The sequence below is a fragment of the Natator depressus genome, chromosome 1 (assembly GCF_965152275.1).
Source record: "Natator depressus isolate rNatDep1 chromosome 1, rNatDep2.hap1, whole genome shotgun sequence".
Lineage (NCBI taxonomy): Eukaryota > Metazoa > Chordata > Testudines > Cheloniidae > Natator > Natator depressus.
This window is the reverse complement of record NC_134234.1, coordinates 253244624-253310845: the sequence shown is the minus strand read 5'-3', so window position 1 is coordinate 253310845 and position 66222 is coordinate 253244624. Positions and strand designations below refer to the sequence as shown.

Genomic DNA, 66222 nt, shown 5'->3' with positions numbered 1-66222 from the left:
ATAAATATAATAATAGAAAAATAATACTTTATCCTTCTAGCAACCCTTTCCTGCAAGGATCCTAATATAGAGTTGCAACATTTCCACATTTTTTTTCTTTTCTTTCCAACAAAAATTCACCCAAATTGACCTGAATTCATGAATTGTGGCAATCAACCTGAATCTGCATTTTTCAAAGTTTTGCATGAAAAGCGTTGCCCCGCTCTGCTAAGACCCACAAATAGTGTAGACAGACCCTGCACATGCTTTCCCCACCCAGCTCTGCAAAAGCTCTTCACTGCTGCCCTGCTGCTATTCCAGCCTTGTCCATGCCCCTCAGTCTTCCCCTCTGTCTCTACCAATGAACCTCAGCCTTGATCTGCAGCATCCCCCGCTATGTCAGTCTTAGCCTACCTCCCTGTCTCTATGGGTGTCAGTGCACCTCAGTTTTGACGTGTAGCATCCCAGCTGTTCCAATTCTGAGCACCAGAATCCACCCACCCAAACTTTCATTTTCAGACAATGAAGCCCACAAAACCTGCTATCCGTATCTGTCCTACTGAAAGGGCTGATAGATAAGGAGGTGCTGGTGAAGCTCACGGTGGGATAACATGAAGTACAGTAGGATCTGGCATACGTGAGGCATGACTAAGTACAGAAAATCATTCTCTCAGCTAATGCATCAACCATCCTCTTCCAAAACCAGGCACGAGCAGCTGATGCTTAGCGTGGACATTCCAGACACTCCAAACCTCTGCATCCTGTGTGCGGTAAGATATCCCTGTGAGTCCCTAATCTCACACAGCTGGGGAATGCTGAGCATAACAGAAGCTATTGGAATATAAGGTTGATTAATAGATTGCAGACCAGGGCTGGCTCCTGCTTGTTTGCATGTTGCAATTGATTCATTTGGATAGCCAGACACATTTCTGTTTTACACGCTACATCTTGGTGCCCCAATTCCGGGCTGCTAATGACTCTAGTGGCCAAGTGTGGGTCACTGCGGGGGTCAGGCTTTGATTTTTATTTCATCACAGCAATTCATAGTCAACTGCACAAGCCGTGTCGTGTACAAATCCGCCTCCTGGGTCACTGGCCACCACTGCTTCTGAATCTGGGTCAGTGCAGCATTTGGCTAGAAAAAACAACACACCTGAAGAACACAGTCCTTTTAGGCAAGACCAGGGAGAGGAAGTGTTTGTGAGAGGCACCCTGATGTGAGAAGCAAGGTACAGTGACATCTGAGGTGGCAGTGCCATCTCCCTCCTGTGTGAAATTACCTTTGATTCTTTGCAACCAAAAAGCGGTGTCTTTCAACCCTACCTCTCTTGTTTATTCCTGGGAAATGGAGTGATCAGAAAGAGCTGGGGAGGGACAAATACATCCCTGAAGTCCAACTGATTCCCACACCAGAGTTGGACTCTTTGTAAAAGAAGCAGTGAGAGGCAAAAAAGCATCCTTTAAAAAGTGGAGGTTAAATCCTAGTGAGGAAAATAGAAAGGAGCATAAACTCTGGCAAGTGAAGTGTAAAAATATAATTAAAAAGGCTAAAAAAGAATTTGAAGAACAGCAAGCCAAAGACTCAAAAAGTAACAGCAAAAATATTTTTAAGTACATCAGAAGCAGGAAGCCTCCTAAACAACCAGTAGGGCCACTGGATGATCGAGATGCTAAAGGAGCATTCAAGGACGATAAGGCCATTGCAGAGAAACTAAATGAATTCTTTGCATTGGTCTTCATAGCGGAGGATGTGAGGGAGATTGCCAAACCTCAGCCATTCTTTTTAGGAGACAAAGCTGAGGAACTGTCCCAGATTGAGGTGTCATTAGAGGATGTTTGGGAACAAATTGATAAACTAAACAGTAATAAGTCACCAGGACCAAATGGTATTCACCCAAGATTTCTGAAGGAACATAAATCTGAAATTGCAGATCTACTAACTGTGGTATGTAACCTATCATTTAAATCAGCTTCTATACGAGATGACTGGAGGATAGCTAATGTGACACCAATTTTCAAAAAAGGCTCCAGAGGCAATCCCAGCAATTACAGGCCAGTAAACCTAACTTCAATACCAGGCAGAATGGTTGAAACAATGGTAAAGAACAGGATTATCAGCCATATAGATGAATATGATTTGTTGGGGAAGCGTCAACATGATTTTTGTAAAGGGAAATCATGCCTCACCAATCTATTAGAATTCTCTGAGGTCAACAAGCATGTGGAAAAGGGGATCCAGTGGATATAGTGTACTTAGATTTTCAGAAAGCCTTTGACAAGGTCCCTCACCAAAGGCTCTTAAGCAAAGTAAGCTGTCATGGGATAAGAGGGAAGGTCCTTTCATGGATCAGTAACTGGTTAAAAGATAGGAAACAAAGGTAAGAATAAATGGTCAGTTTTCAGAATGGAGAGAGGTAAATAGTGGTGTCCCCCAGGAGTCTGTACTGGGACCATCACTGTTCAACATATTCATAAATCATTTGGAAAAAGGGGTAAACAGTGATGTGGCAAAATTTGCAGATGATAGAAAACTATTCCAGATAGTTAAGGCCAAAGCAGACTGCGAAGAGTTACAATGGGATCTCACAAAACTAGGTGACTGGGCATCAGAATGGCAGATGAAATTCAGTGTTGATAAATGAAAAGTAATGCACCTTGGAAACCATAATCCTAACTATACATGTAAAATGATGGGGTCTAAATTAGCTGTTACCACTCAAGAAAGATCTTGGAGTCATTCTCTGAAAACATTCACGCAATGTGTAGTGGCAGTCAAAAAAGCTAACGGTTGGCAATCATTAGGAAAGAGATAGATAATAAGACAATAAATATCATATTGCCTCTATATAAATCCATGGTATGCCCACATCTTGAATACTGTGTGCAAATGTGGTTGCCCCCATCTCAAAAAAGATATATTGGAATTGGAAAACGTTCAGAAAAGGGCAACAAAAATGATTAGGGGTATGGAACAGCTTCCATAAGAGGAGAGATTAATAAGACTTGGAAAAGAGATGACTATGGGGGGTGGTGATATGATAGAGGTCTATAAAATCATGACTGGTGTAGAGAAAGTAAATAAGGAAGTGTTATTTATGCCTTCTCATAACACAAGAACTAAGAGTCACCAAATGAAATTAATAGGCAGCAGGTTTAAAACAAACAAAAGGAAGTTTGTTTTTTTTCCCACACAATGCACAGTCAACCTGTGGAACTCCTTGCCAGAGGAGGCTGTGAAGGCCAAGACTATAACAGAAAGAACTAGATAAGTTCATGGAGAATAGGTCCATCAATGGCTATTAGCCAGGATGGGCAGGGATGGAGACCCTAGCCTCTGTTTACTAGAAGCTGGGAATGGGTGACAGGGGATGGATCACTTGATGATTACCGGTTCTGTTCATTCCCTCTGAAGCACTTGGCATTGGCCACTGTCAGAAGACAGGATACTGGGCTAGATGGACCTTTGGTCTGACTCAATATGTCTGTTTTTATGTAAAGGCTGAGAGGTGAGCCTGCGGGGGGGGGGGGGGGGGGGGAGATGGTTTTAAGTCACCTTTGCACCTCCTCTAACCGGAACGCCATTTTGGCCTCTGGTGCAGGTTACAGCAATCTGAAGGCTGTCTCCAATGGCACTCTGCCCAAGGGGCGACTGTGGCCACAGGGAATACCTGGAGTGAAGCAGCACTTGGCCTCAGCCCCATCCTCTCCTATCCAACATGCTAAAGCATCCCTTGTGCGGGTGGCATAGGACCAGCTACGGTGGCTGTACACTAGCCAGGGAAGCCCCCTATATCAGGAATTACCCAAGGGCTGGGTCCACTCTATTTCTGACCCTTTGACTCCAGTAGAGACATCATAAAAGGGATGTGGTGCAGTAATGAACTGGGCCCCTGACTCGATGATACTTCTCTGATGATTTTCCCCCCTCCCATTCCTTGGCTCACCTTTCCCCAGGGACTGACTGCAGGGAGCTTCCCTCAGTGCTCCAGGCTTTCCCTCTTCTTCATGCAATGCACCAGCATTACTGCAAAAGGCCTTTATCATGCCTGTTAGGCATTGGCCCACCTTGGTGCAGTGCAAGCCGGCCGCCCCAAGGGGCCTTCTGGAGCACAGGGAATGCCACTGTGAAAGGCCCTTGCACAGGGTACACAAGGGTAGGGAGGCTCCTTAGATGCAGCTGCGTTCCTACACAAGGGTCTATCCTCATCTGGCCCAAAGAGTCTGCCTCTCCTCTGAAGAGGTCCCTTATGTAACAGGTAATCAGGCTGAGGGGACAGTGAGTGTTCCCTGGACCCAGGCATCCAAGAGCTGGCTGGGAGTTCCAAGTTCCTAAAGGGATAAATTTTAATAGCTGCTGAAAGCCCAAGCGAACAGACAAATAATCCCTGAAAAACAACTCCAAACACCAGCCCAGGCAGTCACAGTACATCAGCTCTCCCCTCTGAACGCACAGCTGTCCCCAGAATAAACAGGAAACAGTTTTATCCTCTGAGGAGCAAGGAGGTGAAAGGGTCAATTCTTTAGGTTGTGTGTCCAGGATTTAGGCAAGCAGCACAAGTCCCAGACTAATAGATTTTCCCTTTTTCTCATAGATGAGGGACCCAATGGCTGAGTTCTTGCTCATGGGTCTGTTTCTTGGTCTGAAATCGCCCTTTCTCCGGCGCAGGGTGACAAATATCCAGAGCCCAGAATGCCTGGTTTTGCCAGCAAGGCTTCAAAACTGAGGTAAAGTCACATAGGTGCTGGAACTAGGGGTTCCCCCTGGCTTGAAGTGGGTTCCAGTTGGTTTTACAGTTTGGTTCAATGGCTCTCAGTATCCCCACTGTACAAATCAGTGGTGGGCAACCTGTGGCCCCCGGGCCGCACATGGCCCGTCAGGGTAATCCACTAGTGGGCCATGAGACAGTGTTTACATTGACCATCCACAGGCACAATCGCCCGCAGCTCCCAGTGCCCGCGGTTCGCCGTTCCCGGCCAATGGGAGCTGGGGGAAGTGGTGCGGGCCACAGCGATGTGCTGGCCGCCGCTTCCCGCAGCTCCCATTGGCTGGGAACAGCAAACCGCCGCCACTGGGAGCTGCAGGCGGCTCTACCTGCCGACGGTCAACGTAAACGCTGTCTTGCGGCCCACCAGTGGATTACCCTGACGGGCCGCATGCAGCCCGTGGGCTGCAGGTTGCCCACCACTGATACAAATTGTTCCAGCACCCCTGAAGTCACTGCAGGAAGAAAGCCAAGTAACATGGCAAGAGGAAGAGCTGTTACCCTGCCCCTGCAGTTGCCTTCCAATGGGCTTATGGTTCACATGCACCCAGCTCACATGGAAGCCTGGGACATGTCTGTCCTGTCTGATTCTGGGTGACCATGCGTGTTAATTTCATGCAAGTGATGCTGGATAAGAGGCCTGGCTAAGGATGTACTTTCATCCAAACCCCCAATTTTATGGTGTTTATCAGGAAAAGTTTACCCCTTTGGGTGCAATTTCTCGTGTTCATTCTCAGCCCAAAGATAAGTTTTTCTTTTTTTTTCGTCTCCTTAGAGGGGGGAAAAACTCAATCAGTTTTTTTGTTTTGTTTTTCTCTCCACCCCTTTGAAAACCAAAACTGGGCAATTAAATGAAAAAGAAAAACTAGTGCAGCATGAAGGTTGAGAATTTGCACATGGTGAGGGCAATGCCTCCCCTTGTGACCTACGGGCTCAATTATTGGAATTCCCTGTGTGCTGCTCTGCCCCTTGCAGCTCCTTCAGAATGCAGCAGCTTGGTTGCTGATGTGTTGCAGCTATCATGATCACATTCAGTCCCCGTTGCTTTCTTTATATTGGCTGCCTGTTCAATGGTGGACTTGGTATAAATGAGCCTTATTGGTCTATAAAGCTCTGTATGGGACTGACCTGACATTTTTTTTCAGAGGTGTTGTTAAATGACTGCCACAGTTGCTGTTGTTGAATTGTTTTGTTCTGGCTGGTTTTGTTTACCTGCCTTGTCTGCAATTTTGTTGGGGGTCTTCTTTTATTAATGAAGGAGAAATTGTTTTTATGATGGCTGATCAGCACCCTGGGCACTTTTGCAAGGGTGGGATTGCAATATAAATAAAATTGTATTATGATGATGATGAATTTACACACACACACACACCATTCAGATTGTTGGGCTCGATGCAAGAATCACGCAATGAGACTCGATGGCCATGGACTCTGTGGATAAGCTGCGGTGCCACCCCAGCCCGGGGGCAGCTGCAGTCTGCATGCATGTAACACTGATGTTGCGGTGTATGCTGTTGTTCTGGTACCCGAATGCAGTGCAGTATGTTGCCGCGGGTGCAGTGTGGCTGCGGTCGCATTGCTGTGGAGCCATGTTTTAATTGTCTGACTCTAGAAATAAAATGCACAGAAGTAAGGCAAATCCAGCATTATTTGTTTCCATAGCAACGTGAACGCTGCCATACAGGGCACTGGCCTGGGAATCAAGAGACCTGAGCTCTATTCCCAGCTGTGCCACTGATCTGTTGGCAGGGCCAGATGAATGCAGACACAAATTAGGCATTTGCCTAGGGCCCAAATTTGAGGATTGACCAACCCAAGCAGTGCTGTGACCCTATGCACCAGGTCACAATGCTACTCACTGATATTTTGCTTGGCTGCCCCTCCATCATGGGGGAGGGTTGGCTGGGCCAAACCCAAGTGGTATTGCAACCCCATGTGCCAGGTTGCAATGTCACTTGCTCAAATGGGGCCTGATCACCTCTTCCCCACAATCCCTGCTCATCATACCTAAGACCCAGTAATGGCTGAATCCAGCCCTGCCTGCTGGGTAACCTTTGGCAATTTGTGTCCTTTGTGCCTCAGTTTCCCCACCCACCCTTTCTCAGTCTTGTCTATTTGGATTGTGAGCTCTCCAGGACTGGCACGGTGCCTTGCTGTGTCCAATGCCTACCCCAATGGGTCCCAATTTCAGTCGGGGCTTTGTGGTGCAAATAATACAAATAAATTATTATTAATAAACAAAATAATTGTACCTACAGTATGTCAGGCACAAATGTAACAGGATATACAGGGAAACGGGTAGGTATTGCAAGTCCACGAGATGAACCAGCCCTGGTTGAGCTAAGAAGTGTAAATGTTTACTATCCTGCCTTGTGGTGTTTAACTTTTCAGCCTTAATGATATTCTGAACATCATTGTTATGATCCTTTGTTTATGGTAAGGACAGCACAGTCCTAAGTGCTTTCCAGGCGCATTGTCAAAGCTGATAGATTCCATCCAGCAGGGGCCAGCGGGGCACACTCACAATACAGGGAGCTGATATATACAAGATCTGTGGGCCCGCAGGTGGTGAGCACGCATGAACTAACATAGCTCTGGATAGCCCCATTTTTTCCACAGAGCAAATGCGATTCACAGGTATTAGGAGATCCTCAAGAAACAGAGTAGGGCTAATGTGTCTCTTAAATTTTGAGAGTTTAGGATTACCATAGGATGAACTGGTATCAAAGTAAATAACCATCAGGTTTATTGATCATGTCCCCTCTAGGGAGACATCCACAAATAGCCAGTTAAAACTCTCACAGCTAGCATGCCCTGAATCTTGTGTGAAAGGGTGGCTTCTGGTCCCTGTGATAGAGAGGGTTATGTCCGTATCAGATGATGAGCTCCATTTTGTATTACGTGTTGAACGCATCTGAATTTGCTCAAGGCAAGCCTATTGACAGCAGCCCTTCCCGGGAATGGTGCTTGACGCCTTGCTGAAGGATTCTCATGGAGAAGCCACGAAGACAGAAATCTGGAGCTCTTGGATTTGCTTATCTCTCAGCTGCTGGCCCATGGAACAATGGGCTTTCTACACAGAGGACCCACAAGGGAGGAAAGCAGCTGGAGTTCTCCATCTGAGCACATGGCAATGAGACAGAGACTCAATTTATTAGTGGGGTGCTGCTCTGAGCACGGGAGCGTGACCATCAACACAGAATTGAAGGGCTTGCAGGAACAAGAGGGCAGGATGGCCTCTTCCCAGCCTGAAACACTAACGGACCTTGGACTCACGGAAGGAGTCAGCTCAGACCAGGGAAGGGGGCATCCCAGGACTTATGCCATTTTCAAAGATCTGTAACTCTCAAGTGCTTTAAGAGTAAAGTCTCTGTGGTTAAGAAATTCCTTTGCTAAACCTGTGTTCCTTGCTTTCCTGCCACTTTTTCCCTGAAGGGGTTAAACTAGAAGCCCAGAGTGACTACAGCCTTGGCGGAGCTCTGGGGGATTATATACATGTGACTGGGGGGCTTAAGAGGTCTCAGATACCAGTTTCAGGGTTAGGGCAGATGGCCAGCGGTGCACCATAGCCTAAGGAAGGATGTCTTACAGTCCCAGAGCTAGAAACAATGACCGGATGTTGCCCAGGCTTAGTTGGCTTGAAAGCATGTGGGACGCAGTGATAGGGTCCACTCACAACAGGCTCTGTCTGTCCCGAGGGGGGCTGGGTGAGGTTAGGACAGTTCCTGCTTTGGTAGTTCCACGGTCCTGGTCAGGAAGACCAGGGGGATTTGTGTAGGTGGGTAGAATTTCCAGGGCATAATAGATGGGAGGCCAATATAAAATGGGGTGGTGGGGAAGGTTCTGCATTTCTACCACTGGGGCATGTAGCGAAGGAAAGAAACCAGGCCAGGCAAAGGGAAAGAATGAAGGAAAAGAGAAAGCAGAATGTGTTAAAAATGAAGAAGCAGAGACGAAAGCCAGGAACAGGGAGCGGCGAGGGGTGGCCATGCTGAACTGGAGCTGGAGGGGGAGTGGGCCAAGGGGGAGCACAAGGCTGGACGGGGCAGTTTCGGACATGTGTCCCTTGGCCCATGAGGGACTTCCTAATAACCAGCTGTGAAAATTGATACAGAGCATTCCATTTCATTGTCCTGCCCCTGAGCAAACCCAGCAGGCCTGAACATAGAAGCTATGGGCTGTGCTGGGAACTCTGTAAGGCAGCCAGAGGCCAACAGCCCAACTCAGAAAGGTGTGTGGGAGGGGACCTGACACAAGGCAAGTTAATAGGAACCTGGCACAAGGCGAACACTGGGGTGGAGTGTGTGTGGGGGAAAACAGGTAAAGAGGGAATAACGGAGTTTGTTGGAAGAGATCTGGAACAAGATCACAAAGGATGGGAACACAATGAGAACTGATAGGAGCACTGGGGAGGAAGAGACCTGGACAAGAGGGGAGGGAGAGGGAGAGGGGTCTGTGTTTGTGGAGTTGAGCGAGATCTGAAATTGTGAGGGAAATAGACCTGGAATTAGGGGATCACAGGGAGGCAGTTACCAACTTTGTTTTCAACACCAGAGCAGGTTTCTGTTCTTGGCTTTCAATTAGTCAGCTCTGGCACCAAGGATATATCTGCAAGTCTACAACTGTTCCATGGTTAACCAAAAGGCTAATATGAACAGCTCCTTCTATTAGAGCCACAGTATAATGCCACTGAGGGCCCGGCTGTATTTTTGGCCACAAACCAGAATGACTTTCTACTCTTAAATCTCCATGGTTTGCAGTCCCCACAGATCTCTCTCTTCCAATTTCTCATTGCTGGCACTTCACAGAGGAATGAATGAAAGTTTCTCGGCTTCCCAGAGTCCCACTGTGATGAGACTGCCCGATCTCCCACTGCTGGTTACACTGAGAACTGGAGCAGACCCCTACATGTGCTGCTGTTATTTATTGTTTCTATTACCGTAGCACCTAGACCCCCAACTGAGATCAGAGCCTCCCTGTGCCAGGCATTGTGCAGACACACAGTGAGCAAGAGGCAGTCCCTGCTGTGAAGATGTTACAATCTATATAGACAACTAAGACAACGGCAAACAGCAGGAGGGGAAACAGAGGCAGATCAATGTGAAGTAACTAGCCCAAGGTCACCAAGCAGCAGAGCTGGGAACAGAACCCATCTCTCCCAAGTCCTTGTCCAATGACTGACCCACTGGATCACGCTGCTTCTGGAAGCATCAGAAACAGCATTTCCCCTTTTCCATTGTTTGTCTCACCGCCTGTAGCAACGGCTCGCACAACTCCACAGTTTATTTATTTGTTTTAATTAAATGACACTTAAGTCGCCTGCAGAGGTCATGTCACCACATCGCCACATCTCGTGCAGGGCCTGGTGATGGGAGGCAGCGAAGTGATGCAGACGTGACTGAGCCACTCTTCTCAGCGATGCTGGTTTTACAGCAGTGTAGCTCCACTGGTGTGTTTCAGTGGAGAGACTCCTGACTGAAGGGTAAGCGTGTGGAGAGCCCAGGCCAGCGAGTTTCCCCGAGCCACAACAGCCTGAAGTGAGGCTACTGGCTACTGCCACCCAGTGTGGCTCACAGAGATGACCGGTCTTTGCATTCAGTGCCCCATGGGGAGCCAAACAGTCTGGTACAAATCTGCATGCTGGCACCTGTAGCATCCAGGGAGCACTCCTCGGTATGAAATATAGAATCATAGGACTGGAAGGGACCTCAAGAGGTCTAGTCCAGTCCCCTGCACTCATGGCAGGACTAAGTATTATCTAGACCATCCCTGACAGGTGTTTGTCTAACCTGCTCTTAAAAATCTCCAGTGATGGAGATTCCACAACCTCCCTACGTAATTTATTCCCGTGCTTAACCACCCTGACGGTTAGAAGTTTTTCCCAGTGTCCAACCTATATATATGGGCACCGGCTTCGTTTTAAACAAATCAGGTCAATCCTCAGCAAGTTGGCACCCTGGCCTTCACTATGACAAAATTTGGGTGCTCCTGTCTGAGCACAAACTTGTAAAGGGGGCAATCCGAGGCCGCACGATAGCTCTCAAGTGGCTGCTTGCTCTCTCTGGCTTTGGCAGTCCTACTCTTGTTGCAGAATTATCCTAAAGGAGCCAACCATTTTCCTCTAGGTACAACATGAATTGGGTGCAGCTATATGGCCCTATAACAGCGTTCCGGGGCCATCTCAGAACTCCAGAACTGTCGCAATGCTGCAAACCACAGCAGCCTGGAACTCCAGGGCTGATGAAAGAGACTTGTCCCAGCCATGAGTCACCCCCACGCTCTAAAAATCAAGCCTCTTTACAATGTCAAGCTTTGTACCTAAAACTGGAGGCACCCAAAACCACGAGCACTTTTGAATTGACCTTAGATTTTAAAGTCTTTAGGGTACGGATCATCTTCCTATATAGCTACTTATCTGGTCCCCATTATCCTAGTAGCTGAGCTGCTCACAAATGTTAACATGCATGTCAGGTAGTGAAGTATTATTAGCCCCATTTTACAGATGGGGAACTGAGGCACAGACAGGCTACGTGACCTGCCCAAGGTCCCCCAGGAAATCTCTGGTGGAGCAGGGAGCAAGATCTCCCAAGTGTTAGGTTAGTGCTCTAACCACTGGACAATCCATCTCTTAATAGCTATACAGCACTACTGTAATAAATCTCATCCCACCCATCTGATATTTCCCACCCAGTCTTAATTTTGCCCCCCAAAATTTACCAAAGAAGTGCAATGTTCAAAAAAACAAATGACTAACTGCAGAATTTCATTTGCAAGACAGAGTAACAGTAATGTACACCCCAGCACTCCTTATTACAACAAAACTCCATCCAATAGTAGCTAGAGAATACTAGTCACTCTTACATAACCCAGCACCCTGTAATCAACACATTTCATAACCCCCAAAGCCATCAATCATTCCACCCCAGTCACAGGAATACTCTTCTGCTCCTCCAACGTATCACGCAAAGAGAGAGCCCGTCGCAGGCTGCCCTAGCTTGCTGTACCCTGGGACTGTGCCCCTTTCACAATCTGAACTGCACATTCAGTAAACAATATATAAAGTCAACAGGAGAAATCCAGTGGCACTTTGCGATTATAGCACAAACCAAGTGGCAAAGGAAGGGTGTGTGGGCAGGGTGAGTCAGGTGGGAAGGAAGGGCGTGAGTGAGGATTATATCGCAGTGAGGAGCTGATGGGATCCATTAATTTCCAGACATTCTAAGGCTTAAGGTGTTATTAAAGTAGAGTTTTTGTCACGAAAGTGCAGCAGGTGGGAGCATACTCTTTCATCCAGAACTCTTTAACAATGTTGTTTGGCGGGGAAATATGGTTCTCTCCCCACCACCACCCTGCTGTAGATGGGAAAGGAGCTGGCATAAGTAGATTTCCTTTCCCTCTCCCTTCAGTGAGCACAGGGATAGCTCTTCCTTGGGCTTGAACCAAAGCCCACTGAAGCCACTGACTTTGGATGAGGCAGATAGGTGGACTCCTGGCTGGGACACCTCCCTTTCTTTCAGCTTCAGGTGCTATTCAGTGCTCACCCTGAAAGGAAGTGAGGAATCCCAGGACCATCCCAGCCAGGCACCATCTCCTCTTGCTCCCACTTCCAATTCCCCTGCCTGGGGAGCACTCACTTTATCAACCAGAGAGGATCGGGGCCCCAGGGAGAACAGCACTCCCCCAAACTGGGGAAAGGGAGGGGAGCTGTAGCTCTGTTTATAGACTCATAGGCCAGAAGGGACCATCATGATCATCAATTCTGACCTCCTGCTCATTGCAGGACTCAGAACCTCACCCACCCACTCCTGTAATGGACCCCTAACCTCTGGCTGAGTTACTGGTGTCCTCAAATCATGGTTAAAGACTTCAAGTTACAGAGAAACCACCATTTACACTAGTTTAAACGTGCAAGTGACCCATGCCACAAGCTGCAGAGGAAGGTGAAAAACCCCAGGGTCTCTGTCAATCTGACCCAGGGGAAAATTCCTTCCTGACCCCAAATGTGGTGATCAGTTAGACCCTGAGCATGTGGGCAAGACCCACCAGACAGACACCTGGGAGAGAATTCTCGGCAGAACTCAGAGCCCTCCTCATCTAGTGCCCCGTCACTAGCCGTTGGAGATATTTGCTGCTAGCAGTTGCAGCTCGGCTACATGCCATTATAGGAGGTCTCATGCTTCTAGGGAAGGGGCTCTGTACTGTCCCTGGCTTTAACCCCTGCTTGTTCCAAGCAGTCCCTAGAACTACGGGAGCCCTTGGGAAGAGCGGTGTGGTTTCTACATGCTGTCAGCTCCACGTCAGGTCAAATGGTTTGCAATGAGCACCCCTGCATCCTCTCTTACGTTCCCTTTTGCGTAACATGTCACCTCCAGCACTCGGCTATCAGAGCCCTTACACAAAAACAAATAAGAAAACTCAAGCTGGTCTTGACTCCAGGGCAGGGAACCCTTGGGAAATGGGAGTAGGGAGAGGAGCATGAATGGCTCAGCATGAGGCCTGCATGTGCTTCTATGGCCAGCAGACTGCCTCCCCTGGACAGCCCCCTGAGGAGCACGTGACCTTTGGTGTCATAGCCAACAGGCGCCTGGCTGCCTCGGAGTGGATGGCATTGCTGTGCTGGCCAGCTAAACCTGGTGGAGCCTTTGCCCCAGCTGCACTGCCCCATGTCCTCTCCACACCAGAGGTCCCTAACCTGTCTCCTTCCTGTATTCCTCTTCCCACCCTCACATCCAGTCATGTCCCTGCTGGGTCCAGCTGTCAAATCCAAGCAGAGCCCCTTAGAAAGCAAAGGCTATCAATAAGCAGAGCAAAAAAGAGCCCACACAGCTGCTAAAGCTGCTGCCGGTCATCATGGCAACAGCACTATTGGCCAGAGGAGTCCTACTCTGCCCCTGAACACCTGGGCCCTGTCACTCCCTGCGAGCAGAAAGTGCTGCTCACAACACTACTGGGCTCCAAGGTGCACCCCATGCCTGCCTCTTGCTGGCTTTGAGTGTTACTGGTTGGCCTCCAGTGGGTTAAATGGATGCGGTTAGCATATAGCACTGCCCTATGGGAAACCCAGGAGCACACCTCCACCCCTTACTTCTAGGCTGAGGGCATACTGAATTGCTACCTGGGAGCTCCAGGTTCAACGTCTCAACCCTGAATGCCAGAGGCGAGGAGAACTTTAGCCTGCAAGCTAATGGAGCCCACTGTGGAGCCCTTACCAATGCCACAGCCCACTTTGAAGATTCGTGGCGCTTGGTCTTAGCTGCAGCAGTAGCTCTGCAGTTCATTCATGCCCATTAACCAGGACGTGACCACATCTGCTGTTGCTGGCTCTCAGGAAGGGTTCGGTCACTCTGACCCTGCCTTTGGCCTCTTGTACACTCAGACAGGGAGGCTGGCAGGCTCTTAATTGTATCAATTACACCTCCCTCCGCTTGTGAATGTCAAGCCAATTAAGCACACCTCTTTCCCCTCCAGAGCACCAGGGTAGGAGGCTGCCATTTGGGACATGTCAGCGAGGCACCGCATGTGTAATTGCACACTGCGTCTCCACTCAAGCTGAGCGCTTCAGCCTATTCCTGCGGGAAAGCAGAGCATGCCATGCCCAGTGTGGAGTCAGCCCCTATTTGGGCCACTTTCTCAGCCCCCCCCCCTCCACCTTTTCCTTTGTTCCAACCCTTGGGCCCCAGGGTGCTGCTCCTCAGCCTCCAGCAGCCACACTGGTGCAGGCGCCACTCTGCCTTTTGACCTTCCTTGCCTCACTGCAAGGGAACAGCTGTACCAGCCAGCTGGTGGCTAGACACTAGGGTGACCCTGGGATGTAGCCAGACACATGCTTGCCCTTTGTGGCAGCAGACCCTCCTACCAGGGAGCCTGGTGAGGCACAAAGGTAGCAGTTCCACCCGCTGAGCGAATGGGGCGCCTTCTCCAACCCCCTCTGGCAGAGCCAGGCACAGGTGGAAGTTTGTGTTTCAGGACCTGCACTCAGGAGCCACGCCTCACACCTTCATTACCAGCTGCTAGTTATCATCCCTCTCCAGGACAGACATTACAGCAGAGCTGGCTGGGCAGGTTCCCGCCACACCCTGCAATTGGACTTGTTCATGCCACAAAATATACAAGAACTCTCCTGTAGTTATGCTTTGCCTTCGGATGATCCGTACCCAGTTGGCACCTACACCAGGTCAGAGGCCACAGCTTGAACCCCATCAGACTGAAATCCCTCCCGGCATGGTCTCAGGGCTTCATAGGCCTTTGGCTGGCAAAGCAGGGAAACCGCTTTCAAGGTGAACCAAAGAAATACCTGAGAGATAGCTCGGGGCAGTGACCATTATTAAAACCATGGTCAGTGGGCCACTTGATGTGCACCTGCTGCCGGCTTTCCTCCTGGTTTGCCTCTCAGAGGCACAGAGCAGATGTGAGGGGAGATGAAACAAAGACCAGAGCAGACAGGGAGATGTATGTTTCAAAATGGACCACCACCCAAGGCAGTTAAAAATCCTTTTCTATGTGGGAGAATGGCTGTCATGGCCACAGAGATATTACGATTGCACACAGGAGAGGAGGTAGGCTGGGTGACTGTATGGGGGAAGGGAAATGGGCCATGTGATGACAACCTGCTAATATGTTATCTGTGGAAAAAGTTTGGGAGCCTTTTAAGTTTCTCTCCCTTATGGCAACATAAAGCTCACTACACTCTTGTTCAATAGGCAGTGCTTTATGTTGCCATAAGGGAGAGATGGGCTCCATTCCCAGTGCTTGTTTCCAGTCCCGCCTCATTGGTGGGATAGGGAGTGCTGTGGAGATAGCACATGGTGATTGGTGGTAGGAAGGAGCTGAGACTGCCTGGATGGGATGGTCCTGTTGACATGGCCGATAAAGAGGAGACTGTGGGGAGGAAACTGAACTAGAGACACACCCAGAAAAGCCCTGCATGCTGGGGAAGTTTGGATCTGGATCAGATCAAGATTAGCTCCTAGTTGAACCAAAATCCTGGATCCAAACTCTCCTGACTGTGGGTAGAATCCAGATCCAAACACGATAACTCAGGCCTTTCCTCTATCTTCACTGCCTCCCAGGAAGCATAATAAATATAACTAAGCCAGAATTTCACGACCAAAAAAAGGAATAACTAGAGAACCTTTCCCTAGCCAAAAGGTGCCATGTGACCAATCACATGCCAAGAGTTTATGACTAGCAACCCTCCAACTGAGAGGATTTACTCTTTTTTCCATACAGTGCTCCACCTCTCCATTTCAGTTATGGCCCAGAGCTGTCCTGGGGTTGCAGTATGACCATAGGGGGTTCTTCGGTCTTTAGTGGCCTCTACTGGCCATGAGTATGTATTGTGTGGGTGTCTGAAAGTTGCTTTCTAGGTTATGGTACAACCTTCTTGCTAAGGTGTCTCTATTCTGAAAATGCTAGAAGTCTAACTCTTCCTCAAGGACTTTAAGTCTTGCACTCAAGATTCTCACCCCTATTTATGCTGGCCCTGGGAGCAAGTGATTGCTCGGAGACCTATCACTCCATTTGTGTCAGATGCAGTATTACCACACTGTCTTAGGACAGAACTTTACTGAAAGATCCTATGTGCAGGATAAACCCATTGTGATGTGCGTGTGTGGAATCAGGACTGCCACCATGTGTACTGATAGGAGATGATCCTCAATACATAGGCAGGGGCTGCAGCAGAAATCTAAGCCAGTTGCCTCTGTACCTCCCAGGACAGCTACATACATTTAGACACTGAAAGAAGGGCTTAACAAGCCACCTCTTGTATGAAGCAACAGATTTCCTTCTTTGCTGTTGGGAAATGGGAGAAACAACAGGATCCGGTGGTTAGTCAGTTACTGATGGGCTGCCAGCACGTCTCGACCCAACATTGCAGGCTGCGTAACGTGCCTTTGCACTAATGAGATTTACGTTTCATGGGAAAGATCAACTTTCTTGGAAAGCCACTCCTTGCAGTTACATTTGTGTGTGTGACCTCAATCAACAGGGCTGAAGGCCCATTTTGAGGGAGGAAACGTGTCCAATGGCTCAGCTACCAAGGGATGCAAATGGAAGTCCCAGCATAGCCATGAGCAAAGCAGAACAGATCACAAGGCAATGGAGAATCCCAAATAGTCACGAAACTTGTCCCTCCGCTCTCTTCAAAGCGCCACAAGAGCCATTGGTACCAACGTTATCTTTTATTTGAAGTTTTATTGCAACTAAAAGCTTTGTAATGTTTTATTAAAATGTCATCATGATGTTCCCCAGAGCAGCTGCGATACAAGACAAGCAGCCTTTCCTGCCATCAATCTGGTTAAAACCGGAGGTGCCCTCCCATTTAGGTGCCTAGCTGGAGGCTTCTTCCATGCACAGGAGAAGCCAGCACTACAGGGCCTTCTTCATTAAGATCTTGCTGGAACTCAGGAGCATCCTCATCCGCAGCAGCTGGCCCTGGCTCCCCTGGGATGGTTTTGGCCACCGGCAAGCAGGTGAGGAAGCGAGATTACTTGATGCGGTAGAGGACTTTGCGCTGCATGCGGTGTTGGATCTCACCACGCCGCATCATGAGCTGCAGCACCTTGTAGATGGCGTGCTCGGGGTATTTCTGGAAGAAAGAGGTGCAGGAGAATGACAATCCCATATGAGCCCTTCACAGTACAGCCATGAGCTGTGGGTGCTGCAGCCCACCCAGGAAAGTTCACCGTAGCCCAGTGAGAAACACTGAAGCCATTCCAGACTGACAGACGTTTACATAGAGAAGGGGCTTGTAATACAGGATGAACTCTTCTCTGCGTCATCGATTGGAATTCTGACTGTTCCAATATCAGTGGAAACAGTGGAAGGAGCTGGAACGGCAGTCGGGCTGCACAGGATGGAGAACCCCCTACTGCATTCCCTAGGCCAGGGGTCGGCAACCTTTCAGAAGTGGGGTGCCAAGTCTTCATTTATTCACTTTAATTTAAGGTTTCCCGTGCCAATAATACATTTTAACGTTTTTAGAAGCTCTCTCTCTAACTAAACTATTGTCGTATGTAAACAAGGTTTTCAAAAAGTTTAAGAAGCTTCATTTAAAAATTAAATTAAAATGCTGATCTTACACCGCCGGCCCGGGGTGCCGTTCACCTAGGCCAGCAGCAGGCTGAGCCAGGCCTGTGGCCAGGACCCCGGCTGGCAAGGGGCTGGCAGCCAGAACCCCAGACCGGCAGCGGGCTGAGTGGGGCCAGCGGCCAGGACTCCAGACCAGCAGCGGGCTGAGCGGCTCATCCCGCTGCCATTCAGCCCACTGCCGGGCTGGGGTTCCATCTGTCAGCTCCTGCCAGCCAGGGTCCTGGCTGCCGGGCCCGCTCAGCCTGCTGCTGGTCTGGGATCCCGGCCCTGCCCATATAAAGTGGGTACCTACCTTCTCCCTGGTTCTAGCCCATTCTCTTCTTCTCTCTGCACTGAGCTGAGGGTAGGAGTGCACTGAGCACAGGGCTGGGGGTGAAGGAGCAGGCTGGGATGTAGGGTCTGGCCAGGAGCTAGAATGAGGGAGGGGGCTCAGGGTTGGGGCAGGAGGTTTGGGTGTGGAGCGCTTACCTGGGCAGCTCCCATTTGGTGCGAGAGTGCAGGTAGGAGTGTGTGTGAGTGTGAGAGAGAGCGCGCGTGCGCGCGCTCCCATTTGGTGCTCAGGGTGGGGGTGGGAATGTGGGGGGTGCAGGAGTCAGGGCAGAGGGCTGGGGGTGTGGGCTAGTGTCGTGGGGGTGCTCCCAGCTCCATGCCCAGAGTGGCTCACGGCAGGGGACTTGAGGGGATATGCCCCGATTCCACCCCCCCTTCCCCAAGGCCCCGTTCCCACCTCTTCTCCACCTCCTCCCCGGAGCGGCAAGCGCGCTGCGGCTCTGCTTCTCCCCCTCCCTTGCAAGGGCCATCCGCTGATCGGCGACAGGGAGGGAGCGGAGGAGGGGCAGGAACCCAGCACGCTGGGGGAAGAGGCAGGGGAGGGGGGAGCTTGCCTGCCCTGCAGCAGCAGCCAGCAGGACCAAGCTTCTTTACCCTGCCCCCATGGGGAGCGGGGGGAAAGAGCGGGCTGGGGCGGGCAGGATTTTTAATGGCACACTGCTGCCGGCTGGGGTCCCGGCCTGGGTTCGACAGTGGGCCGAGCGGGGCCGGCGGCTGGGACCCGGCAGGCAGCAGCGTGCCATTAAAAATCGGCTCGTGTGCCATCTTTGACACACATGCAATAGGTTGCTGACCCCTGCCGTAGACAGTCACCCACCTCCCTGGTTTCACACCACTCCCTGGCACCCAGCTGACTGGGAAGGTACACAAGCAGCAGCAGGAGCCCGGCCACATTTCAGGAAAGAGTCCTCATAGCCATAGCTGTCTTGTAGGGTCTCGGTATCACAGCCCTTCAGACTGTCCCCACCAGGGACGGGCTACACCCATTAGGCTCACCTGTTTGGTGAAGTCCTGGACGATGCTGTGCTCTGACACTTGGGAGCCAATGGCAAAGCGGCGCTTCAGCTGTTTTTCAATGCGGGACAGCATCTCCTGGTCCTCCTGTGTCGTGAAGCCCTCCACTCCTAGAGAGGAGACGACACTGGATTAGAGACCCCTGCTCCTCCGAAGGCCTCGCTCACGCTGCACGAGCTTCAGGCCGCCCCCTCCCCACAAAAGCAAGAGAGACTGGACAACCCTTGGCAAGCCAAAAAGGTGACCGAATAGCAAAACATCCAGACTGAATCCTCCTCATCTCAACTTCTGAATTCTGACACCGCGCTGCAAATCCCCTGGGTAAGCCTCTGTCTCCGAAAGGAACAGTACGGTCGAAGGGCTACTTCCCATCACTCCCCATGGAAATATGGGGGAGCTGGACATCCAGCCCTCACACCCCCATAGCTCCCGGGCTTGCTGTTCTGAACCAGGAAACACCCAGACTCAGCACCTCCTCTGGAGTTTGAGAGAGTCCACGCTCCCCCTCTGCCCCCCTTCAGATGGGAGCATTAGGCACTACACTAACCCTCTGCCTGGACTACAGTGACAGGACGACACCTGCCACAGAATGAATGAGGGGCACCTGCAGCCCTGTGCATTGGCCTGCCCAGGAGAGTCACCACCACAGCCACCCAGAAGCACCAGGTTAGGTTGCCTTGTGGGCCCCCACCCCGAGAGGTGGGGTTTATTTTCCACACTCTGATCAGAAGGGAGTGGGCTCAAAAAAGATGATTTACACTGCAAGAGGTTTCCGGGCGGAAGAGGGGAAACACAGATCGCTCAGGGCCTCACCTGACAAGCTGCCTGACATGGCTGCATCGAGTGTGGACACCTGGAAAAGCCGCAAGGCCTCTTCAACGTCTCCCTCGGTGGCAAAAGGCTGAAGCTTCATCTTGCTGAGGGACTCTGCAATCCGCACAATGGCCTCCAGCTGCCTGGGAACCACAGGGAAGCCCTTTCTAACAAAGTCACCATGGGCCTCCACTCCCCCAGAACCCTTTCCCGCCTCGGTCAGGAAATTCCTCCGTTCCACACACCGCCTGCTGCATACATCCCGAAGCACTGAGTAAAACAGTCGTTTACCAGCTGGGGAAGGGTCATCACATCCCAGACACCCCCACTTGTGCAAAGCAGAACACTGCCATCCTATCTAACGGGAGTGGGGCGCTTGGACACAGACTGGAATTAAGGTGTAAATTTTTATGTGAGAGCAATTTGCCCATGGGACGATTTACCAAGCGCTGTGGTGGATTCTCCATACTGGCAATTTTTAAATCAAGACTGGCTGTTTGTCTAAAAGATTTGCTCTAGGAATTATTCTGGGGGAAGTTCTCTGGCCTGCATTATACAGGAGGGCAGACTAGAGCAACACAATGATCCCTTCTGGCCTCGGGATCTAGGAATCCCACATCTTTCCCCAATGACTCCCACTCCCACCCAAGGGAAACGCCTAACCCAAGGCAGGGCCCTCCCCATCCACTAGATAGTGATGCACAGTTCCCACTAAGCAGACACTCCGCTAGCTCAGGCCACCGTTATCCATTAAAAATGGGGGAGAAGGGAAATGGGTGGGAGGGGGAAATTCTGGCCAGAAGGAGCAGTCTTCTCCTTTTCCACCCCCACCACGAGTGAGACCCAGGTGCAGCCTGGAGACGCTCTGGTATCTGTAGGTCATTACTCCGCCCTAGCCACCTTCCCTTAAGTGGTGCTGCCTCCAGTGAAGCTCTCAACAGTGGAAGTCACAGGTCTGTGTGACGCTACCCCACGTGAGTGAGAGCCTGCACTGGAGCCTCATGATCCCCATGCCAGCAGAAGGCAGCGAAGGTAAGGACAGCTGGGGGGGGCAGAGGGCGAGATGGCGAAGAGGGGAGCAGCCATCTTTAGGAGTGAAGCACTTACAGAAGAGCCTTAGAGCATGTATTTCGCTCTGGTGGCTTTAAACAGGGTCCAGCTCAGTGCAGGCCTGGGCTCACCCAGGGCCTATTCCATTCTCAGGGGGCTTGTGCAGCGCTGGCCATATTCCCTTTGTAGGATTACCCCAAGCTTCTAGGTTCCCACCCCCTTTGTGTCCCTCCCTGCACCCGGGCAGGCGTGTGCTCTCACCGGACGGTGATGGGGATACTGGACCGGCGGTCGCTCTCCCGCTCATGCTGGCGGGCCCCGCTGCGCATCAGGACATAGCGGTTCTTCAGCTTCTCTGCAGCCTCTGCCGAAAGGCGCGGGCCGCACTTCCTGTGAGAAGGGAACGGGAAGCGCCATGAACCAGACGGTACTTGGGAAAAGACATAGTGGCACCCCCCTACCTATGCAGTGCAGTGGTGGAGCCTCTTCCCCTGCCGCTGCAATCCAGGCCAGATTTTGTGAAAATCCAGGCCCTGGTGAGAATTTACCCAGCTGGCATCTCAAACAGAACCTCAGAGGTGACCATGCCCCTCCCTAGAGCCAGGGGTGGAAATGACCCAAGACGCTGGGGGCTGACTGTAGAGGAGGAGTGCCGACGGCCCCCACTAAGGAATTAAAGGTCTGACACTGGGCCCATCTAAGTGAAGCCACTTCAAGGAGGCGACCGGCCCAGCAGCAGGTCCAGAATTGTTGAGCGTAACTATAAGTCCCAGCAGGAGTTTGAGAGCAGCAGAGAACACATCAGCATGGCACCAAGCAGGACGTGCCCAGCAAGCTTTGCAGCCTGCCCATGGTTCTGCTGCCCAGCCCAGTCGTCATGTCACCCGAGAGTCGCTGCAGACTTACGTTCGACAGTAGGAGATCAGCTTCTTCAGCTTGTTCAGCTCAATCTCACCCTCCACTGCCTGGGTCTGCGTCAGGGCACTCACGTGTAACGACATCACGTGTTTGGCCAGAGTCTGGAAACAGTGCAGAGAAGAGGTGGATAGCAGAATTCCTTCCGCCCTTCAAATGCTACAGAGAGAAATTCTGCCCATTGCAGGTACCAGGGCAAAAGAGAACAAGCCAACTCCACGCTTCTAATCTGGGGCAAGTCAGGAGAACAGATGGGCCTTAAGCTTTGTTCTAAAGTTTTGACCCAACAGTGCTTAAGTGCACAGAGTTTGGGACCACAGGAGACAACTTTAATTCTGTCTTCCAGTCCCTGCCAAATTTACTTTCCTTTCCCTAGACCCAAAGTGGCTGAGCTGTACTCAGACCTGCTAAAGAAGGGCAACAGGTAGCAGGTCCATTGCAAGGTACTTCAAACCAAAGAACCCACTTGGTACCGGACACACTTGGGAGGTGAGCTGGGCAGACACTTTCCTCCACTGTCCCCTTCCACAAATCCTCTGCCCCAACATTGCTCCCAGCTAATCCTCCTGCATGTGTCCTATCCACCCCAGGCAAGTCGCAACACCAAGCCCACCGCCTGCCCTCACCACGTCTCGCTCCTCATTGTGCTCATCTTTAACGATGAAGATCATGTCAAATCGGGACAGGATTGTCGGCATGAAGTCTATGTTCTCCTCGCCTTTGGTTTCATCCCAGCGCCCGAAGACAGAGTTGGCAGCAGCCAGGACTGAGCAGCGGGAGTTCAGAGTGGTTGTGATACCAGCCTGCATGAGAAATAGAAGGGGGAGTGGAGGTCAAGCCCCACATCAACACAATAACCATGTTGTTGGCTCCTAATGCAGTGTACAATGTCAGGATCACACGGATGCATCCCAGGATGGCAGGGGGTGGGGGTGGGGAAGGGGAAAGCTATTTAACCATTTCTTCTATCTCTGGTTCTCAGAGCCCTGAAGAAACCTCACACATACCAGCATTTAAATAAGGGCCCATAAGTGGCGTCCAGTTGGCCAAGGAAGGGTCCCTGCTGGGGGAGGTGGAGGCTGGCAGGATAACCATAGGGGTTTGGACAGCACAGCCACATGAGCCTCATTTGAGGAAGACCTCCCTAAACGAAAGTCCCCCATCGGTGGAAGCCACATTTAATACATAACACCAACAGCATGAGAGGTGCTGTATAGACAGGCGAAGAGGCCACGGGGCGCACCCCGGACGTGCTCGAGAGAGTTGGCCCATCACAAGTTTAATGATGGCAATGGAGAGGAACAGGTGCCTCATGGAGATGCAGTACGGGGAAGTAGTTTGATCTGGCGATAGGAGAAGCCACAAGTTTAGGGCAGCAGGAGAAAGAGGGAGGAGTCAGGAGTTACACCGAGGCATGAGTCTGAGTGGCAAGGGGCATGGCAGAGTTGCCAGCAGGAAGGGTGGCTGGGAGGGAAGACAGGGAGTTTGGTTCCACTCATGCTGAACCGGAGAATGATTTCCTTTAGGCTCTCTCGGACAGGGACATTGCCCCAGAGCAGGGCCTGCTGCTCCCAGACCAGAGCAGTCGGTACCTCCAAACCCCAAAGACCGTACAATCTGTCAAACCAGTGATTCGCAGGGAACCCAGGGCAACCCTTGAGGCTCAGCCACCTTCTGGCAAAGGCCCCTGGGTCCATGAGAGCTGGTCACTCTGCTCCGCAAGAAGCCCTGAGCTGGATTCAGGGGCCTATCCCTACAGCTACCCCTCCTCTTCTCTCCCCACATTCCCCCAGTCTCAGCAGCAGCTCTGCAGTTTCACAGAGGGCTAGATACAGGCTGGAGGCCAGTGCCGTTTGCTGGCACCTCACCTTGGCAATGGAGATGGTCTGCTGTTCCATAGCCTCGTGGATGGCCACTCGGTCGTCCTCCCGCATCTTGTTAATGGGTGGAGAGGGAAAAATAAAATAGTTTATACCTGTTTGATTTCAGCTGAATATCCCTTTCTGAGGCCTGGGCTCGCAGGACAGCCTCATGTAGCCAGCATGGTTTCCTCCTCCAGCACACTCATGTTTCACGTATTTTTAATGCACACAAACTGAGATTTCTCTTCCAAATTGCCTCCTGATGCCAGCTCCTTTTCCTGCCCTCCCACATAAGGCACAGGTCTCCATCCACCGCAAACAACCCCCGCCCTTCCACACTGCTGCACAAAACATCACCCTCCAGGGGAACTCCCTGCCCTTCCTGTAGCAGCACATACATTTCCCTCCAGGTGAGGGAAGGTGGCAGTTCCCCCCCATGGCCCCTCCCTTCCCACCACCCTCAGAGAACATTGCACGGCCTGTCCCTCTGCGTGCTATGTCTGTACCTTGTCAAATTCATCAATGCAGACCACTCCCCCATCCGCCAGGACCATGGCTCCTCCCTCCATGAAGAAGCTCCGTGTAGAGGGGTCTCGGATCACGGAGGCTGTCAAGCCGGCTGCACTGCTGCCTTTCCCCGAGGTGTACACCTGAGGGAAGGACAGGAAGAGGACAGCAGGTCAGGCACCACGACAACCCCGAGTCTGCCTCACTCGGCCCCGGAATGAAATAAACCCAGCGCAGGGTTGTGACCTCGGCCACACAATAGCTACAGGTCAACCCAGCAGCTGCGAGATGAGATTGAGCCCTGGAAAGTACCTCCTCAGCACACACACACACACACTAAGATCCAGCCTTGACAGCCTTCAAGGTACAGAGTAAGGGGACTTTATTTAGCCAGGGTTTGGGCTAAGTAGTTACAAAGCATTAGAGGGCTCCTAGGCCGATGATGCAGCTATTAGATACAGAGGGTAACTTATTTGATCACTTCAGTGGGCTGCAGAGTTATGTTTGTTTCACTCAAGAGGAAGAAGGGTGCCCGGATGCAAGTGTCGATGAAGACAGCAGAAAAACATGGATGGAAATAAAATTCCACACTCAATCTCAGTTTGGACCTCTGTGTCTGACAGGTGCAGTCAATCAGAATTATTTCACTTTATCTTCCAACCTCCCCTTTAGTTCAGTTTGTTATACGCAGCTCAGCCAGCTTGGACAACAGGCTGGGGAAAATATGCCCAGTTAAATATTCCAATAAATCATGGCTAGGTTGAGAAAGTGACCCTGTGAGAAGTGCTGTCCGGTTCCGACCCATTATTTGCCCACTCCTTATGCCCACTTCTCTGCTGTTGACTGTGATCAACAGGCCCACGAGCTCATCAGCCCTGCAGAGCACACTCTGGCTTCTGTTCTGCCCCATGAACCATCAATGGAATCATCTACTGACTCCAATTCTCAAGGATACATGAAGCAAAAAGAAACTGACTCACCCTGATACAAAGTCTCTGCCTGATGGTAAAGTAGTAACCCAGGTTACGTAGGACACTTACCCCAATGGGTGAACACTTCTCTACAAATTTCAGGAGCTGGGACTTGGCTGTGCCAGGGTCTCCCAGCATCAGCAGGTTAATGTCCCCTCTGCGGGTTAACCCATCCGGAAGTCTGCAAAGAAAGGCAGGAGGGGGGAGGTGAGGGGCGTTCTGGTTAGACAATGCACAAGCAAAAACCATCACTGACATGCAACTTTCTGCTTCTAGGAAACAGAAAAAGGATCCCAGAAGGATTGATCCCAGAAGAAGATGACTGGTGTTCCCACTGTGCCCAGTTGGATTCATTTCCCTGACCTCTTGCGGGAGCCTCCGAACAGCAGGCAGGAGATGGCTTTCTTGATGTCAGTGCTGCCGTAGATAGAGGGCGCAATGCTCTTGGCGATAGTCTCATAGACATTGGGCATGGAAGTGAGATGGCGAAATTCCTCCTCTTCCTGTGGAGTCACAGAGCTAGCAAAACTGCGGCCTAGAAAGGGTGGAGGGAAGTAAACTGAATGAATCTGTCAGCAAAGATGAACCTAGATCAAGCCTGGCTGGCCACCAGAGTTTTCTCCAGAATCCACCTGCCTGGCACAGCTGCAGGTCTGGGAACTACTTTAGTAACACTGTTACGAGTTCACACGGAAAGGATAGCGGAGTTAACCATACACAGCAGGGACTGGAATTTGCTATTGAAACCTGAGAGTGCAGCCCTGAGTAGAAGCATTTGTTTTGTTCCGCAATAAAGAAGTAAGACCTAAAGTTGGTTCAGCTGATGTCAACCAAGCAACAGTCAAAGAGGAGAGTGACGTGGATCACTGCTGGATGTGGGGAGAAGGATCAAGAGGCCTGACTTATGCCAGGGGGGAGGAAAATGAGGATCTGGAGGAGGAGGAGGAAGCTATGCCTGATGCTTTGGGGGTGGGTGGAGAATCAGGAGCAGAACAAAAACTGAGCGTGCTTTTGAAACATGAGCTGGATTTTTAAAGCTGATGAGGTTTCCTGTTTAATTTTACCGAGCACAAGCAGTGCAGAGCTGTGTAAGAAAGCAGTAGTGCATATACACAGGGAGCCTGGGACTAATGCTATATCCCATCTGGACCAGTCTGTGACCTTTGCTACATGAGTGATATTGATGGACGTGTGCTGCTACAGAAAGGCAGTTCTCGCCCATGGCATCACTAGCTGGAGGTCACAGGTAACAGCTGTTCAGAATGGAGGATTTTCTAACTCCATGTTATAACCTGAGCCAGAGAGGAAACCAAAGTAAGGTCTTACCTGAGCCATCGGTGTCCACCTGGATCCCCACCACACGGATATAAGAGCTTCGGATCCCCACTCCCACGTTGTCCCGGCCTTTGCTCTTGGTCTGGCCAGATTTCTTGATGGAATAGATGCCCATGATGGTAACTCTGTTTCCAGGGACGACTTTGTCACACAGATACCTGAGAGGAGGAAGGGGAGAGGAGTGTTAGTTCTGTGTAAGAAAGGAATGGGATGGAAGGCTACTGAAGATGGGAAAACCCCCTTCATCTCTTCCTCTCCTTCCCATCCAAACTTAGACAAGAGGTTTAGATTCCCGGCACTGGAGAACCAGGGAAGCTGCTGCTCAGGATAAAGGAACCACACACCAAAAGTCACCATCTTCACCTCAAGCCCAGAAAAAAAGAAAAACCTCTTCTGCTCCAGTTTACCTCTTCTTTCATGATGGTACCTGAGCAACTTTGCACACAGGATCCAAGGATCTCAAAGCACTTTGCAAACTATTAAGCCTCATGGAAGTGTTGCGAGTTAGTTGATCCATATTTACATACCTAAGATTCCAAAACCCTGTTTATATCCATTCACAACCAATCCTTCCCCCCAGCAAAAAGCTGGGGAGAAGAGAGCGCCCCCCACACACATCCAAACCCAGATAAACACCTCATCCAGCAAATGGCTGGATCTACCATTGACTCTCCTTGAAACAACCCTCAGGACAGGCAGCAAGGGAAACTGGTATTACCTGTCGCAGTATAGCTGCATGTGCCGGGGCATCTCCCCGTGCGGTACAGCATCTGGAGACTCCTGGAGCTTCAGGGTCTGGAAGTCCACACACTTGCACTTGTCCGGCATGATGAAGTATGGATCCAGGGGGCACTTTGGGCGGCCAGCCTGTTCCCTAAGCAAAGGGGGAATGTTAAAGAAACGGATCATTAGAAAGCTAGTCAGTGGCATTAGGACTCAGGAGAGATCATCAGGAAGCTCTATTTGCATCCAGTGATGCCATGGAGAAGAGTGCCCTGTAAACACACAGGCTGAGTTTTGCCTTTATTTAGCATTGCCTAGTGACACATAAGCTTCCCCCCAGAAAAGTCTCCCCAGAGAAGCTCCCAAAGTGGGCAGATTTGGTAAGTGAAAAGCTACCTCATCTTAGACTGTGATGCTGAATTCTGACAAGACCATGACAAACTGGTGGAGGCTATTCGCACAAGAGTAATGCTACAGGCCCCAACTGAGATCAGGGCTTCATTGGACTGGGTGCTGTTTAGACAGACAGCAAGAGCCAGTCCCTGCCCCCGCAGAGCTAGACAGACAAAGGGAGGCAAAATGGAAAGCTCAGAAAAAAGAAAACAGATTAAGGGAAAAATGATGGATTGAAGTGGAAAGATTTGAGAGGTTTAAATATGCTTAGCTTGGTAAGTAACAACTAAGTGGGGACAAAAGCCTACAAGTTTATAACACAAAGGAAGAGAAGAGCCATTTACAGTTGTATAAGGAGGTTTAGTTAGGGTTAGTGGGATAAACTATAAAAGGAAAACTGTATGCTAAATAGCAGGGAAACATCCTGACACTGAGATTTGTTAGCAGGGTCTACGGTCCCCCACGGGATGTGGAAGTCATTTTCAACCAAAGCTGAGATTTCCAAAGGTACCTAGAGACACAGTTGCCAACTTTCACACGGTAAATAAGCACCCCGATTTTCACAATAAGCCAAAAATCAAGTTAATCCCATTTCAAAAAAAGGCCAAACCAAGCCAATCCCTACAAACCCGAACACTATGTGACTAGATCCCCCTGGCCTGCAGTCTGGGACTGTGGTGGCCCTGCTGTGCACCCCTGACTCTCTCCCTCCCTTGCCCCTGCTTGCCAGGAGCCAATCAAAAAAAGAAGCAACAAGCAACTCACAAACCAATTAAGCCAAAAACAAGCCCAATTTCAGCATTTTTTTCGTGGGTTTGACATCTGCCTAGAGATTGGCACACACGGCTCCTGTTCATTTATAATGGAAATTGGGCATCCAAATCCCTTGGAACAGTGGCTTTGGGAATCCCATCCTAAGTGCATAGCGCCATTTCATGATCCGCTTATTCATGCCGAATGCTACATTACACCAAAACAGCCCTACTGAAGTCAACGGGGATAATGTGGAGTAAGGTATTACTCAAGGCATGTCTACACGTACAGCGCGGCAGCGCATCTGGTAAAGGCGCTCTATGCCAACAGGAGAGAGTTCTCCCGTCGGCATAATAAAACCACCTCCATGAGCGGCAGAAGTTGTGTCAGTGGGAGAAGCTCTCCTGCCAATATAGTGCTGTCTACACTGGCGCTTACGTCAGTGTAACTTACGTCGCCCAGGGGGCGATTTATTCACATCCCTGAGCGACATAAGTTCTGCCGACATAAACTGTAGTGTAGTCATAGCTGCAGTGTGAGAAAGTGTATCACAATCTGACTCACTGTAAGGAACAATGCACTCACTGGGGACAGGGGAGGGTAATTAATTAATTACATGGACCAGATGACCTAGCAGGGCATTTCATTTATCTTTACACACACCCACCCCCCGAATGGTATGTGTTGTCTGGTGACTGAGCAATTAGAAGTATTAGTAAAAAGCCAGTCTTTTTCGACTGGAAGCTCTTGGAGACAAGGACCATCTATTTTTAAAGCTCAGGCCAGGTGAGCAGCCCATTGGTATTCAGGAGGTACTTAAGGACTTTTGTGATTCTGTGAAGGCAGTGAGAGGACTTTTGGGGAAGGTGAGTTCCTGAGGGAGGGAAGTGTGTGTGTGACTGCTCCCTTTAATTTAAGCTCGGGGTTGGGCAGAGACCGCACTTCAGTATGGTTGTGCTACTCTGGTAGCTAACATTTGGCCTTAACCACCCTAACCCCCAACACATGCAGACCTGGCAAAGCCTTCAACTCACAGCTCAACTGACTTAGTCACCACCGACTTAGGGATGACCGTCCCCGAGATCCCAGCACAGAGCACTAGGTGAGACCTACTCATGCAGCATCCACTGCCAGGGGGACTTCCAGGAAGACAGAGTAGGAATTTGGTCTCCCCCCCCCGAGAATTCCTCAAAGGACTCCCACTGCTTACGTATTACACTTCCTGGGCAGGGCGTAACCCTCCAGGCCGGGGCGCACGGTAATGTTGCTGATGGTGTTACGGCAGGTGCGGCACTGGATGGCGATCTTGGTGGCTTTAGCTCTCACAGCAGTTGCAGCAATTATGATCCCGGGGATCTTCACCAGATGGGACATCTGGTCAGACTGAGGAAGGAGAGGTTGAGGGTGGTAAAGAAAACGTCTCACACAGGAAGAAGGGAAACCCCAACATGGTAGAGAGGGCAGGGGGAAGAGAAGGGAGGGGAGAAATGCAGCAGCCTTCACGCACAAAGCAGCCAGGATCATGGGTATGATGCTTCGTGGGAAACATGGGGAAAGCTGCCCATACAGGCAATCGAGGAGGAGTGTATGGAATGACCATGGCCATCCTCACAACACACACCTCCCCCACAGAATATTTTAGGTCAGCAGTTTGGATCCATACAATAGCCTACCAGGTTGGTTATTCTCCTTGGTTCCATTTTGCAAATGAAATAGTGGATTTTAGTATGTGCTATGAGTGTCATCTTAACAGTGCTCTGCTGAACCCCTCCTCGCTCTCCCTCCTCACAAGGGCCTGCGCCCTTCTCCTGTAATGCATTAGGGCTCAAAGCTGCGGTGTGCATCTCAGGGAAGCAGCCATTCCCCCAATGCAGACAAAGCAGATGGCACTGCACAGCCACAGACCACAGGGAAGGGGCTGTGTTGTTTTTAACAAGAAACTTCATTATTCGATAGCCATGTCTCTTCCTGCAGCATTTTGCATTGTGTTGATCAGAGAGAAGTTTGTGGTGAAGAAAGCAGTGTTCCCCAGAAAGACCCTCAGAGATGCAGAAATAATTCTCACCACCTAATGAACAGACAGATCAGAATACCCATCCACTGACACCTTGCCATCAAAACAGTAACCAGAGCTATAAAGACCTGGTATACACACATTTGGTATCAATTTAAGTACTTCAACTGGGGGGAAGGGGATATTTTACTGAAGTAGTTACATTGGTACATCCTCTAGCATGGACATGGATATACCTGCATAAAGGTGCCTTGTACCAGTATAGCTTATTCTCCTAAATTTATGGGATTAGCTATAGCAATATAAGCACCTTTATACCGGCATTAATGTAGCCACGCTAAGGGGATGTACTGCTTTAACTATATCGGCTCAAATCAATGTTCAAGTGTTACAACAACTGTGTGTAAAGCAGCCCTAAGACTAACGAGTCCCATCAAGCGTAGTAAGTCAAATACGCGTTGTCTCGTACAGTGTCATCCTGATAAACAGATCAGAGATGGGTCAAAACCCAAACCATTTATCCAACCCAGCCCCCCTCCCCCCAGCTAAGCCTTGAGCAAGTCATCTGGTTCTAGCAGCTCTCGCCACAGTCAAATCCACCAGTGGACAATTCCTGTCCCCACTGCTCCATACTATGAGTGGATTCAGCTCACCTTCAGACTACGGATATTGGCTGCATTGGCATCTGACCTCAGCATGACCTGGATGTCTTGAAGTGTCTCCTCCCCTGCTGGGCGAGGACGGGTGACCTCATCTGCTACTTCCTTTGCCGCTTCCTCCAGCTGGGGAGGCAACAACACAGCTCAAGTTGCCATTCACACCAAGAAGAATCCTCGGGGCTATTGTGGTTACCTGACTGCCCATGATTAGCTGGCAGTACGCCAGTTCTAAGACTACTCTTACAGTAGTCCTCCATGTCCTCCTTTCCATGGTATCCCCCATACTTACCAGTTGCAGGTGCTCTGCAGGCTGCTTGTACAGGTAGTCTGCCAGGTCCTCATCAAAGCTGGCCAGGTCCTCCATCTCCACCTCGATCCAGTACTGGCCCAGGTTATAATGCCGTTTGAGCTCATCCCTGCAAGAGAACAAGAGTAAGGCTTGAAGGGCAGAAAACATCATGCAAATCTTAGCAAATGCATGTAGTCAGCAAGCCTAGGGGCAAGGAACAACCACAGAAGGGACCCAGTCACCACCCTATAAATTGTTCAGAATGACCGGGCTAAGGTGGAAGCAGAATGGACAGGTTTTGTAGGCTCCTTGGAAAGGAACGTGATCCGGGAAAGTGACAAGAGCTCCATAAGGGATACAGAGGAAATGGAGACTGCTGGGCAGATTTTTCCCAGGGCATTCAAATCCACTTTCTAAAATTGTGTTCAAATGGAACCAGACCTGGCCCAGCTCTGGCCCCAATGGTACACATAACGTTTAGTGCCAATGTGCTATCGGAGTTACATAGACTGTTCACATGCTTCAAGCGCAAATGATACGGTCCATCACACCCAAATTATGTCATAACAGTTGTTGATGTTCACCTTAAAAATCAGGATGTAGGGAAATAAAAGATGGATAGTTGGTTATTTCGCAGTCTCTTGGGTGATCTGTGCCCATTGTTTATTTCCCTGCATCCTGCAGATAATTCAGCACTTGTTCTATAAACAAAGGAATCACAGACCTTGCAGTTTAAAAATATACGAAGTAGAAATACATTTAATCCACACAGGGATCCTCACAGACCTCAAAACACATGGGATAAAAACCCATTACTGATTTACAATCAAGAGAAACCCCAAACTAAACCCCAGATTTAAACACCCTGAAACATGAAACTGGGGACTTGAAATTCAGATCTAGAGCCAAACTTTGCAGCGCAGGCCATGGAGGGCAGCATAATCCAGTGAATGGGGCACTGGACAGGGAGTGTAGAGAACCAGGTTTCATTCCCTGCTCTGTCACTGGCCTGCTGTGTGATCCCAGGGAAATCACTACACCTCTTGGTGCCTGAGTTTCCCCACCTGCACAAACAGCCATGATGACACTGACAATCCAGCAAAAAGCTGTTTGGGAGCTACAGGTGAAAGCACTATGTAAACGCTAACGATTATTTAGATTGGACACACACTAGAAGGAAAAAGAAAAGGAGGACTTGTGGCACCTTAGAGACTAACCAATTTATTTGAGCATAAGCTTTCGTGAGCTACAGCTCACTTCACCGGAGGCACGTAGTGAGCTGTAGCTCATGAAAGCTTATACTCAAATCAATGTGTTAGTCTCTAAGGTGCCACAAGTCCCCCTTTTCTTTTTGCAAATACAGACTAACACGGCTGCTACTCTGAAACTAGAAGGAAAGTGAACAGCTGTCCCTCCAAAGGGAGAAGAGAAGGTGGACAGCTAAAGGCAGAGCTGGCTGGAGGGATTCCCTCTCTGCCTCAGCAGCACCTGTATTTGAAGGTGAAGCCAGACCGGTCCGTGCCCACCCGGTACTGCCTCAGGAACTCCTTGAACCGCCTCTGCAGCTGGGATTTCCGGACCTGGCCCTCATCTGCCACCGGGTCGCCCCCAAAGCTGTCGCTGTAGTAAATGCCGGGATCATCAAAACCGGACATGGCGAAGACTGCGCCGCCGCCCTGAGCAAGCCGCGGAGAGGGGGATAAATTAGCCCAGCTCCCTCCCCAGAGAGCGCTCCGGTCTGACACCCCCCCGCAATAACCCCCATCTACCCCCCACTCCCCATCCAACTGCCGGGCGGGCGGGCGGGGGGGAATCCCGCATCCGACCCCCCCCCCACAGCCTAGCCCGCGGGGGCCTCCCCCATCCGACCCTCACCGCCCCCCACGATCTCCTGATTCGCCCCCCCCCAGTCTCCCGCCAGGGCCGCCGCGCCGCTCCCCCGCATCAGCCCCCACCCCGGCTCAGTCACCTCGTATCGCCCCAGCAGCGGACACGCGCGGACCAGCCGGTTTTCGCGGCAAAACTAGGAGGCGGAGGGGAGCGGGATGAAGACACGTTCTACCCAGGTAGGAGACGCGCGCCCCTATTGGCCAGTCTGGAGCTTGACGCCGGTGATTGGCCCGGCGCCGTTCCGCCTCGTCCAGCCCGAAGCGGAAGCGAGCGGGGAGTCGCCATGGAGACGGAAGAGGATTGGAGGAGGCGCTGAAGCCCCGCCCCCTTCCCGCCCTCCCGTGTGGTCAGGCGCCGTTTGGCGCGAAAACCCGACTGGAGGGAAGTGACAAGTGGAGGGGAGGGGGTAAGATGGCGGCCGGGCAGAGCCGCTCTGGGCCGGGCGCGGGGCAGCGAGGTGGGTGCTCATACCTCTGCACGTGGCTCTGTCTTTGCGACGCGACCCGACCCGTGGTGGGCGGGCGGAGCTATCAGCCCTCTGGGGTCGGATCCGCTGGGCAGCCGCCCATCGCTGCAGGGGGCCTGGGCCTGAGGGAGTCAAAGGGCAGCCACAGGGCGCAGCCAGCGCAGATCAGGCCTGTAAACAGCTGCAGTAACCTGGGCCCAGTCCCCTGGTCCCTACTGTGCCGATATGGCCCGTCCTGCTGGGCCCCAGGGCTTTAGTAACACAGACTGCCCCCAGATATCTGTCCCCTAGTCCCTACTGTGCTGATATGGCTCGTCCTGCTGGTCCCCTGGGCCTTAGTAACACAGACTGCCCCGGATAACTGTCCCCTGGTCCATACACTGGTATGGCGCATCCTGCTGGGCCCCAGTGCCCTAGTAACACAGAGTTGCCCCTCGGTAAATTGCCTCTGGTCCATACTACACCAATACAGCCCATCCTGCTGGGATCCAGTGCCACAATAATACAATCTGGCCCCTAGATAACTATCCCCTAGTCTATACTGCTCCAATATGGGTCATTCTGCTGGGCCCCAGTGCTGCAGTAATGTAAATTGGCTGCTCAATAACTGTTCCCTGGTCTATAGTGCACTGATATGGCCTGTTGTGCTGGGCCCCAGTGCCATAGTCACACAAGCTGGCTCCTCAATAAGTATCCCCTGGTCCATACCACACCGATACTGCCAAGTGCTGTAGTAACACTAAGTGGTCTCAGTCCCTGTTTCCTGGTTCATACTGCTCTGATGTGGCCTGTCCGCTCCTGCCAGCTGCCAGAAGTATAGTGACCCAGGCTAGCAGTGGTGCTGGAACTAGAGGTGCTGCTGCAACCCCTGGCTTGAAGTAGTAATAACATACACCAAATACTTGGTTCCATCATCAGCACCCCCACTATAAAAATTGTTCCAGCACCCCAGCAGGCTGGCTCCTCAATAACCATCCCCTGGTCTATACTGCATCAAGAGAACCCATCCTGCCAGGCACCAGTGCTACTGTAACATAGCACTAGCTTTTAAAGTAATTTTTCTTTTTTTGCATTCAGTTTAAAAAATAAAAGTGTGTTCTGGCCCCAGAGCAGTGTCGCCTTTTTCTGCTGAGCTCTGCTAAGACCCCTGGCAGCAGATCACCTTAAGGGTCTCCAGGGAGCAGAAGATACTTCTAGGAAGGCTGCTGTTGAAAAGCATCTGGTTATATTACAAATTTACAAGCCCTCATGCAGAGAGCAGTACTAGGGTTGCCAGCCCTCAGGATTGTTCTGAAGTCTCCAGGAATTAAAGATTAATCTTTAATTAAAGAACATATCACGTGATGAAACCTCCCAGAATATGCCCAACCAAAATTAGCAACCCTAAATAGTACATTGTGCATGAGTTCTTGTACCATGAATAATATATGGATGGGATATGACCCTCTACAGTAAGTGTTCCTGTGTTTTCTTATTTTCATACACATGCACCCTATTTGCTTGGTTGTTAGGCTCTTGCTGTACTTCTTAGTCTGTGTCTGTATTGACTGTTCTAGTACTCCTTCCAGATCAGCTGGCTTTGTTGTGACTCTATGGTAAATGTAGGTCTGGTGTCTGTGCTGTAATCTCTTCTGTCGATTTACAGTGGTCTCTAAGGCTATTGGTCTGGGGCCTTTCACCAGAATTTAATTCACTTTTAAAAAGTTAGAAAAGAAAGTAGAACTCTAATAATATCCTCCAACACATACACTCTGCATAAGTAATTAATTAATAGGTATTTCTATGGAACTCTTCCCCATAATATTTCAGCACCTATGTATTTCAAATTAGAATATATTTTAAAAGTGCCTATCCAGAGCCCTAGGTCTTTGCCAAAAATTAGAATACAGTCATACAAAACAGACCACCTCCACATCTTACTGCCAAGACAAAAAAATTACCAGCTGCAATAAATCAAATCCAACCAATAGCCTCTTCTCCCCAAACATCAGTCCTCATTATTGTGACTCTCTCCCCCCAGAACTTTGGCTATATAGATCGACCTCATAGTGTGCCCTACAGGTCAACACCCAAGTTATACTCATAGTTTATTTTCTCTAATATCTCTCACGACTTTCGCCAACTTGATTATATTAGACAAGTTAAGAGTTGCATAAAGTAGCATGGTCTAATGCAGTGGTCTCCAAAGTGGGTGCGCAAGACCATCCCTGGGGGTGTGTGGCAGGAGAAGCGCTGCCGGCACGTCACCAGCAGCTCTTCTACCTTTGGTTCTGCGGCGGCAGGAGGCGAGCGCCTGCGGCAGCTCTTCTACATAGCAGCTCCTCCCTTCTTTTTTCTTCGGCGGCACGCCTGCGTCAATTTTTTTTTTCCTGGGGGTGCGCGATCAAAAAAGTTTGGAGACCACTGGTCTAGTGGATTAAATATTAGACTGGAAACCAGGAACTCCTGACTTCAAAGTGGCTAGGGCTGCCAGATGTCCGTTTTTTTATCGGAATACCCAGTGGAAAAGGGACCCTGGTGGATCCGGTCAGCACTGCTGACAGGGCAGGTAAAAGTCTGGTTGGCGTGAGGCTGAAGGCTTCCTACTTGGGAAGTGGCTGGCATGTCCCTTCGGCTCCTAAGCCTAGTGGCGGCACTCCACACGCTGCCCCTGCCCCGAGCACAAGCTCCACAGCTCCCATTGGCTGGGAACCGCAGCCAATGGGAGCTGTGGGAGCAGCGCCTGTGGGCAGGGGCAGCGCTCAGAGCTGCCTGGCCATGCCTCTGCCTAGGAGCTGGAGGGACATGCCAGCCGCTTCCCAGGAGCCGCCTGAGGTAAGTGCTGCCTGGAGCCCCCCACCCCGAACCCTCTCCTGCACTCCAAACTCCTTGGTCCCAGCCCCGAGCCCCCTCCTGGACCCCAAATGCCTCATCTCTGGCACCATCCCAGAGCATGCACCTCCAGCCAGAGCCCTCACCCCCTCCCTTGCCCCTGCCCCAGCCGAAAGCCCCCTCCCACACCCTGAACCCCTCATTTTGGCCCCACCCTGGAGCCCGCACCCCCAGCTGGAGCCCATACTCCAACCTCCTGCTCCAGCCCAGTGAAAATGAACAACTGAGGATGGGGCAGAGTGAGCAATGGAGGGAGGAGGAATGGAGTGAGCAGGGGCAGGGCAGGGCAAGGGTGTTTGGTTTTGTGCGATTAGAAAGTTGGCAACCCTAAAAGTGGCTCTGATATTGACTCATTATGGAACCTTAATCAAGTCACTTATCCCCACTATGGACCTAATCCAAACCCCATTAAATCAGTGGCAGTCTTTCCGTTTACTTCACTGGATTTTGGATCAGGCCTTATTAGGGTTGCCAGTTTCTGTTGGGCATATTCCTGGAGGTTTCATCACATGACATAATCTTTAATTAAAGATAATGCCTGGAGACTCCAGGGCAACCCTGGAGGGTTGGCAATCTTGCCGCCTTAGGTCTATAAAAAGGGGGTAATACAGACCTACTTAGCAAGGTTATTGTGAGGATTAATTAGTCACAGTTTGTACAGCACTTATTCAATGTAAGGTGTTAAGTTACATAATTAAAACTATTTGATTCAGCTCTGGCTTAGGACAACAATCTTTTCAAAGTCTTTTATCCCATCACTTGTGTAAGTGACAATGAGTCATGTACACAACTAAATTATGATTGACATCGAGATAGACATTTTTTGTTAAAAATTGACTGCAAAATGGTTTCCAAATGAATTTGCCCATCACTGAAGTGAAGACATTGCTTGGGTGGAAGGAGGCAATTTTTTAATAGCACAGGACTGAATGTGTGGAGTAGCTAATGGAATTGCAGAGGGATTTTAGAGGGGCAGAATGTAAATTGCTCATCTGATCTTCATGGATAAAGTTTAGGCCTTTAAAAGGTCAAAATCAACACCTTAAATGATTTGGGTTCAAGCTTACTGGAAGGATTACCTCTCTTGGTGCAATACCACAGTGGCTGTGATCCTTTGAGACACAAGCCCTCCCCTGACACTAATAGAAGGGGCTTATGGCACGGCCTTCTCCGTGTCTATCTGAACTCAGATTTGGTGACTTTATGGGCAAAATCAAAGACTTACCTGTTTCCCCATGCTTGTCCTTGGACAGAGGGATGAGTTGGAAATGGGAAAGATGTTGGGGTAGAGTATGTTGTTTGAGGTTTGTGCACATTTGTGTGCATGTTCTGTTTAACATTTTTGAATTAATGGTGCAATTATCATTATTTCATACTTACAGAAACCTGATCAGTGGAACATGAAACAAGTGTGAATGAATAAATATTGGAATTTGGTCAGATATCAAAAGATTAACATTCCTACTTTTCAAACCTGAAAAATGAGCCAATTTCAAATAATTGGTGTTTTCCCAGGCTTGGTAAATGTATCCAGTAGGGTTTTGAGAGGTGGGGTAGATTGAAACTTTAGTTTGAAGCTGGTCCCTCTTTCTCAGGAGGCCCTCCACAATTTTTATTCCCCACAAGACCTGCCTTCTGACTGCTATTTGACCAGGATCTGGCAATTAGCAGACAGGTCACCTAGGGGTACACTGCCACGTGATCAGAGAGGGAACCAGAGCTGGCAACAGCAGGTAGACAGTAGGACTGTTAGGTAGGAAGAAGGAGGGGACCTGCAGTGGAAAAGGGATGACCAAAGGTTGTCAACACCTCTGTTTTATGTCTCACCTGAAAGACAGCATCTTCTGCAAGTGCTTGTTTATAATAAGATCACAATGTGAAGTGATATAGCCTGCAACTGTAATAGCTGCTAGCCAGATTTCAGTCAGTGAAAGGGGAGGGGGAAAAGAGAATCCTTTGCATAATTGTTGCTGTAGCAATACTGGTTATGGTGCTGTCTTTATCACCTCATTGCATATGTCAGATCTGGTGACTAATAGCTGGTGTTGCCTTGGTTGTTAGCTATGCTGTGTTGTGCAGTTAGATGCTTGCAGTCTCTTTTAGCTCTGCGCTGTGCAATTAAAAGCCAGTCTGGTGTTATCATCAGGAATTTAACTTCTTGCTTTTAAAATATACCGATTTTTCTAATCCAAGGTGAAGTTCTCAGCCAGGCACTGTGAATGGATTCATGATGGGCCAGGCCCTCATGAATGGTGAAAGTCAGCACAGCTCCACTGAAGTCAGCTGAGCTGCACCAGTTGACACCAGCTGAGGCTCAGGCCCAGGAAACGTGGAGGGGCTTTGGCTCACCAACTATTTCCTTTAATGTCAGAGACATTTTATAATTAACAGACCTTGCTCTTCCAGAGAGCTTTTCATCCATAGATCTCAAAGTGCTTCATGCAGATGGGTAAGTGTAGTTATCTCCATGGCACGGACAGGTTAAGAGACTTTCCTAAGGTCACACAATGAATTGGTGTCAGAGCTGGGAACAGAGCCCCGATCTGCTAACTCCCCATTCTGTGCCTCATCATGTCAGTTTTCTGAGCGTGCAGCCAGCCCCTCCCAAAGCATTAACAACAAGCGAAAGGTACCTCCTTCCTCCCCCAGACCAGAAAAGGCACTAACCCCAGGAAACACACAGCAGAGTCTTCTTACTTTGAGGTTTATTGTTAGTCTATAAATTATACAGACAGGACACAAGGACAACACTGTATTTTCAACAACTGATCTGAGTCATGATTGGGAAAATATGCTATAACGGGCTAATAGTGTCATATAAAACAGTCTACAATCCAAGTGGAGCCTCATCACTCCACAGAAGCAATCGCTGCTGCATCAGCCAGCTGTACAAAACACTGAGTGAACAAAGCACCAGTAAGGCTTTTTTCCCAGGCAGCAGGGAAACTACCAGGCCTGTGCTTTACATCTGGGGCTCTTTGCAGGAACTGTTTGAAGCGGTGCCAGGTCCCAGCAGGGCCCTTCAGGACCTTTCTGATTCTGCCTCAGCTTTTTGGTTGAGTTCAGTCTGCGGGTTCAGAAATGCTCTCAGCGCAGATCAGAGAGAATTCACACGAAGGCTTCAGAGTCCTCTGAATCCACTGGAAAAGTGTTAGTGGCACAGCCAAGAGCAGAGTGTCCGGGTTGAGGGCTGGATGGACGGCATTAGGTGTGTTAGTTTGGGGAGGGAGCAGCAGGAGGGCAGGGCCCTTCTGTTCACATGGCAAACAAGCCCACAGCAACCGTTGTCACTAGGAAGCTGAGGACAAGAATCCACCGTGCCAGTGGAGTGCTAGGCAGCATGTCTGTGTGCTTCATCGATGTCTTTTCACCTTCTTTCACAGGAGCTGGTCCTAAATCAACAGAAAGCAAATTTTTAAGAGCAGGAGTCAGGCTAGGAAGGGTTTGTTTCTATGTTAGTTTTATATCAATCTCCAAAGATGCACTGATGTTATCCCCTAGCACACTAAACTGTGGCCAAAGTGAGCAATTGCACAGGATAATGGTGGAGGGGTACACCAGATGTACACCACAAGTGGGTGGGCTAGTGAGACACAAGGTCAATAGTCAAGTACCTTCAACCAGTTCAGAAGGGTAGGGTTTGTGGTGTAAATCTTCACATCCCTCCCAGGCATGTAGTACAGTCTAATAATCCTCACTGCCCTGCAAGTGCACTCAATCGGTTTCCTCCATGCCGGATGTGCAGGGTAGCCTCTCACTGCTGTAACTTAATGTGTTTTGGTTCCTTTTGCTTTTTGTAAATCTCAAATTTAGTACGATGCCAGGCTCCTTCTGCTTCCTAGGAGCAGCTCAGTGAGCTGTGTAGAGAAAGCCTGAGTGTTGGTTAAAGCTTTCTCAGTGAAAAAATTTCCCTGGAGCACCTAAGATTATTTCATCTCCTCCCTGGCCTTGCTTCCTGGAAAGCCCGGTGCCTGAGCCTTTCAGACAATCTCCAGCCTTGTTTTCCCCAGCCACTCTTCATTCCCTGGCTCCAGCCCGACTTCATGGCCCAGTCTTGGCTCGGACTCACAACCCAACCCTTGCTCCCTCTGTACCCTGCCCCTGTCCATTCTCTTCCCTCTGGGGTCTGCATGAGGGCAGACTACACATTGGACTATAGAAGGTTTGCTGAAGCAGGGCTCCTCTCTGTCAGATCTTAGCAGCTCTGCCAGCGGTCAAAAGAGCCTGCATGAGAGTAATGGGAGCCTTCCTCTCTTCCTGGCTGCCTCTTTGTATCCCTGAGCTCCTCACCCTGGTTCAACACTCCCCTATAGGCCCCTCCAACTCCTGGCAGTTGCAGAATGCAGGTAAGCACTTGACATAAAAAAACTTTTAGGGTGGGATTTTCAAAAGGCCAACGCTGAGTGCTTTTGAGAGTGCCACGCTCAATCGTGAAGAGGGGGATAAAATTCCAGAATGACAAAAGATGCATTAAAAATGTTTCATGCCATTTCTGTGAAAATTATCCCATCCTTGAATGTGTAGAGAGACCTACATATAAGGGTGAAATTGAGAGTAATGTTCCTTATGCTGAAATTAAGGCGACCCAACTGAATACCATATGAAAGCGTTGTTTGCTAGTTTCAAAATTCTTAGGTTACAAGAACTTTCTTATTTTAACCACATGCTCTCAGATAAGTCACTTTCTCCAGTAGAAGTCTGGAAGCAATCTTTGCTACGGAATAGTTACTCTGACCCCACAATAACAGCCTGGTTTGTAATGGCTGGAGATCGCTTTGAACCTCAGCATGTCATTCCTGCAATGACAGCATCTTGTCAGTAGATGGAGCCATTTTAGCTCTAAAGTTAGACTAGAATACGGCGGAGTGGGAAAGCAGCCGCGCTCGGATACTGCAGCTGCAAGATCTCAAGCCCCGGGGTGATACCAGTAGTTCTGACTTTGCTATATTTCATAGTAAGGAAATGCTGCAGGGACCACACAGCAACACTTTCCCAACACTCAGGAGAAAAAGAGAATTTTCTCTTGCTTTCCAGAAATATGCACTAACAACAAGCACAAAAAGTTTCAGTCCAAAAGACAGGAGTCTGGGTAGGTCTTCATGTCAAGGGGCTTATAATGGGTGTGCCTCCTCAGTCAGGGCTGTCGCATCAACCCTTACCATGCTACACTGCGCCCAGTCCTGCAGCTTTTGCTCATGCAAGCAGTCTCAGTTGGGCTGGCGTATCTCCAGTGAAGCCAGTAGAGTTACACTGGTGTAAAACCAGTGAGAGGACCAGAAGAATCAGGCCCATTCATTGTAACCCTTCCAAACAGTCAGTTTTGCCATGTGTGAAAGGGGGACGATGATAGCACTTTGAGACCTACTGGGGAAAAGCACTGTAGAAAAGCGGCGAATTTTTATTTCTGCAGAGCTCACAAGTCCCCACATGCTTCCGGCCTCCTTTGAGGCTCTTAGCAGCAGTTTCCTCACACAATCGTCTGCTACACTAGCCAACACTAGTGGAGTGGAAATAGAGGCACAAGGACAGCTGGCGCCAACTCCTCTTTCTTACCACTCAGCAAGAAAAGGTAAAGGGAAGAAAAAAACCCCAAAGGAAACTCTAAAAATTGACTTTAGGAAGGTTCTTACCTTGCTCATGTGCTTCACTGGTGCCTCTTGTGCGAAGCTCTGGCTTCTGTTGTGCAGGGTGACTGTTCTCATGGCACTGGGACACGAATTTCTGCAGTTCCTCAAACACCTTGAGAACAAGAAACACACTCACAGTTACCGCATTACCTGGAATGCTGTCTTCTCTCCTCCCTGAGCCCCTTCTTACTGCATAAGAGATTTTGGGAACTAGAGGGCCCAGCCACTGATCCTGTGTGTCCTTCCTTCTCCAGAAAGGAGTCTACCTAAGGGTCTCTCTTGAACTCCTCTATACTCCTTGCTTGTTTAATAGTATGAAGTGTGTGAAATGCTTTCCCAGGGCAATTCAATAGGAAGCTGTGCTCCAATGCTCATCCTCCAGATCAGAGGGAAAGTAGGGTGTGTGTGTGTGTGTGTTCGCATAGAAGAGTTGTAGAGGAGGGAGGGGATATGTGGAAATACTAGGATAAAGGGATATGTGGACTCTGATTCCTGCCCCCAAATAAACACTCATGTTCGAACAAGAGCAGCAAAGGAAGAGCCTGCATTCAAATCCTGGAGAGGATCCATTGTCCAAAGGAAAAAAAGTTTTCTAGTATCCAGTCTCTTAGGAGGCTCATAAATGCAACTTTCACACAGGACAAGTTCAGTACAGCTCTCACTACTCCTGCCAGCCTGCAGCTTCCCTTCAGTTCATCAGTACAAATTCCACCTCGCCTATGTGGAGATAGCAGCTGTACCTTAGGTGGGAGAGGCAGTGGGGAATGTGGGCTAGTTCCTCACCTGTATATTCAGCAAGAATGCCCTCTTGGCTTCCTCCAAGACTCTCTTCTTGGTGGCTGGGTCCATCTCGATGGAGTTCATCCGGGAGCGGTACAGCTGCTTGAACTTTGTAGCATTGGACACCCCTTCAAAGGTGAAGAACTCCAGTCCTTCTCCAGTACTGGGTAGGTGGAGAGCTTTCTGGGCAATCTTCTTTAACACCTGCCCACCAGATAGGTCTCCCAAGTACCGAGTGTAGGCATGGGCCACCAGGAGCTCTGGTTCATGCTGGCCCACATAGTGGAGCCTATTCACATATTTCTGAGTGGACTCGGGACACGAGATCTCTTCCCTCCACAGTGGGCCGTAGAAATACTCCAAGTCTTCCTGCAGGGCAGTCTTACGGTGCAGTTCAGCTGGGAAGTAAACGGGGATATAGGCTGGGTGATCCTTGTTACGCTCAATCTCCTCCTCCAGAGCAGAGTAGATGTAGTACAGAGAAGCCATAACCATCTGCAGTAAAAGGGAAGGAATAAGTCAGCGACAGGGTCTCTCGCCTTCCAGCTTCATGTGCACTTCACATTAATACAACATATCTGCATATATACACTGTGTATGTGTCACTGGTTATTGGGTCGTACCATATCCCCAACTTCACCTTCACCAAGACAGACCTTGGGATCACAGAAATTAGAGTGTGAAGAATCCTATTAGGTCACATCTAGTCTATTCCCACATACACCGCTCCCCATACAGGGATGATTTCCAAAAGGTACATTCTCCAGTGCACTGTTCAGTTCTGACTGTCTCAAGAGATTGGGGAACCTATCCCTTTCCTAGGCCCTGACAGACTGTTACACAACCTTTTTACTTTATGATCTGTTCATCTAAAGGGCAGACCCCTGCTCAGACACCACAGATGTTGGAACTGCAGCCCCTATCCCTTCATTAAGGTCAGTAAGTAGGGTGGCTACTTTCCTTTCACTTTGGTTGCCTCAAGGAGACTAGATAGGAATATCTTTTCAGAGACATTCAGCTAGTAATCCTCAAAAAACACCCACCCACCGTGGCAGCCAAGGTCACTGCTGGCATAAAAAAGAGGACAGGAAGCACAGTCCATCTCTGAAAAGGGACTTTGTGAAAAGATCATTGGGAGGTTGTGTGTTTGTTGTGTCTCTATTGCCAATTCACATTTTCTCCTCTTACAAGATGCTTTTTCTAACTGCCAGCCCTTCAAACTGGGGCTTGACAGTTAAACTGGGCTCTTTCCTTCTTGTGTATCATCACCAGAAGATCCTGCTGCTCAAATGTTGCTTTCGTTAACACATGTACAGTCCCATTGTCTTTTCAGTCAGGGTGCTCAGGGGTAACTAAGGGCAGAATCTGAAGGCAAGGTGATACAGATGGCTCAGGCTTGGTTAAAAATTCTGCTGCGGATACAAAAACCAGAAAAGAAACCAGTTCACTCTCCCTGATCTGTGTTGTTTCTACAGGGCTGACGGCGGTAAAAAGTAATCACTCCTACATTTCCCACTACAGTCAGCAGCTATTTCTACATAGTCATGTTTCAGAAGAGATCTGTATATTACAGGGAAGTTAGCAACAGAAATAAAAAGGATTTTAAACACTGACCCTATTAGCCAAATTCTTGGAAACGTCTGGTAACAGCCAAAGGAAGCTTGGTTACAAAATAGAGGAAAATTGCATGGCAAGTTAAGAAAACTTAACTAGAATAGTTGATATTTTCAAAGCTAACTAGAGGCTTTAGTGGAAGTTGTGTGGCTAAATCCCCCAGTTGATTTTGAAAATCGCAGCCAGTCGGCATTACCTTTTGGAGCCCATAGTCACTTCTGACTCTCCCTGACAACAGATCACTATTCTCTCAGAAACTGACCTGAATCCTTTGGTCTCTGAGGAATGACTTGTGGGGGGTGGGGGTGGAAAGTGTTACTGCTACCCCCCTTTGAAGTTCATTGCCTAGGTAATGCCACGTCCCCATTTGCAGGAGTTTGGCACTGTAGTTACTTTCAGAAATTGGTGGATGATTGACTCATGCTAGATCAAATCAACATCTGTGGCATGACAGTCCATGTGTCACATCCTCAAGGCTCTCTGGAATTTCTAGCTCACTTGGCTTTCCTGTTTTTCCTTATGGCTTTGTTTATTATGTGATTCAGCTGTTGGGAACCCCATTATCTCTCCAGGGTTAACTTACGCCTAGATATTGTATGATCATAGAAATCGCAGAGTTATGTATAACTGGTCCTGCTCAAGCTGAGCAAAAAGGGCTCCACAAGGTAATTAGCATTTATTCATTCATTCACTCAACTGGAGCAATGATTAGCTCTTGCATATTTGTGAAAGACACTGTTTGCTCAAATCCATTAACTGTATGGTTGTGTCCTCAGGTCCAGTGCAAAACCAAGTTATAATTCTAATATTACAGAGGAAACAACTAGGAACCTTCAGGACCAGAGACTATTCTACAGCCTGGCAGACCTCACTTTTCGGAAATGACTTCCAATATCCAGACTGAATTTTCCTTGTTTCTTTCCTGCTGTTACTTCCATGTATACCCACTTAGATCATTCTAAATAATTCATCACCCTCCTTGGTGGCTTTAAACCCTTCATATGCTTGTACACAATTATATCTCCATCAATCAGCATTTGACTATAAACAAACACATGGGCATTTAATTGCTTTAATCTTTCCTCACAAATCAATTTCTTCAGCCCTTTCTTGTAGCCTCAGCAAAGCAAGGCACACCCCCGCTAAGCGTAGCTTCGGTACCCACCCAGAAATACACAGCTCTGCGTCACATTCTGCAACAGGAGTTTGCAAGACATTGAGAGAGCCCTGAAGTTACTTGGGGCCAGATGCTGGCGTGATGAGTGACACAATGATGCCATGTTGTCATGACCCAAAGATTTTCCCGTTCAGGAGCCCTGGCTTGGCTGTTCTGAATTAGACACGAGAGGTTCCCTAGAGCCCAGTTTTCCCCATCCACCCCAGCAATGCTGCAGGGTTACCTTAAACTCCTGGAGTGACACCTGCCCCCTCTGGAAATTCTTCATGAACTCTGTGCTCTCTGCCTGCTCATGCACCTCTTTGGTGGCTTCCTTCAGGGCTTCTGATAGGTCTCCAGGCATGCTGGGAAAGCGGAGGGAAAAAGCCCATCAGTGTCAGAAGCATCTCACCACCCCCTCCAAAACAAAAGCTAGCTCTTTCCCAACAAGTGGGGTGGGGAGAAAAAGCATCCCAGGGTGCGAGTGGAAAGAGAAGGAGCATCAGCATCCCAAATTCCGCCAGGAGAGGGGGAAGAGATTGTCAGTAGAAAGGAGGAGAAAGGGAAAAGGATCCTCCCATTCCCAGTAGAGTAGAGGTGGAGAGCAGCAATCCGAATCCCAACCCAAAGAGTGAGGTGGGGAGAAATGCCATTCCTTTCTATGATAATTTCCCTTGGATTCTAGCCCCACTCTCACCTTTCAGAGCTGTGTGTCTTGGAACCTTCCATTTCTCTTTTCTTCCTTCGCTTTTTCACTCTTCTGTTGTCTTCTTCTCTCCTGTCCCCCTTTGTCCTCTCTTCTTTCAGGGCTCTGGGAAGCTTTGGAATTAAGCAGCCCTTCTGCATCCTGCTTTATACTTGGCTCAGATCACGTGAGCAGCCAAACAGCTGACCCTAGTGTAATTGTTGCAACATACACACTTTCCTCCAGGGAAGGGAGGAGTCTCCTGACCTCTCTTGACAAAAAGCAGGATGTTGAAAGATGTCTCCTTACAGAATGCTGGGCAGTTTGCCCAGGCTCATTAACTCTTTTTCTGCCCAGCTGGTAACACCGAGAACTAAGACGCTCCAGTGTGAATGCTTGGGAGAATTCACTAATGCTTAAGGGGTTCACACTGGGAAATTAATTCAGATCAAAGCAGGGCGTGAATTTAAAGTGCAATCTCTAGTCCTGATCAACTCCCTGTGTGGAGACTGATTCCAGAATAAGGGTGACTTTTTCCGAATTAGTTTAATCCATTTTTGTAAGTGGATTAACTAATTCAGAATAAGGCACTCTAATTCCCTGTGTGGATGCTCATATTCTGGAATAAATCAGGACTAGCTATTCAGAATAACTCCTCGTGTAGACAAGCCCTCAGAGTCTATCTGTACATGTCCTCTCTTTCAGATAACATGGAGCTCAGACTTTGAGGAGGAGTGAATGGAAATGATGGTTGGCAGCTTCAAGGGTACTAAGTTCCCACACAGTAACTGCTTGGTACATGGCACAGAGAAGGTACATGCTAAAGACCCAAACAAGGGCATGCGCAGGAATAGAAATGTGACTGCCTTTGGAGGGGCATGTTCTGTTGCTCGCTTGCTCTCCCCAGCGTGGCCACGGGGCTGGAGGAGCTCTGTGCCCCACCGTTTGTTGTGCACATCCCTGGACCTGAAGGATGGTGAACTATACCTGGGTTAGGGGAAATTCTGGTGGAGGTCTGCAGAGACCTTGAAATGCAAAGAGTTCATCTAACCTGGGTCTAGGGGCAAAAGAGCAACCGGATTGTCTAGAGACTTGTTTCCTGACAGTAGTTGCTGGCACCTGCCCCTTTGCGGTTGTAACTGGTGAATAATTAGGAACTCATGGGACCAAAATGGAGTTCTCATCAGGCTTTAGGTGGGTTAGAAGCTCAGCCTGCTAGTGTGGAGCTGGATGTGGAAAATGCATCGATTGGCTTTCATTTTGGCAAACAGAACATTCTCCTTCAACCAGAAAACAGGGCAGGGTACAGTTAAAAAAGGGACCAAGGTCCTGGTGAGGGCACTGTGGTGTGAGCCTCTCACCCCAGACCTCTGGTCACACCTTATAACACTGACTGGGGACCATGCCAGTACTAGGATATAGAAGCTGGCTGGCAGGATTTGTTGTTTTCGCCTCAGTCAGACATTTGGAGTTAGGAGGCTGAGCGATCAGGAAAGATTACACAGCACTTCTGCAGCTGACTCATCTGGGCTCCCTGCCTTCCCTTTTTCTCTTAAAGCAATGGGAACACTCAAGAACATTTCTGCATAGTCTCTAGTTCCCTTCCTCCCCCACACCGCACGTGTCATTGCACTCGGGGTGCTGCTATTCTTCTGCATTTATCCTGCAGGATAAAATAACTGTCTCACATCTGAGTTGTGAAATCATGTTGCATCCTCATATCATGACTTGACATCATGAGGCCTAAAATATGCTTGTGACATAGGGGTCCTAAAGGGCGACTGCTACTATGCAGGTCTGCATATACAGGATCCTTCTTCAGAGATCTACCTCGTGGAGGGTGGAAAGGTGGTGTCCTTAAAATGACCATTTCTCTCTCACATTGTCCTCAGGGTCATGTGGAACTTTCAGGTCTCTTCAAAGAGTCCTGATAAGAGATGGAGGATGCAAGAAATCAGACCTCTAGCTCTGGCGGAGGGGGAGGTTTGTTTGTGATGAAAGGGCCCCTTCCTTCCAGGAGCACCTCCACCCCAGAAGTTACATGCCTGTGTTACATGCCTGTGGATATCTAAAGAGATGATGTACATCAGGATATTTGGGGAACTATCTGAAAATTAAGTAGGCCCAGTCTTTGCAGTGGCAGGACTCGGACATCGCTGAGCTCCACTGCTGTTGGGAGAGAGGTTTGGTCACCTCTGCCATGTTGCCAACATGACATGTTGTGGAAGGGGACAAGGGGGTTGAGCGTGCCAGTGAGTTGGCACAGATTTGAGAATGGCTCCTCTCTTCCAATTCTGAGTTCAACATCCAAAAAGGGCAGGGGCACAGGAGGAAGCAATTCCAATGCCCGGACACTGAAGCTTGAAAAATACAAACAGGAAATGAGGTGCACTTTTTTAAATACTAAGGATTAATTGACCATTGGAACAACGTAGCAAGAGATGTAGTGGATTCTCCGTCATTTGAAATCTTTCCATCGGGATGGAGTCTCTTTCTAAGAGAGATGCTTTTGCTCCATTTGTGAGTTATTGTGGTTGATACAGGGATCACTTCGTAAAATTCTATGGCCTGGTAGAAAGTCAGACTAGATGCTCACAATGATTGCTTTTGATCTTAAAAATCTATGAATCCTAGTGGATGAGCAAATTACACCAAGAAGTCAGATGGTTTAGCAGTTGATAAAGAATTACTGACCAGTAAATGGGATGGAGAAGGAGAACTTAAGGAGCATTTGGCCTTGTATAGGATTGACAGCAAATTCTGCAAGTAGAAGTTATGTTTCCAGTTACAGCACGTGAAATCACACATCCTAAAAAGTTTCACTTCTCTGTGAGATGTGCTGTCCCTGCTGGGGCAGCAGTGAGTAATGCCAGAGGCTGGGCTCAGAAGAGAACACGGTCCTCAGGAAAAGTTACTGTTGCCATGTAAACAAGGGATTAGTAGTGTTTGCCAGGCCGTGACACAGCAGAATGCAGCCTGGTGGTAGCCTGTAGTGTAAGAGAAAGCAGTTAATATTCAGTTTAAAAGATTTAATGGAGATGACATGAGCTTTATGGAGCCTAAAAGCTTCCCCAGCAAAATAGCAATGTGACCCATCTGGAGACCAGGGTTATAGCCACCCCACACCTTAGCTGGCAATTACCAGGGTGAGATAATTTTATTCACTGTGGATTCACTGACGTTTACCAAGGGCAGGATGGCCAAACCTACGATCAGTACAGGTATGGTGCAGGTGTAGGCAGTCTGACAAGCCTAGATCAAATGTAAAGTCTGAAATCACAGGTCAGAAGTCAGAGTGCAGAGTACTGAAGAAAAAGGGCTGGGCGGAGATGGGCAAGTGCCCACAGTATGGCTGAATTCCTGTGATGCACCCTGCTAAGGTGATGGGTGCACATGCAGTACAGCGAAATTCCTATAGAAGCATACCTCTAGGGTGAGGGGTGCGCACACAGTATGGCTGAATTCTTAGGTTATATACTTCAAGAGTAACGGATTCACACAGTACAGAGGAACTCCAAGGACAAATGCTCCAAACAAGATGACAGCACATAGTGTAGATGAATTCCTAGGACAACTTGCTTGAAGGATGATGGAGAACATAGCACAGATGAACTCCTAAGACAAACATTCCAAAGGTGACAGAAGAACAAGGTCAAGGTGAATTCCCATGACTAATGCTCCAAGCATGACAGAAGTGCACAGTACAGGTACTTGTTCCTAATGTTCAAGAGCTCAGAGCACTGGCAGATGTGCTGAGCACACACGTGATATGTACACATGCCAGAGGCTGTGACAAGAGTGGATAACAGAAAAACTCCCCAGGACATATGCTCTTATGCCTCCTGTAATATAGAAAGCAATGACCTCTTTAGGATATTGGTAGAGCACACAATGGGAGTCCAAAGTATCAACAAATTCTGGTGAGAGTTTGATGGGAGCACATAGTACAGTTAAAATCCTTAGGGCATGTACAGCACTGACAGGCTCTTCGGAGCACGTACTGGAGTGGGGGCAGAGGTGAAAGTAAGCTAGTACGCCCCGGTACGGCATACTGGCAAGAGCCAGTGCACCGTACTGGGGTGGATCGGCTTCCCCAGGCACAATTTAAAGGGCCTGCGGCTCCCAGCAGCGGCTGGAGCCCCCGGCCCTTTAAATTCCTGCCAGAGCCTTGCTGTCGGAGCCCTGGGGTAGCGGCGGCGGGGCTGGGGCGGCGATTTAAAGGACCCGGGGCGGTAGCTGTGGCCGAGCCCTGGGCCCTTTAAATCGTCCCTGGAGCCCCACCGCCGCTACCACCCTGGGCCCTTTAAATTGCCCCTGGAGCCTGCTGGAACCCTGGGGAAGCGGTGGCGGGGCTCCGGGGACGATTTAAAGGGCCCAGGGCTCCGGCCGCCGCTACCACCCAGGGCCCTTTAAACCGCTGCCAGAGGCCCCGGCTGCCGCTGTTACCCCGGGGAGGGGGAAGGAGGTACTTGCCGGTACAGGGTCCCAGGCCCACCCCTTCCGCCCGAGGCCCCGCCCCTTCCGGGGGCCAGAGCCAGCCCCAGCCCAGCCCCGTACCAGTAAGTCCCCAGACGTACTTTCACCCCTGAGTGGGAGTGCACATTACTGATAAACTGTGCAGCATGCGCACTGTGCTGATCAACTACTTGGGCTGTGCATGACCTCCAGTCCCCTATACCGTCACAAATACACCTGGCCAAGGTGGGGGAGGGGGGGGAAGAGCAAACAGAAACTCACATAGTCAACCCGCAAAAAATAAGATAATGATCCGATCCCGCAGCGCAAACCCTTAGCATTTAACTGTGTTGTCCCTTTGAATCAACAAGACTACTCGTGTCTAAAGTGAAAGGTGTGTGTGTTTGCAGGACTGGGGCCTAAGCATGAACAGCAGCATTTGAATACCCCATACACAAACCGGTAAGTCTGTCTGGTGAGTTGTGTATCTTTCTCAGAGTAGGGGAACCTGCAGGAATTAGATTTCAAGTTCCACTTTACCAAAGCTCCCATTTTCTTCCTGCTGGAAGGGTATCTATCACTCATCTTCCCTTCCCCCTGAAGCAGTAATTAGGGGCTCCCTGGATTTAAGGCTTAGCCGTATTTCCAGATAATTCTGAGGTCTGATTGTTTCCAAAATGGGAGTGGAGCCAGCTGAAGCAGCTGCAATCTCAGGCCAGAGAACAGGAAACTGCTTGATTAATACACAGCCTCACATGGGCCTCTGACTGCCCTGACTCAGCAAAAAAAGCCTCTGGACTGAAATTTGACACAGCACTCTGGAGAGGCAAACAAACACTACAGTGACTCAGCAAAATGAGGAGCCAAGCACATGATTTTGGAGTCCCTTGAAAGGGTTAGTTAGCATAATCCAGACAACTTGGCTCCTGGGCTATGTGCATTTTGGGCGTTTGCTGTTCCTGTGGTCAGAGTTCACAAAACAGATGGATTTTCTGACCGCCGCACAGCTCCCCAAGTTATCAGCAGTTCGGGGGGGAAGACCAGCTAAATAAAATACTACTTTGTTCACCTTCACAAATGGCAGGAGATTGTGGAAAGAGGCAAATCAGAAATTTCCTCCCCACCAAAAGAGCACCACATAAAATCTAAATGAGCTTTTAGAAGAAACATTTAAAAACAAATCTGTCACCACCTGCCTTCCCCACCCTCTTGATCAGGGGTGCTCAAGCTTTTTCTTTCTGAGCCCCCCCGCCTAACATGCTATAAAAACTCTACGGCCCACCTGTGTCACAACAGCTGTTTGTCTGCATATAAAAGCCAGGGCCAGCATTAGGGGTAGCAACCAGGGCAATTGCCCGAGGCCCCATGCCACAGGCACCCCTATGAAGCTACACTGCTTAGGCTTCAGCCCCAAGTGGTGGGTTTCTGCCCTGAGCCCCAGTGAGTCTAATGCCGGCCCTGCTTGGTGGATGCCCTGAAACCTGCTCGCGGCCCCCCCAGGTGGCCCCAGACCCATGGTTGAGAACCATTGCTCTTTACAACTCTATTTTACACCAGAACAAGCTGCAAATTACTGCATTGCCTCAAAGTAGCAGAATTCATGGTGTCGCATCTTCAGTGTAAAAACTCAGTGGAGCTCCGCACATGAGTGAAGTTACTCATTCTTAAGTGCCTGCGGTGTCAGACCACAATACACCAAAAGATTAATTTTATTATGTTGACGTACAGTAGTAGCTGAAAGCCTGTCCTGGTGCACAGGAGTAATTCGAAAAGTCATGTGTGTAAAAAAGCCAAAAATGACTGAGCACTTAAAAACTGAACAGTAAGAGACCGCAGATCCCAGCGCTGACTGAACCTAGTGACATTCTGAATAAAAAGAGCTCTCAACTATGCTTGTAGCTGTTTCCTTTGCTTCACACTGACTCAGCAGACATTCTAGACTTCAGTTTGGGGTTATTGCGTATGCTCGTTGTGTTGTGGTGAGGGGTTGTGTTGATTTGTGTTTGGTTTGTGTTGAGCTGGCTGGGAGAGTTGTGTGGACTTGTGCGGGTGGCGAATGAGGCGTGCGTGCTGCAGTGAGGGGTTGTGTATGTGTTTGGAGTTATTGTGTGTGCTTGTTGTGGTGTTGTGTGGATTGATCGGTGTCAGTGGGGTGTGCTGGGAGATTTGTGCTGATCTGTGCAGATGGTGGTTGGGCCCACATATGTGGCTGTTGGGCCAAATAATCCACCATCTGTGCGGCCTCCCTCATTCAACCAATGAAACCGTTGAATACAAATTAGCTGCAGAACAATGGTGGTAGCTGGTTGAGTTACCTCGGATATCACAGTGGTCTAGGACTCTTCTAGATACAGGCCTTACTATAGCTGTACAACATATGGGTGTAATTCGTAACGTCAAAATAGCTGAGAACTAAAAACTGGATGGTAAAAGACTGTGAATCCCAGTGATGACTGAACCTGGTGCTATTCTGAACAAACAGAGCTCTCAGCCATGCTTACAGCTGTTTCCACCGCTTCACACGGACTCTGACACTCTGAAGTCTAGAATGTCTAACAGGCAGTGACAGTCCAGGAAGCAAGAGTAACAACCACAAGAAAATGGGTCTTACATGCTAGGATTATTGAACAAGCAGATGCAGTGGATTAGTTAATGCCCCTTTTCAAAATTTGCCAGGGCCGGCACAATAGCTGCTCATCAATTCTTTGCGATGATCACTGAGGATAACAAACCATAATTATTATTTCATAGAATCATAGAATATCAGGGTTGGAAGGGACCTCAGGAGGTCATCTAGTCCAACCCCCTGCTCAAAGCAGGACCGACCCTCAATTAAATCATCCCAGCCAGGGCTTTGTCAAGCCTGACCTTAAAAACTTCTAAGGAAGGAGATTCCACCACCTCCCTAGGTAACGCATTCCAGTGTTTCACCACCCTCCTAGTGAAAAAGTTTTTCCTAATATCCAACCTAAACCTCCCCCACTGCAACTTGAGACCATTACTCCTTGTCCTGTCATCTTCTACCACTGAGAATAGTCTAGAACCATCCTCTTTGGAACCACCTCTCAGGTAGTTGAAAGCAGCTATCAAATCCCCCCTCATTCTTCTCTTCTGCAGACTAAACAATCCCAGTTCCCTCAGCCTCTCCTCATAAGTCATGTGTTCCAGACCCCTAATCATTTTTGTTGCCCTTCGCTGGACTCTCTCCAATTTATCCACATCCTTCTTGTAGTGTGGGACCCAAAACTGGACACAGTACTCCAGATGAGGCCTCACCAATGTCGAATAGAGGGGAACGATCACGTCCCTCGATCTGCTCGCTATGCCCCTACTTATACATCCCAAAATGCCATTGGCCTTCTTGGCAACAAGGGCACACTGCTGACTCATATCCAGCTTCTCGTCCACTGTAACCCCTAGGTCCTTTTCCGCAGAACTGCTGCCTAGCCATTCAGTCCCTAGTCTGTAGCTGTGCATTGGGTTCTTCCGTCCTAAGTGCAGGACCCTGCACTTATCCTTATTGAACCTCATCAGGTTTCTTTTGGCCCAATCCTCCAATTTGTCTAGGTCCCTCTGTATCCTATCTCTGCCCTTCAATGTATCTACCACTCCTCCCAGTTTAGTATCATCTGCAAATTTGCTGAGAGTGCAATCCACACCATCCTCCAGATCATTTATGAAGATATTGAACAAAACCGGCCCCAGGACCGACCCCTGGGGCACTCCACTTGACACCGGCTGCCAACTAGACATGGAGCCATTGATCACTACCCGTTGAGCCCGACAATCTAGCCAACTTTCTACCCACCTTATAGTACATTCATCCAGCCCATACTTCTTTAACTTGCTGACAAGAATACTGTGGGAGACCGTGTCAAAAGCTTTGCTAAAGTCAAGAAACAATACATCCACTGCTTTCCCTTCATCCACAGAATCAGTAATCTCATCATAGAAGGCGATTAGATTAGTCAGGCATGACCTTCCCTTGGTGAATCCATGCTGACTGTTCCTGATCACTTTACTCTCATGTAAGTGCTTCAGGATTGATTCCTTGAGGACCTGCTCCATGATTTTTCCGGGGACTGAGGTGAGGCTGACTGGCCTGTAGTTCCCAGGATCCTCCTTCTTCCCTTTTTTAAAGATTGGCACTACATTAGCCTTTTTCCAGTCATCCGGGACTTCCCCCGTTCGCTACGAGTTTTCAAAGATAATGGCCAATGGCTCTGCAATCACATCCGCCAATTCCTTTAGCACTCTCGGATGCAACTCGTCCAGCCCCATGGACTTGTGCACGTCCAGCCTTTCTAAATAGTCCCTAACCACCTCTTTCTCCACAGAGGGCTGGCCATCTACTCCCCATGTTGCGATGCCCAGCGCAGCAGTCTGGGAGCTGTCCTTGTTAGTGAAGACAGAGGCAAAAAAAGCATTGAGCACATTAGCTTTTTCCACATCCTCTGTCACTAGGTTGCCTCCCTCATTCAGTAAGGGGCCCACACTTTGATTTGATTTATAGTAGCTCCTAAAGGTCCCATCCAAGAACAGAGCCCTGCTGAGGCAGTGCTGCCTAGTAGATAGAGCTGGACAAGCCCTCTGGGGGCTTTGGTTCTATTCCTGGCTTTACTACTGGCCTGCTGGGTGACTTTTGGCAAATCACTTCACCACTCCCGTGCCTTGTTTCCCCATCTGAGAAATGAGAACTATACCACCCTTGTTTGTAAAGTGCTTTGAGATTTATGGTTGATAAGCATGTGGAATTATTATTACTGGGTTCAGTGCTGTATAAATACATAGTAAATACAGTCTGTGCCCTGGAGGAAAAGGAAGTCTTATTTTAGAGATGGGAACTGAGGCACAACAAGATTAAGTGACTTGCATAAGGCCACTGAGGAAGTGTGTGGTAGAGGCCAGAAATGTTATTTTACTTGTGTATTAAAAATACTTGCCCTTGGACAAGCAGACAGGAGTAATTTTGCCAGGCTGAGTTCATATCTGTAAAGTGCTTTGTTGATTAAAAATACGATATAAATACTAATTATTAAGTAATATTACCACAGACTAGAAAGGCAGAAAGCCATCAGGAACATACCATATTATTCAGTGAGCAGCCAGTGGAGGATCTCATGGAGATCTTTGAATTTGCCCCAACCTCCCACAAAAGACTTACTTGGGAGTGTCGCACTGTTAAACAGAGTTTAAGGCCTAAAAGTTCCAGGGACAGCAGCGCTTAGATACTGCACTTATTGGTGCTATAGATAAATCTAAGATAGAGTTAGTTGCCTCCATTCTCTGGATGGCGAGGCTCTCACCATGTTCTCCAGCATCACACGATGATCACTGTCTACTATACTCTCCACAACTCCCACACTAGCATCAACTTCCTGGACACCACAATCAGCTTCAACAAGGGAACCCGACAGACAACCATATACAAGAAACCCACAGATCACTACACCTACCTTTATAGATCCCATAACCACCCCCAACACACCAAGAAATTGGTTATATACAGCTAGGCACTTACATACCACAGAACATGCTTTGAGGAGAAAGTCCAGGATATACACTTTAACAATAAAACTACCTTCAAACAAGGACAGTCCACCAGAGAAGTAGATTGCATCATAGAACGGGCCACCCAAATACCCTGAGAGAACCTGCTTCAATACAGAAATAAAATCCCCTCTGACCAAACACCCCTGGTTTTCAGATACTACCCTACACTGGAATCCACACAGGGTATCATTAAACAAGTACAACCCATACTCAATGGGGACCCCATTCTGAAACTACAACCCCATAACCCTCACTTTTAGCCTTCAAACAACCCTCCAACCTCTCGAAGCTCATCATCAGAAGCAAGCTCCCCACAGACCAAGACACACCAACTCAAAGCAGCACCAGACCCTGCCAGAACAACAGATGCAAAACCTGTCACTGCTACAATGATCAACACCCACCACAACACACCTTTCAAGATCCATGGGTTCTACACATGCCTATCACAACATGTGGTGTACCTCAGCCAGTGCATCAAATGCCCCAATAACAAATATGTGGGTGATAAGACAATTACTAAGCTTTCAAATGAACTCATGCAGGAAAATGATAAAAGACAAAACCATCCTATCACTTGTGGGTGAACGCTTTCCACAAAGCAATCTCTCGATATCTGACCAGCAGCCCTCATCCCCAAAGGAAACCTGCACAACACTTTGAAAAGGTGAGTGTAAAATAAGTGTAAATTTCTAACTCTGCTAGACACTAAAAATCATGGACTGAACAAACAGTGGATGTGTGGCTTATTACAATAATCTGTAACCTACTAACCCCCCTTTTTGTCCGGTGACTGCAGAGGTGTTAATGGGCCACTCTACCTTAAATGATCCCTTATGACATGTGCTAATTACTTAACGCTAAACTATCTGTTCCACCTTGCACTTTGCTGTGATGCTGGGAGTACCTTTCCCAGCCCTGAAGAAGAGCTCTGTGTGGCTCAAAAGCTTGTCTCTCTCCCCATCAGAATTTGGCCCAATAAAAGATAGTACCTCCCCAATCTTGTCTCTCTAAATTGAAGAGAGTTCAGAGAAATGTACCAAAGCTAATTGGGGACTGGAGGCAGTGACTCAGGTGGAAAGAATAATAGACATAAATAGGACTAGCTCATCTAACCAATGACTAAGGGGAGCACATGACAATAGCCTACAATTACTTGATGGTTGTTAATTCCAATGAATTATTTAAATTCTTATTTAGGGTGGAAGCTAGACTATGAACAATAGGAGAAGATTAAGAAAAGGAAAACTGAGACCAATATGGGGGGAAAATCCTGGGCATTGAGAGTGTCAATGAGGCTGTGGAATAGTATCCTAAGGGAAGCCCTCTTGCTTGGGACTTGTAAAGCTAGTCTGGATCAAGCACTAGAAAATGCTCTGTAGGGAACGGCCCTGCACTAGCAGGGGATGGACTGACTAATCTAATAAGGGGTTCTATTATGATACTACTGGAATGGCAAGAGTGCAGCCTAAGCTGTGACTAACCGACTCCTCTCCCTTGACCCTCATCAGTGCACAACACATACTGTTCTATACCAGTTGGAGCTGGAGGCAGAGGTCTTGGAAAGACAGTGCTACCAGGGTATGTGTACTCACAAACTTGAAGTAAAGGTGACAGGGGGTTCTAAAAGCAAAAGCGGTCCTTGGAATCAGAGCTCTCTCACACATTCCAGAGGCTGGAGCTGCTACTCTTAGAAAGGCCCTGGCTTTATTTACTTGGACTGGGATTGTCATAGGGGCCTAAGGGAGTTAGATGCTCAAATCCTGTTGAATTGAAATAGCACTTTATTCCCCTTGTTCCCTTGTACATAAAGGCTGGGAGTTGCAGAGTGCCTCTCTCAAACTCTAGTTCAGGGGTTCTCAAAATGGGGATCGGGAGATTATTACAGGGGGGTTGCGAGCTGTCAGCCTCCACCCCAAACCCTGCTTTGCCTCCAGCATTTATAGTGGTGTTAAATATATAAAAAGTGTTTTTAATTTATAAGGAGGGAGGGGTCACATTCAGAGGCTTACTGTGTGGAAGGGGTCACCAGTACAAAAGTTTGAGAATCACTGCTGGCTGCCTCACAGTCTTTACAATCTTGACCTGAAGAAGAGCTCTGTGCTGCTTGAAAGCATGTCTCTGTCACCAACAGAAGTCAGTCCAATAAAATATATTACCTCACCCACCTTGTCTCTCTAATGTCCCGGGATTGACAGGGCTACAAACAGAGATAGATATCCCATGTGGCTAGTACCCAAGAAAAGGAGCTCACCCCAACACACTACCAAACAGTATCCTCCCCCTCAAGTCACCTCATACCCCAATCAAAGCTTCCCTGCAGGGATAGCTTGGGAAAACACACAGGTCTTGGAGATGCAAATCTGGGTTCTTTCAGACCAAGGCTGGGAAATGAGTTGCAGAGTCAAGGATCATTCACTGGGAAAGCCCTGCCATCAGAAGGTTATCTACCAGTGGAGTCTCCATACCATACCCCAAGCCTAAAACTGGATTGACTTTGGTCCCAGAACTCTTAAGACTCTTAATATAGCCAGAATTGCTTCCCAACAATTTTCTCAATAATTTTCCTTCTTCCCCTTCCGGATGGGGGGACGGAGGAGAGTCAAGATGGGTAGCCTCACCAATTATCAATGTATGTCAAGAGTGATTTTATCAAACAGGAGAATTGTTAAGGTCCTGCAAGAGATGCTAGCACCTTCCCCTCTCCCAGGGAGAAGTCATCAGAATTTACCCCAATGTCTGTACCACCCGGCAAAAGAACTTGTGGTCATTCAAAGAATTTGTCTCCAAACCCTCCATGCTGGACAAAATTCTAGTTGGAATAAGGGCAAAAAGCAAAGAGCATGACCACCTAGTCTTGAAAGTGGGTCTTTCATACTCTCAGAACAGGATGTCCAAAAAACAGCACCAGGAATATCCAGTGTTGGAAAAGCTGGAGGGTGTGGAGAGCTCAAGGGTAGAATCTCTAACTTGAATTTACAATGAAGAGAAATCTCTGTATCTGAAATAATACCCAATTCTGTGCCTACTGGAAAGAACCAAAGGCAGAGTGAGGTAATGCACCTCTTACTATTGAATAGGCCTGATGGATCCCTACACAAAAGCAGGAGCTCCACCCTCAAAGTGAGAGAGAATTTCTTTAGCTGTGACGAGCATTAACACGGACTTCCAGACCTCTAGATACTAACAGCCTGATTTTCAAAGGTGCTGAGCACCAGCAGCTCCTGTTGATTTCCATGGGATTTGTGAAGGCTCAGCACTTCTAAAAATCAGGCCATACCGAGCTGGACTGGCAAGCAGAGACAGAAGGAACTTTAAGAGCTGGAGAAAAAGAAGAGACACGGAAAGAGCAACCCTTCGTAAGTGGAGCAGAAGAGGAATTTCTCCCAAAGACACCAGTGTAGGAAGAACTTTTTGACTGAAATAAACAGATCACCTCCTCCCTCTCTTTTCTGGCTCTGTGACTCTGAATAACCCAGGGGTCAGAAAAAGGAAGTGAATCCAATCAGATGCTTGCAGAGAGAAGCAGAATCAGAAGTTGCCCCCTGTTTACAAGATTTTGTAAGGCAAAGGACAGATGGAAAAGAGGAAGTGCTGGGATGGGAATGCAGGGCCTATACAACCCCTTGTTCCCTACCCCAGATTTCCTAAGTCAGAGCAGTATAATACCCAGGTGTCTAGTGGACAGGCTATGGTTTTGGGGTTTTTGTTTTGTTTTTTTTTAAGTACCCTCAAAGTCCAAAGGTCCTTTGTAGTACCTTCAAAGTCTTCCTCCTACCAACCTCCACTCACAAGCAATGTCTACAGATGTCAGCCTGTGGTCTGTGGAGACTGCCTCATGGGGCTGATACTATTCTAGGCACACCATTCCAACCTGACATGGCACACAGATTAGCTTTTCCTCAGAACATTTCAGCCATCATTGGTGAAGCTTCAGCAGGGGGACACGTGGCTAAGCAACAAGTGGTCTTCCCCAGTAGCTCAGACCAGTCGCTTAACCCAGAATTCTATTTCAGCAGACAGTCTCGAGCTGTGATTCAGGCATCTGCTGAATGAAGAGCCTACAACCAAAAAGGGACTGACTTGGAAAAGGTGAAAAAACACACACAGAAAACCCAACAAAAACCAAAGACATGCAGGTTATCAAAAGTCCACTGGGATTTAGGCTGAGGCATATCCCCTTTTCATAGGTTACCCAAATAATTGCAATCATAGGCTTACCTTTTTCAATCCAAAGAGACCAAATACTTAACCTTCGCAGGGTTTGGTCAGGAGCTAGTGCATACATTGAGGAAGGAAATTAAAATAATTGCTTGCTGGAAGTTCACCTCAATAAACATTGAATTGTTTTCACCTTCGGACTTCAGGTACTGTTGCTCTCTGTTCATGCGAAAAGGACCAGGGAAGTAAGACGGTGAAGGAATAAGCCTTCTAACACTAGTGCCTCCTGAGAAAGGTGGTCGTGATAGAATTTTTGTGTTGTTTTTTTATCAGGAATAGCAAGGGCTATTGGAATTTATTTTTGGTGGAGAGCGATACGTTATTTGGGTAGATCATCCAATCCTCCATCCATTCCTACAGTCTGTGAAGCACTTAGTGGATGGACCTGTCTTTCCTCCCAGTTACAATAGGGGCTTCCACCCCCCACCCTTTTTTTGTTAGAGTACCCCCTTGTGGCCGATTGGCCCATGTGCCCCTTGAATCTTCTTGCCCCAAGCCTCAGTGCAGTTATAATCCTCTCCCCTTTTCGGTATATTTTCTCACTCTTCCTTTTCTGTGTCTTTTCTCCCTTCCTGTTATAATATTTTTGCTTTCCCTCTCTGCCTCTCCCCTCAAAATTTTCCCATTCTGCCTTCCTCCTTTTACAGCTAGGCCACTGCCGTTCATATGAACCTCTCTGCACATAGCTCTCCAATATCCCTCATTTTAATCCCAAAGTCCCCTACACTCCACAAAGATTTGGTACCCCCATCACTTATTTGAGGAAGTTATTTACATCGGAAATAAACCATCCTTGAGCTGAGGCTATGGATAGAATCATTGACATTAAAGGAACTGAAACCATAGCAGCTTCTGTTTCCTTCATGGGTAATATTGTAAATAACCCAATGCAGAGATTCACAGCAAGTGCTGTGATACACCTGCCCCCTAGAGGCTTGGTAGTGTGCATGTCTGCTTGGAGCAAGTCCCGTAGGCACTCAGAGCAATAGACCCTTTGGGCTGTAGGGTTCAGAGGAAAGATAAAGGGTTGCTTTACTAGGGCTCCTAGAAACAAGGTAGGTACACTAGGTACAACTGCTTTAAAAACAACTAGGAGTCCTTGTGGCACCTCAGAGACTAACAAATTTATTTGGGCATAAGCTTTTGTGGGCTAAAACCCACTTCATCAGATGCATGGAGTGGAAAATACAGTAGGCAGGTATAAATGCACAGAACATGAAAAGATGGGAATTGCCTTACCAGGTGGGGAGGTCAGTGCGAACGAGGCCAATTCAATTAGGGTGGATGTGGCCCATTCCCAACAGTTGACAAGAATGTGTGAGTATCAACAGAGGGAAAATTATTTTTGTAGTGACCCAGCCACTCCCGTCTTTATTCAGGCCTAATTTGATGGTGTCCAGTTCTGCGGTTTCTCGTTGAGGTCTGTTTTTTTGTTGAAGAATGGCCACTTTTAAGTCTGTTATTGAATGTCCAGGGAGATTGAGGTGCTTGCCTACTGGTTTTTGAATGTTACAATTCTTGATGTCTGATTTGTGTCCATTTATTCTTTTGTATAGAGACTGTCCAGTTTGGCCAATGTACATGGCAGAGGGGCATTGCTGCCACATGATGGCATATATCACATTGGTAGATGTGCAGGTGAACAAGCTCCTGATGTTGTGGCTGATATGGTTAGGTCCTATGATGGTGTCCCTTGAATAGATATGCGGACTGAGAGAGTGTGGGGATAGGTAGTAGATCCTTGATGATGCACTGGAGAGGTTCTAGTTGGGGGGGCTGTATGTGATGGCTAGTGGCGTTCTGTTACTTTCTTTGGCGGGCCTGTCCTGTAGTAGGTGACTATACCCAAATAAATGTTTTAGTCTCTAAGGTGCCACAAGGACTCCTCGTTGTTTTTGCTGATACAGACGAAGGCGGCTATCCCTCTGGAAACTGCTTTAAAGTTCCAAACAAAATGGGGTAAGACTCCACACACAGCAGGTGCCCCCCAGAGCTCTTAGGGTCAGTCAAGTCCAAGGCTATGAAGATAGGGCTCCTCACATAGAGTGCCAGGGATTCTTGCCCCAGATTACCTGTCTCTCGACAGCACTCATGCACTGGCCTGCAAATCCACTGGCCAGATTCCAGTCCTTTTGTCCAGCACCTGTAGTCTCCTTCAGGCTCATCTCCACACAGCTCCTTGTTTGCAGACAGCTACCTGTCATGACTACTGCTAGTAAGGTTGCCAGGCATCTGGTTTTTGACCGGAATGTCCAGTCAAAAAAGGGACCCTGGTGGCTCTGGTCATCACTGTCAACCGGGCCATTAAAAGTCTGGTCATGGTGCTGCGGGTCTAAGGCAGAGCAGGTAAGGGATTAGCCTGTCTCTGCGCTGAGCCCCAGAAATGGCCAGCAGGTCTGGCTCCAAGGCGGGGAAGGGGTGGGAGGGCACGGGGCTCTGCACACTGCCCTGCCCCAAGCACGGGCTCCGCACTCCCATTGACCAGGAGTCACCTGAGGTAAGCCCGCTCCCCCCTCAACCCAGAGCCCCTTCCTGCACCCCACACCTCTCATCCATGGCCCCACCCCAGACCCCGCACCCCCAGCTGGAGCCCTCACCCCCCCCCACCCCAACCCCCTGCCTCAACCCACAGTCCCTTCCTGCACTCCAAATCCCTTGGCCCCACCCCCCAGCCTGGAGCCCCCTCCTGCACCCCAAACCCCTCATCCCTAGCCTCACCCAAATCCGCACCACCAGCTGGAGCCCTCACCCCATCCTGCATCCCAACCCCCTGCCTCAACCTGCAGCCCCCTCCCACACTCTGAATCCCTCATTTCTGGTCCCATCCCAGAACCCACACCCCCAGTTAGAGCCCTCACCCCCTCCTGCACCCCAACCCCCTGCCCCAGCCCAGTGAAAGTGAGTGAGGGTGAGGGAGAGCGAGCCACTGAGGGAAGGGGAATGTAGTGAGCTGGGGCAGGGCCTCAGAGAAGGGGCAGGGCATGGCAGGGCCTCAGGGAAGGGGCGGGGCTAGGGTGTTCGGTTTTGTGCGATTAGAAAGTTGGCAACCCTAACTGCTAGTCCCCGGCTGCTTCCCAGCTTGGCTCTGAGCATTTCAGTCCCAGCTGCTGGCCTTCCCTCCACAACCAGCTCCTAGGCTGCTGCTTCTGGCTTGCTCTCCTGCAGCCTCTGGCTCCCTCCTGGAGCAAGTACCCTCTGACCTCTGGTTTGGGGGCAGTAGCAGCTGTTAGGATTGCCAGGCTTTCAGCTTCCGGACAAAAAGGGAAACTGGCAGCGTCCGGTCAGCACAGCTGACCAGACCGAAAAGTCCAGTGACCTGCACTAACTGGCTTCTGCCACTAAGGGGTGGGAAGAGCAGCAGCAGCTGCTGGAGTGGTTCTGCTTAGAAGCTGCTTCTCTTCCCACCCCACAGCCTGACAGAGAGAACTCGGAGGTACTGGCGCCATCTGGGGGGTGGAGAAGGAGAGTGTAACCTGTCTGCCCCACCCACCCCGATTTCCCCAGCCCCTCGCTCCAGGGACAGACCCCACCCAGCTGTGCTCTAATTTCCCCACCCCAACCCCACTTCTGCCCCGGCCCCTTGCTCTGCTGTGCCCCAATTTGGTCACACCAGCCCCTTGCTCTGGGGACTGCCCCCTGCCATGTGCTGATTGGGCAGGCAGGCTCCGCGTCAGCTCCTCCCATCCCAGCCCTGCAGGCAGTAGGGGAGTCCCGGGGGATGGGGGAGTGAGCGAGCAATGGGAGGTGGGGGGGGGGGGGAGAAAGAGAGAAACAGGTGGGGCAGAGCCTCAGGGGAAGGGGTGGGGCAAGGGGTGTTTAGTTTTCAGGGATCAGAAAGTTGGCAACCCAAGGAGCTGGTGACTTTTTGGCAGGTCAGGCACATATCACAGTCTCAATATAGGTCCTCCTCCTTGCAGTCCTGGCTTGGGGGGGCGGGGGGGGGTGTCTCTACTCTGCTGGGCCAGGATGACTGCAGCCTCTTGTGCAACTTATGCCTTGGGCCCCCTCAGATGTGCAGGGAGCACCCTTCAGTCCTGCTGTCAGAACTGTCCTTAACTGCTGCAATCCTGTCCCAGCCTCACCAAGCCGTGCTTACCACAGCAACACTCAAACAGATTCCAGGGTCTGGTAAATTGTCACGGTAACAAGACAGCTTCCTGAGGCACTATTCCCTGTCCCCTGATTTGAGCCCGCGCGCGCACACGCGCACACACACACACACGTAGCTTTGGGGAGTTAGCTTCTGAATTCTTTGATTGGGCTGGGCCTCACTTGGTTAGGGTGATGAGCCATCACTGTTGGAGGGTGGGATTATGGCACCTGGCTGGATGTTGTGTTGTACGCAGTGAGGAGCCAGCAGGTTCATGACACTATTTTTGTGTCTCATGTTCTGGGCCTTTGTCACACATTATGTCCCACACTTGTGCCTTGGCAGGTTGAGAGGTACATCTCCATTTCCCTTGGCTGATGGGAATATACAGCTTTTCTCCTAGCCTTGTTGCCTTTTACCATAGCAAGGCAGCCACCAGTGCTTCCGGGAGCAGCACCGCGTAGCACCTACTGCAGGATACAAGGCCGAGACCAGGGGATCCCCAGACACTGGAAAAGGGTCTGTTGGCTGGATATTCTCCCAGAAAGGACTCTGCCCACTGGTGCACTCTGCAAGTTGGCAAGGAGTATTACAGAAATAAAAATTCTATTCTCTTCTGCCTTGTACTATCACTTGGATCTTATATAGTTAATAGCCATGGAGCTCCCCAACTAAGAAATGGATAGTCAGTGGAAGCAAGTAAGATATGAAAAGTGAACAATTCTGCTAGTTTAGTTTATCCTTCTAACTTAATACAATTTTTACTAAATCAACAAGCAGCCTGGGTCTGTTTGCTCCCACAGAGGTTAATACCTTGGGTCACAGGTTAAATCGAAGACTATTGAAAACACCAGGTAAATTCCCTTTCAAATGACACGTGGCACAAACTTGCAATATAAATAGTCTAGAAGGAATTAAAGTTCAGTTGTTAATTTATACAAGTTGACCTTTACTCCTGGGGGAATTCTGCACCACTGCACATGTGCAGAATTTATGTCCCCTGCAGATTTCTTTGCTTCTGAAGAAAAATGACTTTCTGAAGCAAAGGGAAGCCACAAGAGCAGTCATGTGACCCTCCTCAACAGTATGTTTCAGATGCCCAGGGCAGCCGGCAGAGAGGTAAACCACTGTGGGGCAGGAGGCGGGGCTGGGGAAAACCCTGCTGGTGGCTCTTACCCTGCGCCAGACTCAGCTGCTAGTCCGGAATGGGCTGGAGAGGACAAGGCTTCCTCTTCCCCTGCACGGCATCCGGGGTCAGACCCACCCCCAGATTTCTCCCCCAGCTGCAGGAAGCTCTGCAAACCTCCCCCATCCCCCCGCCCCAGGGTTCCTGCACCTCAGCTGCAGGCAGA

The 66222-nt window shown here is 49.2% G+C and overlaps 2 protein-coding genes across 2 annotated transcripts; both read right to left on the bottom strand.

The window, feature by feature from the left end:
• Positions 1–16895: 16895 nt before the first annotated feature.
• Positions 16896–33528, bottom strand: MCM5 (minichromosome maintenance complex component 5). Its single transcript, XM_074949892.1, has 17 exons — positions 33432–33528; positions 32951–33138; positions 31463–31589; positions 31168–31296; positions 29711–29883; positions 27350–27505; positions 26623–26789; positions 25660–25831; positions 25366–25477; positions 24325–24468; positions 23825–23890; positions 22583–22759; positions 21948–22060; positions 21303–21431; positions 19992–20134; positions 19161–19288; positions 16896–17331 (listed from the first exon to the last, which is right to left on the bottom strand). Exons 2-17 carry the CDS (start codon positions 33115–33117, stop codon positions 17230–17232), a joined length of 2205 nt encoding a protein of 734 aa, XP_074805993.1. The 5' UTR covers positions 33118–33138; positions 33432–33528; the 3' UTR covers positions 16896–17229.
• Positions 33529–39763: 6235 nt separating this feature from the next.
• Positions 39764–47055, bottom strand: HMOX1 (heme oxygenase 1). The gene is made up of 5 exons (XM_074949890.1): positions 46564–47055; positions 46111–46231; positions 43100–43591; positions 42320–42428; positions 39764–40081 (listed from the first exon to the last, which is right to left on the bottom strand). Exons 1-5 carry the CDS (start codon positions 46710–46712, stop codon positions 39945–39947), a joined length of 1008 nt encoding a protein of 335 aa, XP_074805991.1. The 5' UTR covers positions 46713–47055; the 3' UTR covers positions 39764–39944.
• Positions 47056–66222: the final 19167 nt, after the last annotated feature.

Coding starts and splice junctions, on each gene's coding strand:
- MCM5 (XM_074949892.1), bottom strand. CDS start 33,117: ATGTCCGGTTTTGATGATCCCGGCATTTACTACAGCGACAGCTTTGGG. Junction 24,469..25,365: donor AGAAGTGTTCACCCATTGGG/GTAAGTGTCCTA, acceptor TCCTTCCCTCAG/GTGTACACCTCGGGGAAAGG. Junction 19,289..19,991: donor CATGTCAGGCAGCTTGTCAG/GTGAGGCCCTGA, acceptor TCTCCTCTCTAG/GAGTGGAGGGCTTCACGACA.
- HMOX1 (XM_074949890.1), bottom strand. CDS start 46,712: ATGCAGAAGGGCTGCTTAATTCCAAAGCTTCCCAGAGCCCTGAAAGAA. Junction 43,592..46,110: donor TGTCACTCCAGGAGTTTAAG/GTAACCCTGCAG, acceptor CTTTTACTGCAG/ATGGTTATGGCTTCTCTGTA. Junction 42,429..43,099: donor CATTCTTGCTGAATATACAG/GTGAGGAACTAG, acceptor CTTGTTCTCAAG/GTGTTTGAGGAACTGCAGAA.